Below are 72,014 nucleotides of genomic sequence, written 5' to 3'. Positions count from 1 at the left end.
GTCTCGTTGTTGTTTACTCTATATAGCTGGATATTCTTCGAATGTCTTTTCTAAGAAATGAGAATGAATCTCTTTCTCGCTACTCTCTCTAGTCTTCATCGTGTTCTTCGCTAATCTTTCAATACATTCTCTCTAAATCTCTTAATCCTCTCTTTAATCCGATGTTAATCTTACATTCTCTCACTTTGGATACACCCTGTCTTGTCTATGAAATTCAGATGAACAGCATCTTGCTAGAAACCGGACGTTACTTCTAACTTGGGACACATGGTGGCTCCTTGTGGGTGTTGAAGGAGTGCATACTTGGTTGGGACAGGAAACTTGACATCGTGTAGATATCGGTTCAGTGGTTTATAATCAATTACCAGTCTGAGTTTTCCTCTTGTTTGTTCTGCCCGGTTGTTCACATAGAATGCTTTACATGCCCAAGGTGAATTTGTTGATGAGACAACTCCTTGTTTCACTAGTTGGTCACATTCTTCATTTGCTTGTGTCAATAATGTTGGCGGCATGCCTGCGTGACTTGCTTTTGTCGGAGTGGTATGGACATTTTCCTTGAAAGGTAGAGAGACGAAGAATTCTGAATTCAGCCATAACGGTTTGTCACATTTTTTAAGGAAGTCTGTGTGAGAGTCTGCACATGAGACTATTGCGATCTCTTCTTTGATTTTCTCGAAATCTTGAGATATGACTCCTTCGACCGTGAATAGACGTGATATTGTTGTAAAAGCTTTGTAGAAAGCCTTCTATCTCATTCCTCGTGTCTCAATAGATATATCAAAATTCTTCTTGAAGGTGTGATAGGAATCCCATCCTAATATCAAATCTTTTCCTGGTGCTGAGGATCCAAACACTTCTGTCGTAATCTGACAGCCTGAGAAAAGTTCGATCGTCACCGGTTTGGATTTGAGATTGACCGTCAATGAACCCGAGTTTGCCACTCGAAATTCTTGTTGATGTGGTAGCCACATAGAAGATGGGAGAATTTTAGGGTTCATTATCGTCGTATATGCTCCAGTGTCGATGAACGCAATTGCATGAACTGGCTTCTCTTTTTGTGATGGATCAAATATCGTAACTGGCAGATGTGGTGTTTGAATTTCTTTTTTTTGTGGCATACGAGTGATTTTAAAACAGCAGTCGTTATTGACTTCTTCTTCTCCTGAGGAGGAGTCGGATGAGTAGTCATAATCCGAGTATCCACATATGGCATCTTGTTCATCACTGTCATAGGATAGTACTGATTCTAAATCGTGGCTGTCGAAATCGAGGTCTGGTGCGATCTTCGAGATTGAGCTGATTAAGTACTGCTTCTTTTTCTTCGACTTGTTTGGGCAGTTTTTTGCGAAGTGACCTTCTTTGCGACATAGGAAACACTTCGTTGTTTTCTTGAAGCTTCGTTTCTTTCTGAAAAATCGCTTGCGTCTGAATCTTGTGAGACGGTTTTCTGAATCTCCTTGATTTCCTACGATCATCACACGAACATGTCTTCTTGGATTTTGAACAATTGATGGATAGATCTGGTCTTGCACAGATCCTGGATAGTTGCTTTGATTTATCCATGAATTCCATCCAAAACTCCTTTTGCTTGCAGAGTTTGTCTAGTGTTCGGAAGACATATTGCTGTATTTGGCCAATGGAAATATCTTCCACTGTCTGACCTTGATCTCTTATGTATAGCTTCGTTTGTTGACTGAGGTAGTCATCAATCGAAGAGAGATGCACCTTCTTAAGGCTTGGATTGTTGAGACCATTAAGAGCGTAATAACGTCGCGTCTGTCGCTCAAAATGCTTAGCTAGGTCTCTTTTCTTCAATGAGCAGCATTTCGCAGTAAAGAATTCTTCTTGAAGCTGTTCTTTCAAATGTGTAGGTGTACCGATAAATTCTCTATGAATTTCTCCGAGAAGTAGCGGTATTATCATTTGATAGACTTGCTGCTGTCTGTATTCACCAAGTGAATTCCACCATTCTTTGAGTGCTCCAGATAGTCGCGCCGTAAACTGCTGAATTACAAGCTCTAAGGGAGACGTGATTGCTTCAGAATTCATCCATGCATGAAATTCATCGAGACGATCATTCCATTTTTCAAATTCAAAAGGAATGTCATCAAACGTGAAGACCATGACTTTAGAGGCAAATGGTCTTGTTGGTATTTCTTGCTGCCTCGGAGGCCTGTACTCCATATCTTCATCGCTTGAAAAGATTTCATGTATATCAGGTTCTCGTTTTGGAGTTGATGGTTCGCCTCTTTCGTCGCCTATGGCAAATTGGTTTGGGAGAGATTCTTCATCCGAAGCTGATTCGGAACTGTTAGAATTAGTCTCCGAATAATGACCGATATTTGCAATTGGTGTTGCAATTTGTTGAGAAGGCTGTGTTTGCGGTATCTCCGTGGCTGTTTGAGCAGTAGAAGTCTGTCCAATAGTATCCAACAGACTAGCCATAGAGAATTCAATTATACCGATTTCTTTTCCTTCTCTTTTTGAATCTTCCATTGATTCGTGGCTTGACGAAGAAGTAAGTGTTGGTCGTTTGGTAGGATTGACCATAAACTCGGAATCCTTCTGTCGTCTTGGTTTTGATTTTGACACCTTTAGCTTGCTAGCTGGGGTCATGCCATATCTTGACGTAAATGCTTCGTCAGATGATAGGAATCCGGGGGCCGGTGTTTTTGGTCTTTGATTCGTATAGCCGGAGAGAAATCCTGGGGAGTAGGTGCCTTGGTACATAGGCATTCCACCAAAAGGATTGGAATAAGAACTCGCAGGATTCTGATTGTAAATCATACTCTCGAGGCTTCTTTGAAGATCTTTTAACTGGGCTTTGAGACTGGCTGTTTCTGCTTCTTTATGACGGAATTGTGCTGTATTAACCATCATATTTTGTGTCATAGCCATCATTTCTTGATGAAGATTATTAAGCCGGCCATGGATCTCTGTTATTGAGCTCTAAAGGCTAGTTTGCCTTTTGATGTAATTTTCCGTCAGCTGATCAACCTTGTAATTTATTGTTTTCTGGAGTTGATTTTGAGCGATGGCATTCTCAGTTTGCCAGTTGAGGACCTTTTCTCCTTGGCTTAGTTGATCTGGTCCAGAAGAGTTGATTGCTCGAGTGAGTATCTTCGGGCTATGTGCGATGTTGTCCTTGGTAAAGTCGCTTGAAGGAGGGAAGTCTTCGGTGTTGATCATCATGATTTGATTTTCATCTTTCTTTTCCGAATATTGGACTATAAAGTCGTATCGCCCGTTACCTTCACCGAGAGGACCGACGGTGGGATCTCCTTCTAGATATCTTTTGTAGAGTGGATCCTTTTTCTTTCTTCTCCTTGTGCGAATCTCGTCATCAGATTCGTAGTTGGTTTCTTCACATGCTGAGCAGGAACAGATATCGAAATATTGATGTCCATCTTCATCTTTGAAAGGATATAGTACCGATCCGTTTTGTCCAAAAGAGATTGGTTTAGGATTTTGTTCTTTTGCTGGACTATAGAATTCGCTTTCGTCAATTTGGATAGCAAATTGAGTGAACAGTTGTTTGCGGAATGAGGATGATCTTGGTTTTTTGAACTTGATTTCGGTTGTACCATCATTTCGTGAATGAAAGCTGACTTCAGAGGATTGAATCGGTGTTTGAACCGCTTGATGCAGCTTCTCGTAGCTGGTGATCCATGATTCTGGTAGTCGGCGGAGCAGCTCTTCGCGAGATATTTGACGAGGAATCTGGATGGAGTTTGGTGATTGAGATGCTAAAGTGACTTCTAGGTAAACTGCTTCATCAGAAGAGGGTAGTACAAGATCTAAGGCATGATCTTGGATTCGGTAGACTATCTGATGATGAAGGGTCGCCACGACACTTTTCTCTTGCATAGGAGCTCCGGTGAGCTGAAGTTGGACCTTGAGTGTCTTCAGAAGATTTGGATCTTGTAGCGAGACATTAAAGTTTGGAAACAGTGTCACGAATACTGTTCCGGCGTTTAATGTTGTTTGGACTGTTCCGATGCAAGCTTGTTGGTAGGATTTTAGTCTTGAATCGACCAAGGCGATTCTTGCTACAACAGGTAGACCTTTTCGAGCATGTAAGGTCAAACCGATCCGGACTACACCAAAGTGTAAGTGAGTATATCCTTGTTGTTGCCATAACCTAGGAAGGTTCTCCGGTATGTTGAGCGAGATGAATTGTTCTTCTTCGGTTGCTGGGATTTGACAGGATGAGAATTTGCTAGACTGGACATATTCCATGACTTTTTGATTGGAAGATGGCTTGATGAGTTCTCGAACACCTTTAACCAAGAAAGCACTAAGCTTTTTGGCAAAGTATTCATATGGATTAACAAGAGGGAGTGTGGTTTCGGGTAGCTGATCTCCAGGGACGTATTCAATTTCGTAGAGAGAATTGATACTAGATGAGGAAGAACGGCTTTTTGATTTTGGTAAAGTGGAAATTGCAAACGGAGAATCGATGGTTGGAGGATTCGGATTTGAAATTGACATGATTAGGGGATCGTTTTCCAGAACATTCACAACAATCATTCATAAACAATGATTCATTCAATCATACTGTTAGGAATTCTCAACCCACGACTGTCATTTGACCGTCGTATTGACAGACCACAAGACTTGACCGTCGTATTGACAGACCACTAGACTCAACTAGAGAAGAGGAGCAGATCGCAACTCATGAATGAAAGAAAGAAGCCAAGACTTATGAAGTTGTCGAGAAGTCTGGAAAACTAGAGAGTATTTAGAAACTCATTCTAGAGAGAGAATTCTAGAGAGAGGTTTTATTAGAAATTCTGAGGTGATTTCTTACAAGGGGGTGCACACATATTTATAGGTGGGAGATAGTGCGCGCTGACATAAGCGCTTACATCATTCCCTTGCGATTACATCATCGCTTACATCACTTACTATTTATGCGATTACATCATTGCTTACATCACACTCACATCATTATTTATTTTACATGGTTTTAAGCACACTCATAATTAAACATAATTAAGTACCTTTAAGATAAGTACTTTAGTGGTCGATCTCGAACTCGATGATATGTTTGTCGCAGCATCCATAGTATTCTCCTGGGCACTCATATCATGGTGTAGGCTCTTCGTAGTCAGTCTGTGACTCTTCATTGATTTCAATGTTGAACATTTTTCCAATTTCATCGATATTCATCGCGTCATCTGGTAGCTGAGCGTCCTGGAAATATTCTGGTGGACAGTCTTGGGACAGAGGTTCCTTCTCCTTCTTGATCTCCTTAGTAACTGGTATGTCTTCTATGTTTTGTTTAGACATGGAAAACATAACGTCTTCGTCTAGACTCATCTGGTAATCGATCGGATAGTACGACCAATTTGGAATGAAAGGAATTGGGAAGGTCTGTCTGGCATTGTTGAGACGGAATGCATGTGTTTGAAAGTCTTCGTAGGCTCTAACGTCGCTGAGGTTGAAATCTGGACGAACTCCTCTCTGATAGTCATTGTGATGGATAAGTGTGGGTAATGCATGAATTTTGCTGGATTTGGAGTTGATCTGAACAGGACGATGGAAGAAGTAGATTGTGTGAGGATTGAAGAACGGATTGAGACCTCCTTGTCTCTTTAGTTTCTTGAATGGTAGGCTTGTTGCTTTTGCCGATTTTCTTAGTTTTCTGCTCCAAATAATCAGTGGTGCGAACCATGCTAAGAATGTGGAGAAGCAATCTCTTCGGTTTTGTACAGCGTTGACGTACTGGTAAAGCCATTGGACATCAAAGGTGATTCCGATGGTGTAGACTGAGCAGAGGTACCAGAGGAAACACAGAACTTCTTCCGGCATTGCTGTATTCTCGATCCTGTAGAGATGTGCGAACGGGTGATCAGGGTGAATACCCATTGGTGCAATGAAATGGCAGTTGATTCCGTATTTGGACAGGATGATGGACTGGTATTTGAAAATCCTGTGTTGAAGATGCTCGTGCAGAGTCCTCTTGTCGACGAGCTGGTGAGCGTCGAGAGGCATGTTTGCGTCGAAGTCATAGTATTGATTTTCCGAATTTGAGGAAGCTAAGGCGTTTGCCATCATATGAACTTCTTTAGGAGGGTTTCTACTGAGCATGTCAGCAAGAGTGTTCTTCGCACCCTTTAAATAAAAGGATTCGAAGTCGTACTTCGAAAACCATTCGCTCCAGCGCAATAATTGTTGATGTGGGACCATCTTCTGCTTGAATTGTAACATCTTTGGAAAAGAAAACATATCCATTTCGATGCGAAATTTATGTCCTATCAGATGAAACTCGAATTTCTCGATAGCCTTTTTGACCGCTAGGATTTCTTTGAATGTAGAGTGATAATGCATCTCGGAATCTTTAAAGCGTCCGCTCTTGTATCCACAGATTTGACGTTTACCATTTATTTCTTCGAATAAAATGGCTCCCCAATATTTGTCACTTGCGTCAGTCTGCAGTATTCGTAGGCCTGTAGAGGGAATCTTTAAAGGTGGTAGCTTCTGTATCTCCTTTTTTAGGCTTTTGACTGCTTCGGTTTGTTTGGTAGCCCACGTGGGTGGATTCTTTGTCAACATCTTCTGGAGTGGTCTAGTCATTTGCGAAAGCTGCGGAATAAAGTCGCTGATGTAATTAATTACCCCAAGGAATTGTTGGATTTGTCTCCGCGTGAGATTTTCGTCGGGAAAATCGAGGAGTGCTGTAGCTAAATGGGCTTGTGGTGTGAATTTTCCTTCTGTGATTTGCATTCCAAGGAAGTCGATGTTGGGCTGGGCTATCATCATTTTTCGGGCCGAGAGCATAATTCCATATTCTTCAACTATGCCTTGAAATTGTCGGAGAGACCGAATATGATCTTCTTCGCTTGTTGAGAATAACAGAATATCGTCGATGTATATTAAAGCCGTGTGGAGAAGAGGCTTAAATATACGAAGCATCGCTTGCTGAAATAGCGATGGCGCTGTCTTTAATCCGAAAGGTAGAACATTCCATTGGAGATGTCTGTTGGGTAGGCAGAAAGCTGTTTTGTATCTTTCATCAGGATGAACACCAAGTTGCCAGAAACCAGACTTTAAATCAAACTTGGAAAATATGGTGGCTCCTTGTAGGTGTTGAAGGAGTGCCTTCTTGTTTGGTAGAGGAAACTTGACGTCTTGTAGATATCGGTTCAGTGGTTTGTAATCAATTACCAGTCTGAGTTTTCCTCTTGCTTGTTCTGCCCGGTTGTTCACATAGAATGCTTTACATACCCAAGGTGAATTTGTTGATGAGACAACTCCTTGTTTCACTAGTTGGTCACATTCTTCATTTGCTTGTGTCAATAATGTTGGCGGCATGCCTGCGTGACTTGCTTTTGTCGGAGTGGTATGGACATTTTCCTTGAAAGGTAGAGAGACGAAGAATTCTGAATTCAGCCATAACGGTTTGTCACATTTTTTAAGGAAGTCTGTGTGAGAGTCTGCACATGAGACTATTGCGATCTCTTCTTTGATTTTCTCGAAATCTTGAGATATGACTCTTTCGACCGTGAATAGACGTGAGATTGTTGTAAAAGCTTTGTAGAAAGCCTTCCATCTCATTCCTCGTGTCTCAATAGATATATCAAAATTCTTCTTGAAGGTGTGATAGGAATCCCATCCTAATATCAAATCTTTTCCTGGTGCTGAGGATCCAAGCACTTCTGTCGTAATCTGACAGCCTGGGAAAAGTTCGATCGTCACCGGTTTGGATTTGAGATTGACCGTCAATGAACCCGAGTTTGCCACTCGAAATTCTTGTTGATGTGGTAGCCACATAGAAGATGGGAGAATTTTAGGGTTCATTATCGTCGTATATGCTCCAGTGTCGATGAACGCAATTGCATGAACTGGCTTCTCTTTTTGTGATGGATCAAATATCGTAACTGGCAGATGTGGTGTTTGAATTTCTTCTTTTTGCGGCATACGAGTGATTTTAAAACAGCAGTCGTTATTGACTTCTTCTTCTCCTGAGGAGGAGTCGGATGAGTAGTCATAATCCGAGTATCCACATATGGCATCTTGTTCATCACTGTCATAGGATAGTACTGATTCTAAATCGTGGCTGTCGAAATCGAGGTCTGGTACGATCTTCGAGATTGAGCTAATTAAGTACTGCTTCTTTTTCTTCGACTTGTTTGGGCAGTTTTTTGCGAAGTGACCTTCTTTGCGACATAGGAAACACTTCGTTGTTTTCTTGAAGCTTCGTTTCTTTCTGAAAAATCGCTTGCGTCTGAACTTGTTGAAACGCTTGTGAGACGGTTTTCTGAATCTCCTTGATTTCCTACGATCATCACACGAACATGTCTTCTTGGATTTTGAACAATTGATGGATAGATCTGGTCTTGCACAGATCCTGGATAGTTGCTTTGATTTATCCATGAATTCCATCCAAAACTCCTTTTGCTTGCAGAGTTTGTCTAGTGTTCGGAAGACATATTGCTGTATTTGGCCAATGGAAATATCTTCCACTGTCTGACCTTGATCTCTTATGTATAGCTTCGTTTGTTGACTGAGGTAGTCATCAATCGAAGAGAGATGCACCTTCTTAAGGCTTGGATTGTTGAGACCATTAAGAGCGTAATAACGTCGCGTCTGTCGCTCAAAATGCTTAGCTAGGTCTCTTTTCTTCAATGAGCAGCATTTCGCAGTAAAGAATTCTTCTTGAAGCTGTTCTTTCAAATGTGTAGGTGTACCGATAAATTCTCTATGAATTTCTCCGAGAAGTAGCGGTATTATCATTTGATAGACTTGCTGCTGTCTGTATTCACCAAGTGAATTCCACCATTCTTTGAGTGCTCCAGATAGTCGCGCCGTAAACTGCTGAATTACAAGCTCTAAGGGAGACGTGATTGCTTCAGAATTCATCCATGCATGAAATTCATCGAGACGATTATTCCATTTTTCGAAAGGAATGTCATCAAACGTGAAGACCATGACTTTAGAGGCAAATGGTCTTGTTGGTATTTCTTGCTGCCTGGGAGGCCTGTACTCCATATCTTCATCGCTTGAAAAGATTTCATGTATATCAGATTCTCGTTTAGGAGTTGATGGTTCGCCTCTTTCGTCGCCTATGGCAAATTGGTTTGGGAGAGATTCTTCATCCGAAGCTGATTCGGAACTGTTAGAATTAGTCTCCAAATAATGACCGATATTTGCAATTGGTGTTGCAATTTGTTGAGAAGGCTGTGTTTGCGGTATCTCCGTGGCTGTTTGAGCAGTAGAAGTCTGTCCAATAGTATCCAACAGACTAGCCATAGAGAATTCAATTATACCGATTTCTTTTCCTTCTCTTTTTAAATCTTCCACTAATTCGTGGCTTGACGAAGAAGTAAGTGTTGGTCGTTTGGTAGGATTGACCATAAACTCGGAATCCTTCTGTCGTCTTGGTTTTGATTTTGACACCTTTGGCTTGCTAGCTGAGGTCATGCCATATCTTGACGTAAATGCTTCGTCAGATGATAGGAATCCGGGGGCCGGTGTTTTTGGTCTTTGCTTCGTATAGCCGGAGAGAAATCCTGGGGAGTAGGTGCCTTGGTACATAGGCATTCCACCAAAAGGATTGGAATAAGAACTCACAGGATTCTGATTGTAAATCATACTCTCGAGGCTTCTTTGAAGATCTTTTAACTGGGCTTTGAGACTGGCTGTTTCTGCTTCTTTATGACGGAATTGTGCTGTATTAACCATCATATTTTGTGCCATAGCCATCATTTCTTGATGAAGATTGTTAAGCCGGCCATGGATCTCTGTTATTGAGCTCTGAAGGCTAGTTTGCCTTTTGATGTAATTTTCCGTCAGCTGATCAACCTTGTAATTTATTGTTTTCAGGAGTTGATTTTGAGCGATGGCATTCTCAGTTTGCCAGTTGAGGACCTTTTCTCCTTGGCTTAGTTGATCTGGTCCAGAAGAGTTGATTGCTCGAGTGAGTACCTTCGGGCTATGTGCGATGTTGTCCTTGGTAAAGTCGCTTGAAGGAGGGAAGTCTTCGGTGTTGATCATCATGATTTGATTTTCATCTTTCTTTTCCAAATATTGGACTATAAAGTCGTATCGCCCGTTACCTTCACCGAGAGGACCGACGGTGGGATCTCCTTCTAGATATCTTTTGTAGAGTGGATCCTTTTTCTTTCTTCTCCTTGTGCGAATCTCGTCATCAGATTCGTAGTTGGTTTCTTCACATGCTGAGCAGGAACAGATATCGAAATATTGATGTCCATCTCCATCTTTGAAAGGATATAGTACCGATCCATTTTGTCCAAAAGAGATTGGTTTAGGATTTTGTTCTTTTGCTGGACTATAGAATTCGCTTTCGTCAATTTGGATAGCAAATTGAGTGAACAGTTGTTTGCGGAATGAGGATGATCTTGGTTTTTTGAACTTGATTTCGGTTGTACCATCATTTCGTGAATGAAAGCTGACTTCAGAGGATTGAATCAGTGTTTGAACCGCTTGATGCAGCTTCTCGTAGCTGGTGATCCATGATTCTGGTAGTCGGCGGAGCAGCTCTTCGCGAGATATTTGACGAGGAATCTGGATGGAGTTTGGTGCTTGAGATGCTAAAGTGACTTCTAGGTAAACTGCTTCATCAGAAGAGGGTAGTACAAGATCTAAGGCATGATCTGGGATTCGGTAGACTATCTGATGATGAAGGGTCGCCACGACACTTTTCTCTTGCATAGGAGCTCCGGTGAGCTGAAGTTGGACCTTGAGTGTCTTCAGAAGATTTGGATCTTGTAGCGAGACATTAAAGTTTGGAAACAGTGTCACGAATACTGTTCCGGAGTTTAATGTTGTTTGGACTGTTCCGATGCAAGCTTGTTGGTAGGATTTTAGTCTTGAATCGACCAAGGCGATTCTTGCTACAACAGGTAGACCTTTTCGAGCATGTAAGGTCAAACCGATCCGGACTACACCAAAGTGTAAGTGAGTATATCCTTGTTGTTGCCATAACCTAGGAAGGTTCTCCGATACGTTGAGCGAGATGAATTGTTCTTCTTCGGTTGCTGGGATTTGACAGGATGAGAATTTGCTGGACTGGACATATTCCATGACTTTTTGATTGGAAGATGGCTTGATGAGTTCTCGAACACCTTTAACCGAGAAAGCACTAGGCTTTTTGGCAAAGTATTCATATGGATTAACAAGAGGGAGTGTGGTTTCGGGTAGCTGATCTCCAGGGACGTATTCAATTTCGTAGAGAGAATTGATACTAGATGAGGAAGAACGGCTTTTTGATTTTGGTAAAGTGGAAATTGCAAACGGAGAATCGATGGTTGGAGGATTCGGATTTGAAATTGACATGATTAGGGGATCGTTTTCCAGAACATTCACAACATTCATTCATAAACAATGATTCATTCAATCATAACATGAGCCATGGCTTTGATACCATAATACTAAAGAGGCTGTGTATATGGGTTGGATTTTTGGGTGGGGCAAACCACCTAAGACAGAGGCTGTGTCCATTGACCGCCACAAGCATTCTCCATGTCGGAGAAGAGGGATGAGTCAGGTGGTGTGCTGGAAGAAAAGTGAGATGAACATTTTTCTTTATTTATTTAAGAATGGCCTAAGCATATGTGAGTAGTGTTCTAAGTTAAATTACTTGCTGCTACTCATTTAATTTTGTTTTGTCGTCTACTCAGTGGTAAGTCATTAATGATAGATGTTTCTTACTACATGTTAAAACACCTATATTCGTCTCCCAAATCTTATGTCGAAGTTGGTTTGATCTGATTCTAAGGTCATTCAATTGGTTCAAGTTTATGACCGAAATTGAATTGTACCGGTGGGCCACAGAGTCTGGTTTGACGTCTGATTGAGTCCGGTTATTTGTTCACTGATGAACGATGACGTTTTGAGCTTGGGTTTAAGTTTGTGAAGAAGAAGCTTGCAGATGACCGTTAGCGAGTAAGGTCACGCGCTAAAATCTTGTTACCAGGTTGTTACAAAGGGATAAGGTCGGGTGCTTCCTTTAATAGACGAGATAAGAAATTGATTCACGGATTGAGAGAGAGAATCAATTTTGTAATTAGGAGAGAGAGAGACGGAAAGTTTCCGGTGAGTGAAATCAAGTTTCTCGGGGAATCTCCGGTGAGTGACGTCGTTGTAAAGTGAACACTGTTTCTTAGTGGATTCCGGGGAAATCCTCGGCCAGACGTAGGGTTGCAAGTTTGCACCTGAACTGGATAAATAATGCTGTGTTTTTCTTTTCTGCATTGAAGTTCTTTTCTAATCAGATTCGTCAATTGGAACCTATTCAATCGAGAGTCTCGGAGATCGAGTGATCGGAGAGGTTTTACAACATCTTACAATCGGAAAAACTCTATCTAAAATTGAATATAATGAAAGATAATATCTACAAACCGATCTGTCTAAGACCATCTCCATCGCGGGATGACTCGGGTATTATAAGTGGGCCATATGCAAATTTTTGGATTTAAAATAAATAAATAAAGCTCAAATTGGATGATACGGTATCATCCCAGTGAACTTATAGAACCTGTATCATCAGAGTTTCATCGGCCAGCTGTCAGCATGTTATTCGTCAAAGTTGTGTGGAAAAATTTTCATCAGACATTTTTCTTTCCTGAAAAACTTTGTCGACCATTTTTCAATTCGTTAAGAGTTGAAGCAGATCAATTCGTTGCATTGTGAAACTCGGTTTGTCTTCACATCTTTCCTCGATCGATTCGTAGATCGCATTTCTGTTTTTAGTCTTATGGGTTTGATTCTGGTTTGGTTTTCAAATCCGGCAACGACAAAAGAACGAGCTTGAGAAGATTCACGATGAGAATCTGGAGATTGTGGCGTGCCAGCTATGTCAGGCTAAGATAGAAGATTCAGTTCGAAAGAAGGTTACTGGACTGGATTGGAGCAAGAGACCTGGGAGCTCTGAGATTTCTTGTGATGTGGATGATTTGGGGGATCAAGACTCTTCTGAATTTAGCAAATTTGTTGTGGTTCATGGCGCAGGTTAGTTAATTCCTTGTTCGGACATTGATTCGTCTCTGTTTAACTCTTATAATGAAGGATCAAAAGGAAGCACATATTTGCTTAGTTCTTATAGATCAATGAGACTTTGAACACTAATGGGTTTCATTGACCTGCTTATGTTCTTGAGCTGTTATTTAGTATTAGTTTTCTTGGTGGGGGATTTATATTTCTAATCTGCATTAGTAGGTTCCTTTGGGCACTTTCAGGCCAGAGATCAGGTGTTCATAAAGGAGGACTTGAGAAACTTATTGTCAACGCTGGTTTTGTTGCGACTCTGCCAATGCTAATACTCTTACTTGAGCTAGTCTTGAGTTGTTCTGATAGTTCCTCTTTCCACTCCTTTGCAGGTCACAAATCTTAATCTTGAAATTGTAAGAGCACTTGGCCGAAGTACCTCTTATGTTTCTCTTTTTTTATCCTCTGAAACTATATCTTGCTGAGAGGAAAATATGAATTTGGAAGCTTAACTTTATGGTTTCTTGCAGAGGGCATTCCTACTATCGGCATGTCTCCATTTTCATGTGGTTGGTCAACCTCCAAAAGAGACGTAAGACCCAACTGAACTTCTTTTCTTTTTCCCCTTTACATATTTCCTGATCTGAAGCATGTTTTTTATCAAAATTTCTATATCTTGTATTTCTAAAAATCATGTCACTTTCCCCCTTTACACACTTAGCTATGATGTTGTTTATCCTTGTATTACATTTTCGTTTTATGGGTTTTATTTTGTTTGCTTACTAATGCCTTAGGCATTTCTCATTTTCAGGAAACAACTGCAAGTATCTTTTTAGCAGCACTTGCATCACAGAACTCAGAGCATCCTGCTTCCAGTGCTTCTAATGTTGTCTTGCCTTCTGAAGGCGGTTCTTTAGATGCAGCGGTTGCATCTCCATCAGCGGCTTCTCTCTTTAACTACAACAGCTATGGCTGGGTTGGACTTGATGGATGCAAGTGATGATGATGAAGTTGATAATAGCAAAGGCATTGGGTACCCTGCAATGTCTGCTGCAGTTGTTGCAGCTGTTAGGAGTACGTTACGACCTCCGGTTCTTAAGAAAGTGGAAGAGCAGCTTCAGAAAGAGAATCAGAGGTCGGATGAAGTTGCTTGAGCTTTTTATCATCGTCCTCCTTAAAAATGTTGTCCCGAAGTTCCTGATGGTGTTTGTGTCTTCTTAGTATAAGATTATCTCTTTTTTTAAACTGCTTTGTCTTTGTTTAAGAAAGAATTTGAAGACAGATGATGAAGCAGAAAACATTTAAGATTTTGAGGTTGTCTTTGTTTTTTATATACTGATAACACAGAGCTGTATTATTTTTTATTCCTAAAAAACCTCTAATGAGGTTTAGGGATGGAGGAGAAAAAAAAACATAGATTCTTCACTATTCATTACTCAAAAAATATTATTAATATAATGTTAAGAACTTCAACCAGAAGTTCAGGGATGGAGATGCCCTAAAGTTGAAACGATCGGTCAAGATCTCCTTGGTTATGCATGTCTTCTCACTTTTATCATATTTTTACCATATAGAGGACTTAATTGCGTGAAATATTGAGACCATTAGTAACATTTTTGCGTCGTCAAGATAAGTAAACAACTAATATACAGTACAACCAATCGCTATAAAATAGGATGATCAGCTCAAAAGTTGGGATTAAACATATTAGCGGCTTGTGTTATCTGTCCTAACGGAATTGAGAGCCATGATCAACTGTTCTTCAACTGCGATTACTCTTTGCAAATTTGGTATAATCTAGCTTCCTCCTCTAGATGTCTTGGCTGCTGCCTCGTAGATTTTTTTTGGCCTCGACCTCCTCCTCACTCTTCGGCATCAGTCATCATCAAACTCATCTTTCAATTCGTCATCTATTTGATTTGGAAGGAGCGCAACTCTCGGATCTTCACAAGCACCTTCAATCTTGGTTAAAGGCAAGCATCGACCGTATAATTCATGACCGACTCCTCTAATATCTCCACCTGATTCAAGCTCTCCCTATCTCCCTGAGTTTTATTTTTGTTGTATTAATTTCTATAGCTAGTATATTTAGTCTGTATCCTCTCCATTTGGGTTCCTTCAGGTTCTCTAATTTGTATTAGGGGATTTGGAATAAGTTGCTATACTAACTCCTCCATTTACTAAAATCTATTATATAATGGAAGAGTTTTCTTATCCACATCAGTAAAACCAAAATCATAACATTAAAAGCATATTTAAAATATAAATCTAATACTCCCTCTGTTCAGAATTATTTGATGTTTAAGGTTTTTGCACACAGTTTAAGGATTCATTTAATTTTTATTTTTTCTATACTAAAAATATTATTTATAATTCATTTAAATATCATTCAGCCAATAATAAGACAATCTGCAGAATATAAAAGGTCAAAAACTATAAAAATTCATTAAATTTTGCATTGAAAAGTGAGAACATCAAATAATTTTGAACAAAAAAAACCTTTTAAAACATCAAATAATTCTGAACAGAGGGAGTACTGTCTATTTATATATTTGTTTAATTTATTTAATACAAATTAAAAAAATCAAAGAAATTTAGTGTAAATAAATAGAAGAAAAATACAATTCAATATGAATTAAAAAAAAAATACAATATGAACTGAATCAAAAATAAGAATTTTTTTTAAACATGATATATTGTTAGATTTATCCAAATCGAAATATTAGAATGTGTTTCTAAAATTAAAAATGTGTTTAACATGTCGACAAAAAAAGTGTTTAACATATCTTAAATTTTTTTTACATACATATAAAATAGACGGAAGTCGAATAGTTACATATAAATTTATTAGAACCATATCAGAAAAGCTTGATATTTTTGACATGGCTTATAATTTTGAAGTTTAATGATCTTATATTTTTTAAGAAAAATTGTATAAACTTTAAAGCTAAAAATAGTTAGAAAAAATAACACTGATAAAGATTGTTCAAACGATACCACCAAAAAACATAAATATAAAGAGTGATACAAATTATTTAGTACCATATTGATTTTACACGATACTAAAAAAAAAACACATGCTTAAAAGTTATTTTTTCTTATCATATTGTAATAATTTAATGGATTTAAAGAAACAAAATATTTAAAACATGCTAAAGTTATGGAAAGAAAAAGTTTTAAATTTAGCACACAATTAAAATGGTATATAGGTGGTACAACAAAAAAAATATAAAAAATTAAAAGAATACAAATATTAAATTATTTAATTAAATTTTTAGTGACGAATCAAACTATTAAACGAGTCTAAAATCGTTAAAAATATAAAATGGAATAAAAATTTAAAATTGATATAATCTTATCACAAAATTATTTTTAATGTTAAAAGGTTTTTTACTAAAAATTCACATTATAGTAATGGACAGTATATAATAGAAGAACGAATTTAAAATTTAACATAAGTTAATACTTAACTATGTAATTTATGAAAGAATTGAAATAGTTTAAATGAATATAAATTTAAAACTATAATTAGAATCACAGAATAATTGCAGAGAACTATAAAATCACAAAAAAATAAAAAATAATAACAAAAATTAATAACATGATTAAGAGAAATTTATTATTATATAATAACACTAATAAGGAGAGCTGACAAAACATAGGCATACTAACACAATGTAAATATACAAAAACTAATTATTCATATATAAATTATTTTCTAAAAAATAGCATAAATATATAAAAACACAAACATAAAATAAACCAGATCAAATTCTAGTAATATTTAATGTTGGGTATAATAAGCGTCTTTCCAGCTGTATTAGTCACGTTAAGCTGACTTTACACTAAAAAAAAATCAACAAATGAGACGTCGTCGTCCTTCCCTCGTTAAGAAGAGACTTGAACTAAGCACAAAAAAAATTAACAGAAATTAATAGCATAATTAAAAGAAATCCATTGTTTATAATTAACACTAATAAGGAGAGCTGACAAAGCACAGATATGTTAATACAATGCAAATTTTTTAAAAAAAATAACTATTAACAAAGAAATTGTTTTCTAAAAAATAACATATAAAACATTTTACACGAACATAGAATAAATCGGCGAGAAACTCGAGATCAAATTTCAGTAATATTTAATGTTGGAGACAATAATCATTTTTTTCCAGCTGTTATCCTATCTTTAATCATTTTTTATTCGTTAAGTTGACTATAGATTAAAAAAATCAACAAATGAGACGTCGTCTTCCCTCCCTCGTTAAGAAGAGAATTGAACTATCTCAATTCTATTACCATTTGTGAGATTTGCTTTCCTCCATCGTTAATGGCGCTAAACGTAATTAAGATTATCCGAGTCAGCCCCTCCACGGACTCGTCGCTTGACTCTCTCAACTCGCTCAATCTCACACTCACTTTCTTTGACTTACCATGGATAAACTTGCCCTTTATGCAACGAGTCATCTTCTATAAACTCCCCGAGTCGGCTTCATCAACCGAGTCCTTCCACTCTCATGATCCCGAAACTTGAACGTTCTCTCTCCCTCGTTCTCCACCACTACTCTCCTCTCGCTGGCCGCCTTACTTGGAACCCGCAAGATCCAAAGCCTTGCATCCTCGTCCATCCCGGCGACTCCGTCTCGCTTACCGTGGCAGAGACCGACCAAGATTTCTCTCGTGTTTCCGGACAAGAACTACGTCCTGCGACCGAGTTACGTTCCTTTGTTCCTGGTTTGGAAGCCACGGGTGATTCAGCTTCTGTGCTTTCCTTGCAGGTCACGTTTTTCCCGAACCAAGGGTTCTGCATCGGCATCACATCACACCATGCTGTTATCGACGGAAAAACATCTGCGATGTTTATAAAATCATGGGCTTACATATGTAGACTGCAAGAACATGAAGCTATGGATCTTCCTCTTCTACCGGAGGATCTAACTCCTCGGTTTGATCGTACGGTCATCGATGTTCTGACCAGGCTGGAGGCAAAGATCATGGAGCTTTCGTCGAGGAGCCTAAAGCCACGTCCAGGAAGTGAGATTGCCGCTGACATCGTCCGTGTCACGCTTGAGCTAACTCGAGAGAACGTCGAAAGACTCAAAGAGCGAGCCAAGAACGAGTCAACTCGGCCGCCGTTCGAGCTGCACTTGTCAACGTTCGTCATCGCTTTTGCTTATGCATGGACTTGCGTGGTGAAGGCGTGCCGCGTGAGGAGGCGTTGCAAACAGACCGGTCGGTTTGTTGGTCGCAGCGGACTTCAGGCACCGGTTAGGGCCTCTAGTTCCGGAAACTTACTTTGGAAACTGCTTGTTTCCAATAGCTTTGTTTGGATATGAAGCCAAGGAATTTTCCGAAGAAGATGGTTTTGCCAAAGCTGTCGAGATCCTTGGCGATTCAGTAAAAAGTTTGGGTTCGGGAGAGATAGAAACACACTGCGAACTATGTGGAGGGAGTGAAGAAAATGAAACCGGGTGAACAAATTGGGGCAGTCACAGGGTCACCCCGGTTAGGGATATATGGAGTAGATTTCGGGTGGGGCAGACCTGTTAAGACCGAGGTTGTGGCCATTGAACACACCAAGGGATTCTTTTCTTTGTTGGAGAGGAAGGATGAGCTAGATGGTGTGGAGATGGGATTGTGCTTGAAGGAGAGTGAGATGAACATCTTTCTTTCTTTATTTAAAAATGGCATCTAACTATAGATAGTCTACATTGTTGAGGTTGATCAGAGACGCCTTATTTGTGAATAAAAAATGTCACCAATGTGTTTATTTGATGGCTAATTTTTCTTGGCTGAATACTTTTTTTAGAAATGATATAAAAATAATTTTTTTAGAAATGTCACCAAGCACAATCCCATCTCCACAAATTTTGAGAAATTTCCAAAATACGCAATACACAAATTTTGAGAAATTTCCAAAAATAATCAACTTTTTAGATTTAGCAGGATTTGCTTCATCACTCGGCAAGCCTTTTAGTTTCTTTTAAAAATCTGTAATTAGGTATAGACTTTCGTTTTGCAAAAAAAAAACAAGGAAATGTAAGCCAAAAACTAGATTCTCTACTCTTGAGAAAACTAAAAAAACTAAAATCTTATTTGGATGATGATAGATAAGTTTTTTTGAAAAAAAAAAACCAAAAACTCACCTGGAAACTACTACCAATTATTCAAGGCCGTAGTGTTTTTTTTTAAGATATATAGTAATATATCGGAATTTGTTTAGGCTTTTATCAACACAAAAAGACTTATTAATATCCATCAATGGAACATGCTTATAATAAGATTTAGAGTAAATCAATATAAGAAAAGTATAACTACTATTAAAATATAAAATTAGGTGAACAACACCATTTTTATTTTATTCCGAGCATAAGCTCTTTAGTTGACTATTAGTATATATTAAGAAACACTCTTAAAGACTTGGACTCATTTCAGTTCTTAAACTTGGCCTCAAGGTCTTTGACGACATTGACATCTAACTGGAACGCCTGAGCCAGAACATCTGGATTAATCGGAGGCTTTGATCCAAACACAGTGTTTGCGATTGTGATGACACCGGCGTTCTGGCTACTCAGTCCTGCAAAGGCCACCGCAGGGGTTTTTCCGATATTCACCTGAAAATGGATCTGTCCGATGGGGAAGACAAAAACGTCACCCGGATGCAATACTTTGGTGAATAAACGGTTGTTGTCTTGGTTGGAAGAGACAAAACCGACGTATAATGTTCCCTCGATAAGGACAAGGATTTCAGTGGCACGAGGGTGCGTGTGAGGCGGGTTTTGTCCATATGGCGCATAGTCTATGCGAACCAAGGATATTCCCATGGTGTTCAGCCCTGGAATCTGATCGACATTGACCGTTGTCACATTGGATTTGACGTCATTATCAGTGTTTCCGGCCTTATTGAGACCTGAAAAGAAGAAATCTTCTGCCTTGGCTTGCTTCGGATCCTTACAGAACTTACCATTCACGAAAACTAGACATAGAAGGTATATATAACATTATTGGAATTGGATATAGTCATAATAATTAAAGAAAAGTACGTAGATAATTAAAGGAATTGGATAATTTTCATACCACCATTGTTGAGGTTATTAACGGCAACACAGAAGTCTTGGAGTGGACTTGGATCATAAGCATTGCCAAAGGGAATGACCAATGCCAAAGTGATAAAAACGAGAAGAGACTGCAAAAACTTCATTTTGAAACAGAAGGTTATGCTAATACGTTTTCAAGATTTGTTATGTGCGTGATGCTTATGATTGTGTGTTGTTTGTGAAGCAGTAGTGCTTACAATTTATAGGCAAGCTCGTATGTCATGTTTGACGTGGTCCAAGGTCATTCTATACATGCATTTGTATTTAGCATTTTTCAAAGTGGCAGTTGAAATGTTTAACAAGTCTATTGTTAACTTAGTCTCACTATTAATTAAATTGGATTTGCATGACTATATAGACAAAATGGGTGTCATTAGTACGGTTAGTATGGAAGGGACAAAATGAAAAAAGCAAACGCACACAAAATATCTCATAGATTCTTTAAAATATTTTTTATGGAAAAAAACATACTTCTTATGTACTCTTTGCAAAGATCTTTAGATATATAATAAACAGCTAGTTATTTGTGTGATAATAAATTTATAAGAAACATGGCAAATAAAGAATCAACTTAGCTATGATACCAACTAATATAGAGCGTACGTGAACAATACAAAAAAAAAAAAAAAAAAAATCGGAAGTCCGTTGATATCTCGAAATAGGCGGACGAAGAATTTTTTAATATTGTCAAAATAAATATGAGACATAACAAAGATAAAGATTAAAATAACATATATATTTATTTGATGTAGATCTATCGAAGTTTCCAAGTTTCTTTATTATTTTCTATTTGATAGGTTGTTTGCTAACCTTATTCAGGGCAGTTGAGTCATTCTTTTCTTGGTCCATCCATGTAAGTATGTAACAAGTATTGGTCAAAAAATAAAAGGTATGTAACAAGTATTAAAGATTTCATTAGGTATCCACTATCCATGAAGCTTTGATTAAATGCTATATTAGAAAAACATGTGACTAAAAATCAATGAAAAATAAAGATAGTAATAAAATATCATAATTAATTTTTTGATTAAAGAATAAAATATCAAAACTACGGGAAAAACAATTGTAAATCTCTTAGATTTGAACTACTGCAACAACGACATGAAAACAAACAATGATCAACATGAAGGTCTCACGAAATCAGCAATTTGAAGTTTTCTCTTGCAAGTTGGAATAATTAAACATTTATTCATACCAAAAAGTGGTAGTCTAGGGATGAAACAAAGAGGATAGTTCATTTATTCTCTGGGTTCAATCTTTTTTTGGATACTGTAGAAGACTATATGAGTCGAAAGTCCAGAATTTCTATGATTTCTGAATAAAAACAAATTATTGAGTGAACGTGCAAATATAGGCAAGAGAGATGACACAAAGCGACGGGGTCTGCAACTAAAAAAATTATAGTCCAAAACATTAAAATCCCAGCTAAATTAACTAATATAATGATAATGAAAGAAATCATATAATCCACAAGTCCATGTACATAGTAACTACCTACAAAGGTATGCCACAATATTCAATTTTAATGTAGGTGCAGTGGTGGATTTAGAATTTTTTCAATTAAAAATAGTATTATACTAAAGCCAAAGTAACACCTTACTTTTATTTGTTATATTAATAAAAAGGTCATCGCTATTGTTTACAATTTTTTTTCTTTTCCTCTTAGCCACCTCAGCTTTTTAATCTCTTTCTTTTTAGGCTTCAATTACCATAATTCATTTTTACTACAATAATACTGTTATACATATCTATAACTATTATTAAATTTAAATAAGAAACATGGATTTCTAAATGATAAACAAAAAAATAAGCAAAACAATATGAAAACATAAGCAAAATATATGCAAAACGAATTATGAAAAAGGTTAAAATAGAAATTATATGTTGAATTTTGAGACACTAAAATATAACTAAGACTACAACAATGAATACAATAATATAAAGCAAGTGAAAATAAGACAATTTTCAGAGAAAAAAATCATTTCCTATGGTAATATTTAACACTCCTACTCGCAGCATGCATTGATCAACGGCATAAACGCTGGAAAAACATATTCCTCCATGAACTCAACTTCATAAACTGTAAATATATTTATATGTGTAAACTGTAAGTATATTTATCTCTCTGGTTCTCCCAGCGAAGTAGCCCCCACAGCCTCCCGCAGCTCCTTCTTAGCTTCTCTATTCTCCTTGAAAAAATGATCCTCACGTAGCTGCATTCAAAGGTGATCCTCACGTTGAACACAAGGCCCTTCATGTCGCTGCCTTCAAAGGCGATGTTCTGGTCGTCCGAGCTTTGCTCCACCGCGGGGCTCCCCTTCTCTTGGCCAATCAAGATGGTGAAATACCTTTGAATTGGCGGATATTAGATCCACTGTTGTGATGGAACTACACAACTTCACACAGGCAGGCTCAAGTTTGGTCCAATCATGTCGGAGCTCAAAAGTCGCTTACCCCACGTATCTGATTATACGTACCTGGCGTTGTGATCATCTATATAATCCATATAGGATAATTTACCCTATGTGTCTGATTATGCGTCCCTGGCGTTGTGATCATCTATATAATCCATATAAGATAATTTACCCCCACGTGTCTGATTATGCGTACCTGGCGTTGTGATCATCTATATAATCCATATAGGATAATTAATCATAATAAGTGCGGTAAGAGAAACAAAAATCATACAATCTATAATCGTCCATATAGGGTAATTAATCATAATAAATTAATAATTTCTGTAAGAAAAACAAAACAACATATATATTATCCATATATGGTAATTATTCATAATAAGTGTTGTAAGAAAAAACAAATATCAGTTGATTAAGTTCCTTGCCATTTCGTGTGTTATGTATTGCAATATATGATAATATTTTAGCAAAAAAAGTAATGGGACGAATTCATAAAAATTCACCAACTAAATGACGATAAGCTATTTAAGACTCCAACTATTTATGTACCCAGAACAATACTTGAACAGTTTGCTTATTTTCTCCAGATTACAAAGAACCATAGAAATATTCTGATGCTAATTTAGCAATATTTTGTGTAAAGTTCTTGCGCAAATATCCCAAAAAAAACAAGCTAACACTTGGAAAAAAAAAATTAGTTACACATATAAGTTTCAATCGTTAACATAGAAATATACTTTATTAGTTTATAAAGTTATAGGTAAAAGGAGTTTCACATTCACTTGATGTTAGTCAAAATCTAATTAGACCTACTCAGCTATGTCGAAGAAATCATTTAATAATTGTTTTTGTCTTTTTTTAATCTTAATTAGAATTCTATAATCTCCAAGACTTTTCAAAAAATTGCAACTAAATAAAAAACCAAAATTTAACCAAATGTTGTATACTTACTAGATAATGTTTCGTGTACAGGTTTATCCATAAACTCAGCAAAAACAATTGGAAGTAATCGTTGCATTAGAACATGGCAGTCATGACTTTTTATTCCTGTTAATTTTCCGTTTGATAGATCCACACACTTGGATAGACTTGAAGCATATCCATCAGATAATTTAACATCTTTTTCGAGCCATTTTAAAAAAGATGTTTTCGCTTCAGCTTGAAGTCTGAAAATTGGAATTGGCGCTTTTCCATCAGTGGTCAAGTGTAGTAGCTCTTTGCGATTATAATATTCTTCCAAATCAAGTCGCGATCTGATGTTATCTTTTGTCTTTTGCTGCACATTTAGCAAAGTGTTGATAATATTATCAAAAAAAAAAATTTCGATGTGCATCACATCAAGATTGTGCCGGAGTCTATGAGATTTCCAATAAGGTAACCCCCAAAAAATACTCTGCTTATGCCAGTTGTGAGTGTCACCATATCCTCGTAATCGCCCATGGTTTCCTCCACAATCAACCGTTTTTGTCCAATCATTGACTTCACTTAAAACGTCATCGCCTGTCAGTATTTCAGGTGAACTATCGTTCATGACCCTCCCTCTTTTGAAATTCTTTCTGTTCCGTCGATAGCTATGATCAGGTGGTAGAAAACAACGATGACAGTCCAACCAACTCGTTTTTCTACCATTTTTTAACTGAAATGCATTAGTTTGATCCATACAATAAGGACATGCTAGCCAACCATGAGTTGTCCATCCAGAAAGCATACCATAAGCAGGAAAGTCACTTATTGTCCACATCAGTGCAGCTCGTAGAAGAAAATTCTGCTTGGTAGAAATATCGTATGCTTGAATACCGTTAACCCATAAATCTCTCAACTCTTCTATCAAAGGTTGAAGAAAAATATCCAGACTTTTCTTAGGATGATTTGGACCACGAACTAAAACTGTTAGAAACATGAACTCTTGTTTCATGCATATCTCAGGTGAAAGATTATAAGGAGTCAAGATTACAGACCATAATGAATAGTTATGTCCTGACATGCCAAATGGATTAAAACCATCTGTGCAGAATCCAAGGTGAACATTTCTTGGCTCAGCGGCAAAATCAGGAAATACCTCATGAAAATGTTCCCATGCTCTTCCATCTGATGGATGATCCATTTCTCCACCACTAGATAAGTGTTCTGCTTGCCATCTCATTTCCTTTGCGGTATTTTCTGACTGGTATAATATCTTTAATCTATCGGCTACCGGTAAATAAAAAATTTGGCGATATGCAATTTTTTTCTGCATAGGCTTTTGAATAGGACGAAATCTATCTTTTTATTACAAAATAGACAAGTCTCTTCTTTTGTAGTATTCCAGAATAACATACAATTATCTTGACAAACGTCAATTTTGTGATAAGGTAAACCCAAAGATCGCATAAGCTTCTTTATATCATAGTAAGACTTCAACGAGTTGTTACCTTCTGGCAAATATTCATATATCATTTGCGCAATCATATCCATACATTTTTGTGGCAGATTATAATCCGTCTTCAAACTCATGAGTCTAGCAGCTAAAGAGAGTTGTGAAAGACTTTGTTTACATCCCTCATAAAGTGGATGATTCGCAGCATCCAACATCTCAAAGAACTTTTTGCATCGACCTTAGGTTCTTCTTCAATGTTTTGAGTGAATCCTGATTCAGTATCAGCAAATGCATCTAAAACCATTTCCACATAAGGATTCATTGGATCTATCTGAGACCCAGAGCCAACAGCATCGTCATCAACATTCATCCTTTGTTCTCGGCATGATTATTCAAAATACTGTAATATTCTCCATGAGAAATCCAAACCCAATAATTAGGCATAAAACTTCTATTATATAAATTAGTCGACACAGTCTTCTCGTTTAATAATCTTTCATTTTCACACTTAAAAAATGGACAGAAGAGCTTTCCATTCTCGAGAAGTAGAGGTTGAATTTTTGTAAATTTGAAAAAATTCTCCAAATCATGGCAAAATTTTTCTGATACTTGATTAATTGTATGATCGATTCATTCATACATTCAGCACATTTTAGTTTTAATACCGTTCGACGACATTAAAATACTCTGTAATATAAGAAAAATAAATATAAGTTTGATAAGATTAGTTAAAAAAATTTACAGAAGGCATGGATTTTTACCTTTTTTCCACAACAAGTTGTGTTTTAGTCCAAGTATCCGTCTAAATTTTACTTGTACTTATAGTTAGTACTGGTATTTGTACTTATAATTAGTACTTGGATATGATCTACGAAAATTAGGTACTTGATATTTCTTAAATTTTTGGCTTGATACTGTTGGAATTCATACCGGTTTATAACGATTTATAAAACTAATTATGAATTTAATTTTCAAGATTTCAAGCAAATACTAAATTGAATCTAGGTCATCAGATTTAGAGTATACCTGCAGCGGAAAGATAAATAGAAAACAAAGTTGTATAGCACTCCAAACGTCGTGCCTCTACCAGTATCCACACGCACACAAACTAGATCAGGACGGGATGCTAGTGCCGTATAGATCAGATCTTGACAAAACAGTTTTACCTCTTAATTATGTTTAGGGTTTTATTGCAGGATGGAGAGCTTCAACTAAGGCCACGTTTTCTCATTATATAATGATTACACGTTTGACCTAATACACTTGATTAATGGGCCAAACCCAATAACTTATCTTCTCAATAACGTGTATCTCTATATATGTCTATATCATATATATACGACATACATATATTAAACTTTCCTTTATTTGTTCTTTGTATAAATGTTAAGTTATATCTTATATAACTTATATATACATTTTTACATTTCGAAACCCAACATATAGTCGATCTAGTAGCTTAGGTGTGTGACCCTGTAGGATCGTATAACATTAGTAACAGATTCACAATCCGTAGATTACAAGCGGATTCTAGCAAAACATTATAACCACCTAATATTATACGATTGTCAAACCTTGACGTTACGATTTTAACTAGAGAAGTATGGATGATTTCGGGACATTCCCAACAATCTCCCACTTGTACTGGAATCATCTATTCCTATAATCCCTTTGTCTCTATATCTCGATCTGAGCATAAGGCAAGAAACTGTGTCATCCTTATTAAGCTAGATCATGTTTATCGAACTCTGATTTATACTGATCAAACAAACGATTGACATTCACCTCGTTTGAGCACGGCCATGCATTTCTCAGTATCAAATCTTCGATAGGCCCAGAGATATTTATCTCCCGTTATATAGGAGGGAAAAATTCCATCTTGTTCCATCCTTGTTCCTTACACAATTCATAATGCGCCCAATCACTGTCTTTATAATCACCTTTTACGGCTGACATTTAACAGAGTCAAAGCAAACCAATCCATGTATAAGAAATTATGACGAACTCAGGTCAAAGGACTACACTCTATAGTCCTGATGAGAAACTCTTATGACACTCATATAACAATCTTGTAGATTTCTCATGATGGGTCAGTCCGATACTGTGTTCTCTAACACATATCTATGTGATTGACTTTAATACAACATATTAATGACTTCACGAAACTTAGTTATCAGTCACCTTACATACTAGTCGTCTTCAGTTATTAAAGTCCTATTTTAATAACCTTGACTAGGGACATTAATAATTTAAGTCATTTTACACTTATAGAGTTTCATGATCAAGTCACGTACTTGATGACCTATAAGACTGATAATAAATTATTTTGGGACTATTATTCAATTATCCAATAATAAAATAATACTGAAACTAATTTCATTAATTTGAAAATAAAATCAAATGTATGTAGACATGAACATCATATCATAAAAAAAAATCTCCCACTAAAGATAAGATTACATCTTTATGAATCTAATGCCTATAGCAGGTGTATGGCTCTCATGCTTAGGCCGGGGAAGAGGCTTCGTCAAAGGATCAGCAACATTTGCATCCGTTGAGACTCTGCTAATCTTAACATCTCCTCTATCAACAATATCACAAATGAGATGATATCGTCTTTCTATGTGTTTGGATTTCTGGTGTGATCTAGGTTCTTTCGCTTGTACGATGGCTCCATTGTTGTCACAATAGAGATCCACCGGATCAGATATGCTAGGAACCACACCTAGTTCAGTAATGAACTTCCTAATCCAAACAGCCTCCTTTGCTGCTTCAGAAGCAGCAATGTATTCAGCTTCGGTTGTAGAGTCTGCTATGGTGCTTTGCTTGGAGCTTTTCCAACTCACCGCTCCTCCATTAAGACAAAATATGAATCCAGATTGCGATCGAAAATCATCTTTATCTGTCTGGAAGCTAGCATCAGTATAACCACTCACAACAAGCTCATCACTTCCTCCATAAATCAAGAATTTATCTTTAGTATTTCTTAAATACTTAAGAATGTTCTTGACTGCTGTCCAGTGACTTTCACCGGGATCGGATTGGTATCTACTCGTCATGCTTAAAGCACATGCAACATCTGGACGAGTACAGAGCATGGCATACATGATAGATCCTATAGCAGAAGCATATGGGATTCTACTCATGCGCTCTCGCTCATCATGCGTCGAAGGACACTGCGTCTTGCTGAGAGTAATGCCATGAGACATTGGTAGAAAACCTTTCTTGGAATCATGCATACTGAACCTATGCAAAATCTTATCTATATAAGTATCTTGACATAGTCCAATAAGCTTGTTTAATCTATCTCTATAGATTCGTATTCCAAGAATATAAGCAGCTTCTCCCATGTCTTTCATGAAGAAACAACTACTTAGCCAAGTCTTGACAGACTGAAGCAAAGGAATGTCATTTCCAATGAGAAGTATGTCATCTACATACAAAACTAGAAATGCAACTCCGCTCCCACTAGTCTTCTTGTAAACGCATGGTTCTTCTTCGTTTCTAACAAAATCAAACTCTTTGATTGCCTCATTAAAACGAAGATTCCAACTCCGAGATGCTTGCTTCAATCCATAAATAGAACGTTGAAGCTTGCATAACTTCCTAGCAGTCTCAGGAACTGTGAAACCTTCAGGTTGTGTCATGTACACATCCTCTTCGAGATTTCCATTAAGGAAAGCTGTTTTCACATCCATTTGCCATATCTCATAATCATAATAAGCGGCAGTTGCTAGGAGAATCCGAATGGATTTAAGCATTGCGACTGGAGAATAGGTTTCATCATAGTCTATACCATGAATTTGTTTGTAACCTTTAGCAACCAATCTAGCTTTGTATATCAATATATTATCATCCATGTCTGTTTTCTTCTTGAAAACCCATTTACACTCAATGGCTTTAACACCATCAGGTAAATCCACCAAAGTCCATACTTTGTTTTCTGACATGGATCCCATTTCGGATCTTGCGGCTTGTAGCCATTTTTCGGAATCAGGGCCCATCATTGCTTCTTCAAAAGACGTAGGTTCATCACTCTCTATAATCAATAGATCATGATCATCTGTCACCCAAACCCCATATCTATTAGGTTCGTGACGAGTCCTCTCGGACCTACGTACCTCAGGTTCCACATGTGTACATTCTACGACTCTTCGTAAATCTAATTGATGTTCTTCCTCAGAATTTGCATCAACCTCCTGTGTTACTCGAACTTCTTCGAGTTGTACTTTACTCCCACTATTTCTCTTAGAAAGAAATTCTCTCTCCAAAAAGACACAGTTTCGAGCAACGAACACTTTGTTCTCAGCAGGGTTGTAAAAGTAATAACTTTTGGTTTCCTTGGGATAACCAACAAAGTAGCATTTATCAGATTTGGGTCCAAGCTTATCGGTAATCAAACGTTTGACATAAGCTTCACAACCCCAAATTTTTAGAAAAGACAGATTAGGAACCTTTCCAGTCCATATCTCATATAGTGTCTTCTCTACTGATTTTGATGGACATCTGTTTAGCGTAAACACAGACATTTCAAGAGCATATCCCCAAAAGGATAATGGAAGATCTGTATGACTCATCATTGATCGAACCATATCCAATAAAGTTCGATTTCTTCTCTCAGACACACCATTCCATTGTGGCGTTCCTGGAGGAGTGAGCTGTAAAACAATTCCACATTCTCTCAGATGATCAATAAAACTTTGGCTTAAGTATTTACCTCCTCGATCTGATCGAAGGGCTTTGATTCTTTTGCCAAGTTGGTTTTGTACTTCATTCTGAAATTCTTTGAAATTTTCAAAAGATTCAGACTTATGCTTCATCAGATAAACATAACCATATCTACTGAAATCATCAGTAAATGTGATGAAGTACTGATAGTTTCCTCTGGCATTTATACTCATTGGTCCACATACATCGGTATGTATAAGGCCCAACAAATCGTTAGCCCTCTCACTGTGTCCAGTAAAAGGAGCTTTAGTCGTTTTTCCCAACAAACAAGATTCACATTTTTCATAAGATTCAAAATCAAATGATTTTAATAGTCCATCACTATGAAGTTTTTGAATGCTTTTCTCATTTATGTGGCCCAAGCGACAATGCCAAAGGAAAGTTGGATTTGAGTCATTTGACTTAAATCTCTTGGTACTAATGTTATAGACAGGCATACTTTGGTTCAAAACATAAAGACCATTCTCTAATGGACCACTACCATAAAAAATATCACCACGATCAAATGAGCAACACTTGTCTTTAATCGAAAAATGAAATCCTTCCAAATCCAAACAAGAAATAGAAATAATATTCCTGCTTATAGCAGGTACATAGTAGCAATTTTTAAGTTCTAAAACCATGCCTGAAGGCAGAGACAAATTAAATGTTCCTACAGCTAATGCAGCAACTCTTGCTCCATTTCCAACTCGCAGGTCCACTTGTCCTTTCTCCAAAGTTCTACTGTTGCTTAGGCCCTGCATATTAACACAAATATGAGCACCACAACCGGTATCCAATACCCAAGAGGTAGAACTAGAAGTAGCAATATTTACTTCTATAACATAAATACCTGGAGAAGAAGTCTCAAAAGTCTTCTTCTTCTTTTTCAGATCTTCCAAGTATTTCTTGCAGTTTCTCTTCCAATGTCCAGAACCATTACAGTAATGGCACTTATCTTCACCAGAAAGACCAGGCTTGATCTTAGGAGCAGGGTCTGACTTGCTTGGATTCTCAATCCGGCTTGTCTTACCATTTCCTTTGTTCTTACCAAGTTTCTTAAACTTTCTACCCCCTTGTACCATAAGGACGTTAGGGGTGCCCTTCTTGATGTTTGGTTCAGCAGATCTGAGCATTCCATGCAGCTCAGTCAAAGTCTTTGTCAAATTATGCATGTTGTAGTTCATAACAAACTGATCATAACTTGATGGCAGTGACTGAAGAATGAGGTCAGTGGCCAACTCTTGGCTGATAGTACAGTCCAGTTTTGCCAAGTTATCAATATAACCTATCATCTTAATGACATGTGGGCTAACTGGACTGTCTTTAGGCAGCTTGCAGTCAATGAGAGCTTTAACCGTCTGGTATCTCTCAGTTCGTGCTTGCTCCTGAAACATTCCTTTCAAGCTGGTGATCATGTTAATTGGCGATTCCACGTTCTCATATTGCTTCTGCAAATCTGAGTTCATGGTAGCCAACATGAGACAACACACATCGACCATATCACTGGCATGCTTCTCATATGTATTCCTCTCTGCATGTGGAGCATTGTACTTAGGTTTTTCAGGAGGAAGACTCTTCTCCAAGACGTATTCCTTTTTCTCCTGTTTGAGAACAATTCTCAGATTTCGATACCATTCGAGGAAGTTCGCCATTCAGCTTGTCCTTCTCAAGGACAGATCGCAGCGAAAATGAGTTGTGAGGGTTCGACATAGCTGGATCAAAATAATAGGAAATGTTAATATGATGTTCAGGTATTTGAGAAATCTCAACAATTAAGAAAACTCACATTATATTCAAAACAAAGTTTTCCTCAAAAATGAATATAATGATCCAAGATCCATATATCACTAGAATTCAAGTGAGCTTTGGCTCATCGCCCGAATGTCTAGTTATTTAGGTAAGCAACACCTTTGCTAATTATATCCTATATAACTCTTGGTTGTTAGACGACATCTTATGCCTTATCCAACCTATGCCTCTAAGTCCAAAACCATTTTGATAACTTAGTCAAGTAAACCAATCTTATTTCATATGGTAACCATTACCATCTATCTCACTTATGTAGTTGTAGATGCTTTGCTTGGCAAGCCCATCAAGCAACGAAACAAGCATTGATAGTTGAAAGATTGGATAGACATCAAAAATACTTGAGATTATTGAGGAATTAATTTTAATCCAATTTAGTTTATATTTAAATTTTATCTAATATAAAATATCTATACATATCATATATGTATTTCTATTGGATTGTAAATAATTTAAATTAATTTTAATCTAATTAAAATTATAAATTATTATATTAATAATCTTAATAGATTCCAAAATCCTAATCGTATTAGAACTTGAACTAAAAGATTTAAAATTAGAACTCGTATCAAAGGAAAATAATTCTTATACTGGGTCGAACGCACGAGGAACAGCACCCATACTAATTCACTCACAAGATACAAGATGCATATATATTATTTATTTAAAAATCAAGCAGTCGTGTATTACCATAATACGTCCTACGTTCAAATCCAATATATGCACAAACTTTATATCTATGGCATTCACATGTTACTAAATGACAAATACGTATTTCTCCGATTACTATAGTAACGATTTTGTACATATATCAATTATGACAAGCACTATCACGCGAACATATAAATTCTGTGAATTACTAATCAAATTATAACTATTAGAATTATTATATGTCAGAAATTCGACGAACGTACTGATTTAATTAAAATCATAAAACTCATGGTTTAATCAAATCAATATTCACACAAACATGTTTCATTAAATTTCATAAATTCAAACATGTTTAAACCAATCAAATTAACATGTATATCTCATATATATGCCAGATTCAAAATCAGTATTAAGCAAGTTTGCTCTGCTACCACTGTCGGAATTCATACCGGTTTATAACGATTTATAAAACTAATTATGAATTTAATTTCCAAGATCTCAAGCAAATACTAAATTGAATCTAGGTCATCAGATTTAGAGTATACCTGCAGCGGAAAGATAAATAGAAAACAAATTTATGTAGTATTCCAAACGTCGTGCCACTACCAGTATCCACACGCACACAAACTAGATCAGGACGGGATGCTAGTGCCGTATAGATCAGATCTTGACAAAACAGTTTTGCCTCTTAATTATGTTTAGGATTTTATTGCAGGAAGGAGAGCGTCAACTAAGGCCACGTTTTCTCATTATATAATGATTACACGTTTGACCTAATACACTTAATTAATGGGCCAAACCCAATAACTCAACTTCTCAATAACGTGTATCTCTATATATGTCTATATCATATATATACGACATACATATATTAAACTTTCCTTTATTTGTTCTTTGTATAAATGTTAAGTAATATCTTATATAACTTATATATTACATTATTACATTTCGAAACCCAACATATAATCGATCTAGTTGCTTAGGTGTGTGACCATGTAGGATCGTATAACATTAGTAACAGATTCACAATCCGTAGATTACAAGCGGCTTCTAGCAAAACATTATAACCATCTAATATTATACGATTGTCAAACTTTGACGTTACGATTTTAACTAGAAAAGTACGGATGATTTTGGGACATTCCCAACAGATACTTGCTAACAAAATCAAAACTCTATGCGACTAAGCTCATGAATCGAAGCCCGTTCACGTATTTTGAAGCAATTCCTTTATTTGTGGCCAAAGTCTCCTTCCTATTTTTAAATTGTGATTGATGTGGGATACTGTTTTTAATATAGTTGGTCTTTGGACTCTATAACAATTAATATTTGCTAAGATGTCAAGGTCATTGACGAGTAATAACAATTAATATTTGGGCTCTATAACAATTCAGTTTTTTCGACCATTTGGGCTTTGTAAGCCTCCAATATCTATAATGAGGAAAGAAAACAAAAAATTGGAAGAAAAATAATCAAGTCGTGTGGGGTTTCGGGTTTTGTGAAGGGTTTCATCGCCATCGGTTTTGGATCCGGGTTTTTTTACCACTGTTGTGTTATACATTATGCCGTTCACATTTCCAACAACGTCGTAGATAATGTAATTTAAGCATATGGTTTAGAGTTGAGGATATAAAGTGGGCAAAAAAAAAAAAATATAGTTTGGGTATTATTCTGAATGCATAAATAGTTTGGATATTGAATAGTAGTTTATCGTAATTTAGTTGGTATCCGCATATCCACACACCATGCCGTTTTAGATTGAAAAACGACAACCATTTTTCTCAAATCCTGGGCCCATGCATGTAAACAAGCAAACCATTCTCTACCGGAGGATCTAATCCCGTTTTACGATCGAAGGGTCATAAACAAGCAAACCATTCTCTACGCTGACTATTTGTATTCTTTTTCCTGGTTGCTGAGTTGATTCAATAAATTTTAATCCGGACTTGGAAGGAAAAAACTCAATATAGGAAAAGTAAACTTGATATTAAATATCTAACTACGTGAACGACACCAATTTTATTTTATTAAGCATAACCTTTAATTCGTATTACATAACATTATAACTTCAAGTGTTGCAAAGATACACTCTTAATGACTTTAAATTCACTTCTTAAAACTTGGCCTCAAGGTCTTTGACGACATTGACATCTAACTGGAACGCCTGAGCAAAAACCTCTGGATTAATTAGAGGGTGTGATCCAAACACAGTTTTTGCGATTGTGATGACACCAGCGTTCTGGCTACTCAGTCCTGCAAAGGCCACTGCAGGGGTTTTGCCGATATTCACCTGAAAATGGATCTGTCCAATGGGAAAGACAAAAACGTCGTCTGGATGCAATACTTTGGCAAATAAACGGTTGTTGCCTTGGTTGGAAGAGACAAAACCAACGTATAATGTTCTCTCGATAAGGACAAGGATCTCAGTGGCACGAGGGTGCGTGTGAGGCGGATTTTGTCCATATGGTGCATAGTCTATGCGAACCAAGGATATTCACATGGTGTTCAGCCCTGGAATCTGATCAACATTGACTGTTGTCACATTGGATTTGACGTCATTATCAGTGTTTCCGGTCTTATTGAGACCTGAGTAGAAGAAATCATCTGCCTTGGCTTGCGTTGGATCCTTACAGAACTTACCATTCACGAAAACTGCACCTATATATCGTTTCAAAGCTTATGTTATCACATAGAGTATACACATACTTATGGCCAGATAATTAAAAAGTGAGTTAAGAAACCGGGTTTTTTATACGTACCACCATTTTTTATGTCATCAATTGCCACACAGAAGTCTTGGAGTGGACTTGGATCATAAGCTTTGGCAAAGGAAATGACCAAAGCCAATAAGGTAATCAAGATGAGAGACAAGGAAACCATCATTTTCAAACAAAAGGTTTTGCTAAAGCTTTTTTAGAGTGTTTATATGTGAATTGTTAAGCATTTGAGCTCAGTTTTTATAAGGCAAGAGCGCTTGTCATATTTGACATTGTCCGAATTCGTTCTATATATTTATATTTTGTATGTTTCAAAGTGGCAGTTCAGAAACGTTTAACAAGTCAATCGATAACTAATCTATTTAACTGGAAGTGGATTTGTGACTACATAATAATTTACATAGCATCATGATTAAAGTTTGTATGTTTTCTGATTTGTAATGTTATATCTCAATTTCGGTACTAATATATGATTTTCGATGGCTTGATAATCACTAATTTTATCTAATATCACGTTATAACTGAAAATAATTAAACTGATTATTAGCTGTCATCTATTAAAAACTTGCCATCCAAAATTATAAAACACGTACGTACAAATGAACATTGTCCTAAATACTTTACTATATATAGCAGATACTGAGATATAATAGATATTTTGACAGATACAGCAAAATCAAACGCATGCAAGTATGCGTTGAGTCGATGACCAAAGAATGAAAACTTATGATGACGTAATTGCTTAACAGATTTACGGTCGACCATGCACGTCGGTTTATGACGAAAGCAGATTTATGATTGTGTTTTGCAAATACGTTATGAATATTAATATATACGGCACATTTACAGAAGACTTCCTTAATGCTTTGATCATTTGATGGGCATATTTACAAATTACAACAAACACAAACAAGTCTTCTATGTAAAAAATTCTGCTTATTTTCAATATAGAATGGTATTCGTATCGTTAGAATTAAAAGAGGTTGTTTAGGTAAGCAAATGTTTAGGTGCGCATTAGTTATCGTGGTTATTTTCAAAATTCATTGGTCTATTTGGAATGGTTATCTTGTCTTTTATTAATGTAAAGACTAATTCAATGTAGGAAAAGTAAAATTTATTATTAATATATAGCAAATTACGGAAAAAAACAAAACATCATTTAGTTGGTGAAACAAAGCATCACAGTCTTGAACCATAAAAAATACAAAACAAAAACAAAAATAGTAACTATATTTCTAACATGTTTGAAAGTCTCATAGATATCAACCATATCAATTTCTGCGTGTATCTTCTTTCTACAAGACGCGCTTTGTACAACCCATTATTCCAGAATCCAGATGATACTAGGTTATATTCATCTATTGTGAACACGTGTCAATCATTAAAAATAAAGAATTTTTGTCGAAGCTATGAATATTAGTTTGTCGAATAAAGGGTATATATATAGGAAATATTAGAATGTAGAAGTTAAGTCATTTTCGTTAATAGCATGGATATATATAATTATGAGAAAATGACAAAAGTTTAAAAAAAAAAATTATTTTGATGTTTAACTTTTTTATTAAAATTAAATCCGAAACTCTTTTGATAAAAATGACATGTTACACTAAAAAATCACTTGCCACAGTTAAATTGATGGGCAATATTATTATCCAGAAAATATTTGTTGTCAGATCAATGTTATTATCTTAATAATTTCTGTATAATTCATATAAATATTTCTAATGACTCTAGTTAATTCTAAAAGACTAAAACGTGTTCCCTTTATAGTAATAAGATAAAATCTTAAGATTTTAATTATTTTTAAAAAAAAATTAATCATTGAGTGTATCATAACTATATTTAGATATTATATATGATTAATTAAATGAATTCAGATATCATATTAAATAAAAGTATTGTATTTCGTAAATTTAGGCTTATAAAATGCGTCGTTCTCCTTGCAATGATAAAAAAAAAACTCTAACAACTTCTCGAGATAGTTTTTAGTTTCCGTACTCGTTCCCCACCGCATCCAGACCGACTTACCTTTTCATTATATCTGCGATTCTTCTTCTTCTTCTTCTTCTGCCAATTTCTTCTCAGATCTACTCAGGTATGGTTGTTTATTTCCTCAGCTTTGCTTTTCTTCTTTCTTATCTTCTCCTCACCTTTCTTTTGCAAGCACCACCGCCACGCTACCTGAGCTCCTCTGCCGTCAACCAAGAGACCCTAATAGCCTCCGATCCTACACTCTTTCGGTTAGTCTTCTGCACACAACAAATTTCCCTACATATTTTTTTGTTGGTTCACGTTTTTTACGAAATTAAATTTTGACCGACACTAGGTGAATTCTTATAGCTTGTTGTAATTATCTTAGTTTTTGTTATGTTCTTACTAATTTTTCATGTTTTATGAAAATTAAATTTGACCGAAACAAGTTGAATTCTTATAGCTTGTTGTTATTATCTTAATTTCTGTTATGTTCTTACTTCTTGTGATATCGTTACTTCATATTGTTCCAAGAAGTAGACGAAGATAAAAAAAAAAAATAGAGTGTGATACTTTTTTATTACTAAGGATTCATTTAAAATGCTAAATGTAGAATTTTTTTTCCGATTACTTGCTTACTTGATAATTGATTTTTTTTCATGTTCGTTTTTTTTGGCCTTTTCCTGGAAAAATATTTCCAGATACTTTTCTCATTTTTTGTTAGGCCGTAAATGAAAAAAAATAAGTGTATTTTTACTTTCAGCAAAATGCTTTCCGCTACATCAAATGCACATGAAGTCGAAATTTCTCAGAAAGTTCAGGAGACATTTGGTGAAGATAGAATTAGTTTGCTACCCGACGATTTGTTAGTACACATCCTGATGTTTGTTCCGACAAAAGATGTTGTGGCCACCATGATTTTGTCGAAACGATGGCGAACTATCTGGACGGTGGTGCCAAGACTCGAGTTTGAAGACATCTGGGGAAGTACTAATGGTAAGCATGAGAGCATTTGGTGGTTTCTTGACAAGTCGTTGCAACTCCACAAGGCACCTTTACTAGAAAGCTTGTGTATCCGACTTGGTCAAAAATGTCCTACTGATGTTGATGTTACAAAATGGGTTGCAAGCGCAGTTGATCGTTACGTGCGCAAGTTACGGTTTGATCTTAGGTGGTCCGCGAAACCTACCAGCATGCCTAACAGCCTTTACACTTGTAAAACGCTCAATGAATTGAAACTCTCTAATAAGATTCTCCTGGATGTTCCTCCTTCAGTTTGCCTCCCATCCGTTACAAAGCTTTACCTTTGTGATGTGGTGTATAAAGATGAAGTTTCTTTTGTTAGGCTTCTATCAAGCTGTCCTATTCTAAGAGATTTGCTTGTGATCCGATGTAAAGAAGACGACAATGTGAAAGTGTACAGAGTGAAAGTGCCTTCTTTAGAGGAGTTCAGCTACACTAATGATAGGCCATTATCACATGGCAATGATGTAGGGGAAATCGCTCGGTCCGTTGTCTTAGATTGTCCGGCATTAAGGCAACTCTATATTTATGATTCTTCAGGAGACTCTTATTGTATCGAGAATATGCCTTGCATTGTGCGAGCTGGTATTGACATCTTTTTTGCCTACCCTGATAAAAAGTTTCTGAGATATCTTTCGGCGGCCACGTCTCTATCTTTGACTTTGACCCATGGATTGGTAGTAATTTCGAGCTCCCACTATATTGTTTGTTTGTTGTGGTAACGTTAATATGTCAATTTATGGTGTTGGGTGCATTACAGGTTATGTGTAGACCCGACAACTTCTCTCAGCTTGTAGATCTTATGATATCGCCATTTTACTCAGACTGGTTGGAACAACTTATGCTTATGCTAAAAAATAATCCTAAACTTAAAAGTCTTACGATCGATGTAAGTTCCATCCTTCCTCCACTAAACAAGTGCATGCAATTTCAATGGACTAACACTAAACATAGCGTGTGTATTGCATTGTGATGTTTTCAGGATGACCATAATATCCCACTTTTGTGGAACAAACCGGATCATGTTCCCGAATGTTTGGCATCCCATCTTGAGTGCTTTAAGTGGCTATCATATAAAGGAAAAGACGAAGAAAAATAATTTGCAGCATATATCCTAGCAAACTCGAAGTGTTTAAAGAAAGCGGATTTCCTCCTCGATTGCGACAGTTTGAAAGAGGAAATGAAAATAGGCGAAGAGTTAGATTCTTTGTTTAAGGTTTCACCATCATGTCGATTGCGCTTTTGAGAAAAAATCTATCAAATATACAGTATTCTTAAACTCAATAATAATATGGTTCATTTGATAAAATTTTCTCTGATGTAAATGGTTCAAGTTTTTTTCTTCGAAAGCTATATGTAAAAAAATGTATGATTTTGAATGTGATCTAACTAGACTATCTTATTATTTTATTTTTTTACGTCAATTTCATTTATAAGCCCAACAAAGCAAAATAACATACAACACAGTGATAAAAGCTCAAATAAAAAGAATACATTTAAGCCCAATATGAGCCTCATTAATTCCTTATGCCACGTGTTTTTGCACTCATCAAATTTTCTACACGTTGAAAACACGTATAAGATGCAAGGAATATCTGTGTTGCTGCTCTGCCTTATCGTCGCTGGACGAAATTCCGGTCAACGCATACACTGTTAACCACCACACAAGCTTGTTGCTTCACCTTGACACGCTCCTCCGATTAGATCCGTTGAAGTTTTTTGGTCGGAAATTTCCTTTCTTCATAGATTAATGCTGATCAGCAGAACTCAAGCCTAAACGTCATCTTATACCTTAGAAAAGGCTTCTAAAAAGGGACAAATGGAGATCTCTGCTCCCAGGCGAAGAGTGGATGATACCAAAGCATGAAGAATGATAATAATCCCGACATAACCACCAGACCTGAAAGCACCGTCTGGATAGAAGAGAAACCGTCAGCAAAGAAGATGGGCAAACTAATCCGGTCAAAGCCGGAACTTTATTATCCGATCAAACTCGGAAATTAGCTATCCAATCTATACGGAAAAAAACTCCGATCAAACGATAGAAATATGAGAGAAAAAATTTCCACTTGAAAATGTAAGAGTAGTAATACGAGAACTAACACAATACAGGGATTTTTCTCTTCAAAGATATTTCACTAGTAAATCTGTTTGTAACTTATAAGTATACAGAATCCAATTTAAAACAACCTCAAGACACACCTTGATTTGCTATACTAGTCTGACTTGTTCTTGAATCGATACGTGATTCAAGAATCTTTCACCCAAATCTCTTAACACCCTAGCTCACAAAAATTCTCACAGATTTTCGCTCATCCTTTGCTAAGTATTCTCTCGGTTGTGTTAAAACCCTACACAGCTCTAACACGCCTATTTATACTCAATAGGACTTGCGGCTGATCCTCGCCTAGATTCTCCTTCAGATTACACCAAATCTTCATGAGAATCTTCACCTTCCTTATCTTCTCCTAAGATAGAGGAAACTTGATATTTTCTTCATAGATCCTCCAAGATACTCCAAGCTTCCTATCCACGTCAGCTTCTCGTGTCTTGAAGTGTCCAGCACGTCCTGCAGCTCCAGCTCAGCTTCCAGCTCACCTCCACGTGTGTAGATTGCTACGCAAGTCTTCCCGTGTTAGTTCCAGAGCTAGTCGGACTGCTACACGTGCTGCTTCAGCCTTGTTTGCATCTTCAATCTCCCCCTTTTTAGCATATGTGCTCCACAAGTACCTGTTCAGGAAATCAAGACCAAACAAGCAACAACCAACACACCACATGCCACACACAATTCTGGGAATGATTCCAAAAGATTCCGATTAACCAAAAGAAACTCCAAGAAACCAATGGAGTGTCAAGTCTTAACATAAACGAGTTCAAGGAGTTAAGAAATAAAACACAAACACAATGTCTTAAATAAAATTCTCCTTACTCCCCCAGAATTCTAAAACCCCCAAAATAAAACCCAAAAAAAACTCCCCCATAGTTCATGCATCCACCGATTTCAATCTTCTCCCCCTGCTTGTGAGCACAGATGTTAAAAACAATCGATGAGCAAACATAATTCGAAGGTTTAGATAGGGTCTAAGCGGGTTTACCTGTGACTGCAGCGCGCAGCATGGCCGTTACTACCCCGAGTTGCTCAAGAACTGATGCCACATCTTCAAGGGCTGTCCTGATTCCCTCTGCATCAGCTGGTGCTTCAGGCACTCGAATCACTCCCAGAGTCACGTTGTTGACTCCTCCGGTTGGCGTGTTTGACTGGGCAGCGGTTGATGGACGCGGACTCGAGGTTGAGGGATGCGATGTCGAGGCAACTCCAGTCCTCTTTCTTGCCTCTTTCTTTCGTTTCTCCTTGGCCTTTTCCTCAGTGACAGCAGCAGCAGCTTCCTTCTTGAGAAACGTTTCCCCACTTCGTGGACCTTCTTGTATTTGGTCGGAAAGATCCACATTTCACCTTCTTCGAGCTGCAGAATGAGCTGCGTCTTGATGACCTTGCTGATGAGATAGGAAAACATCAACCAGCGTCTATCCCCCTTGATGACCTTGCCCAGATCAAGCATCTGCTGGAAAATCATCCGCCCAATGTCAACGTTGATTCCGTGCGCCAGCTTATAGACCAACCTCGCCCGTTCCTCAGAGATGTGGTGCTTGTTCATCGAAGGGACCCAGTTGTATGATGCGATGACCATCAGTGCAGCTATCCGTGGAGGAAAATCTCTCGAGGATAAATCAGCCCATGTAGACTGATGCCCTTGTGACAGGTATCTTGATACCTCAGAGATTGGCACAAGATCTGCCTCAGCCTCCTCTTTCCTTTCAGCTTCAGTCAGAGGCTCGCGGCGTAAGGTCTCATTGATGATCCCTGGAGAAATTCTGACTTTGGCTCCTCTGATTCTTACCACAAACACCTGAGATGGATCACTCAGCGACTCTGGAGGTAGCCCTGCATAGAACTCACGCACCACCTTGCTCATGTATGACTCGAGTTCTGTCACCGTCCACTGCATTCCGCTCTCACGAAGTACCTCAAGGTACTTCCATTCATCCTCTTCGTCCACATCTACAACTCGTTCACTCCAGATGTGATGATCCTTCAACACCTGGAATCGTTCATCAGACTCCACCCTCTTTTTGCTCCTGAGGTTGGACTTCTTCTTTTTCTGCTTGACATGACTCGACTCAGGTTTTGGGCAGAGAGCGGCAGGGGTTGATTCAGCTCTTGGTCCTGAGGTTTCAGCGGATGTGGTTCTCTTCTTTTCTTTCCGAGCTCGCTTGCCAGCCGGGACCGTCACCATCGCCAGACTCCGCTTCCTTTGACCTCGTCGATTTGCTCCTGAACCGACATCTCCTCTGGCCGCTCATCTGTCTCAGATGGCAGACCTCTTTCTTCTTCATTCTCAGGCACCACGTTTTCATTGTCATCAGGATCAGCCTCTATTCGGGTCTCCGATGCAGCTTCTTTATCCTCCCTCAGTTGATCGGCACCTTGTGTTTCAGTTTCTGCTCGAGGGCTTTCTTTGTTTTCTGCCTCGGGCTCATTCACACCATCGTGTTCTTCTTCTTGTGCCATCGATTCAACCTGAGCTTCCACGGGAACGGGAAATTCTTCTCCAAGATCCTCCGGTGATTTGGCTGCTGAGTCTCCGCCTTCATCTGCAGTGGTGAAGGATTCACTCTCGCTGCCGGTCCCCTTTCCTGTTCCGGACTTCTCTTCGCTCTGAATCACCGGTGGATTCTGTTCTTCACCACTCGATCCATTGATTAGGTGAGGAGACGAAGCATCACCTGTTGCATGTGCCATCTTTGACTTTGATTTCTTTCCAATGATCCCTCTTCGTGTTGCAGACACCATTTTATTCACCGATCTGGACCAAGATGCTTTGAATTGAATCACACAAATTCTCTGCACCTAGGGTTTTTTGAACAGTTCGATGTAGCGTCTCTTCCTCTTCCTCTCCCGCAAATATAGCAACATCGCTTCGATTTCCCTCTCCTTATTTGATTTCCCTTTTTCCTCATGGGCTGCTGTTGGGCCTGTCTACATGAGCATCATTTGTCCACGGCCCACTTCCTGTTTAATCATGACAAGTCTTTTTCTAGCACAAGAACATTCATTAGTACATCACAAGGAACACGACAGTCATTGACACATTTAAACCGAAGAATTTTGTGATGGCTAACAAAAAATAGTAATCGTTCACCTCATCACACCTCAACTAGCTTTTGAAAACAGTTTTCTTTTGCTTATTCACCCAGATTCACAGATGACACATAAGCTGATTCAGCACATGACTCGAATGATCACACCACTTCTTCTTGATTCTTTGTGCCTTGCCAGATTTGATACTGAGACTAGCTTTCACACTACCTTGTCTTTATCATGCTCTTCACCAGTTTTCAACCTTTATTCAGCAAGAGAGAACCTTAGGTACTTGTCACAGTGTATTTTTTATTTGATACACTGTGACTTGGCAGCTTCCTTTCTTTTTCTGCCTTGGGTTTTTCCTTTGAGCTTTGGACAGGTCTTCTTTTTGATGTAAGACCTATCTCTGAACTATAGATCATCCTGTAGCTCAGTCTTATCATTGTGATTTCTCAAAGACCGACTTACATTGCTTTCAGGCTGTTTGGTTCTCTCTGTGAAACCTGTACTGATGTCAAGTCATGACGACAAGATAGGTAGCTCTTTTTCTCCGACCTTTAACCTTCAAGGCTGAATCGAAACGTTATGATCATCCTGAGCCTGTACCTGTATCAGTTCTGCACATCTCAAAACACTTGTTACATTCCACAAACACCAATTGCATTTCTTAAGGTGACAAAACAATTAAAGTCTAGTGGTTTTGTGAATAAATCAGCCAGTTGAGATTCAGTGACAACATGCTCGATCACTACCTGTTTTCCTTCCACTAACTCACGGATAAAGTGGTGTCTTATGTCGATGTGCTTGGTCCTTGAGTGTTGTACTGGGTTCTTGGAAATGCTTATAGCACTCTTGTTGTCACAGTACACAAGAAGTGGACCTGAATCCATTCCATAGTCAGCGGACATCTGCTTCATCCACAGTAGTTGGCTACAACAGCTCCCCATGGCAATGTATTCCGCTTCAGCAGTGGAGAGGGACACCGAGTTTTGCTTTTTTCTGAGCCACGAGATGAGGTTGTTTCCGAGAAAGAAACACCCACCACTGGTGCTTTTCCTGTCATCAGCACTTCCTGCCCAATCTGCATCACAGTATCCTACTAGGTTCTGATTCGATCCTTTTGAGTACCAGATGCCTAACTCAACTGTGCCCTTGACGTACTTGATGATCCTCTTTACCGCCTCAAGATGCGATTGCTTCGGTTTAGCTTGGTACCTAGCACAGATGCCAACACTTAGGCACATATCTGGTCTGCTTGCCGTGAGATAGAGGAGACTCCCAATCATTCCTCTATAAAGGGTTGGATCGACACTTGCTCCCTCATCATCTCGCGTGAGGCTGGTGGTTGTGCTCATTGGGGTCTTTGCTTCTTTGGCTGAATCAAGCTTGAATCTCTTCAAGAGATTTCTGGCATAGGTGCTTTGTGATATGAAAACACCTTCCTCAGATTGTGTGATCTGAAGTCCCAAAAAGTACTTGAGCTCTCCCACCATGCTCATCTCAAACTCACTCGTCATGCTTGCAACAAAAGCATCAACTAGCTCCTGAGAGGTCCCTCCAAAAATTATGTCGTCCACATAAATCTGAACAACCATAATCTTATCTTTGTTCTCTAGTATGAACAAGGTTTTGTCCACACTGCCTCTCATGTAACCTTCGTGAACTAGAAAGCTCGTCAATCGTTCGTACCAGGCTCTGGGTGCCTGCTTCAGACCATACAACGCTTTCTTGAACTTGTATACGTGAGTTGGGTTGCCTGCATCTTCGAACCCTTTCGGCTGCTCGACATAAACCTTCTCCTGAATCAGACCATTCAGAAAAGCACTCTTGACATCCATCTGATATACCCTGAAGTTGAGTATGCATGCCATTCCCAGAAAGAGTCTAATCGACTCAAGCCGTGCCACAGGTGCAAATGTTTCTTCAAAATCCACACCTTCTACTTGAGAGTATCCCTGAGCCACTAGACGAGCTTTGTTCCGAACCACTGCTCCATTCTCATCAATTTTATTCTTGAAAATCCACTTGGTTCCCACAATGTTGCAATCCATCGGTCGTGGCACTAGTTCCCATACGTCATTTCGAACAAACTGCTCGAGTTCTTGTTCCATGGCAACAATCCAGAACTCATCCTGCAACGCTTGTCTGTGATCTTTCGGTTCAATCACTGACACAAAGCAGGAATATAGCACCATCTCAGAGAACTTCCCAACCATTTTCTTGAAATCCAGTTGAATGCCACGAGTCTTCCTCCCTTCATTCACCTCACCGATGATATCTGAGGCTGAATGATTCCGATGAACTTGCTTTGTGTTCTCCTGAGTCACGATCTGAGGCTCTTCAGTTGACACAGATGGCTGTTGCATTGCCTCTGCTGTCTGTGTTACCCGATCACCTTCGTCACCTTTAGAATCACTCCCGATCAGAGGCTTCTCTCATTCCATCTGAGCGTAGTCATCAAACACCACATTTACTGACTCAACCAGAACCTTAGTCCTCATGTTGAACACACGAAAGTCTGAGCTGTGACCTGAGTAACCCAGAAAGATTCCTTCATCACTCCTTGAATCAAACTTCCCAAGATGATCCTTGTCATTCAAGATGTAGCACCTGCATCCAAAGACATGAAAGTAACTTACGTTAGGCGTCTTTCCTTTCCACAGTTCATAAGGAGTTTTGGATGTTCCTTTTCGCATGTACACTCGATTGATTATGTAACATGCTGTGCTGACTGCTTCTGCCCAAAAACGTTTTGGAACTTGATTCCCATAAATCATCGCACGAGCCATCTCCTGAAGTGTCCTATTCTTCCGCTCCACTACACCGTTTTGTTGTGGAGTTCTGGGTGCAGCAAACTGTGCTATTCCATGACTTTCACAAAACAACTTCATGAACTCGTTCTGAAACTCTCCCCCATGATCACTCCTGACTCGTTTGATTGAGCTTTGTTCATTCATGAGTTGTAAAGCCCAGATTCTGAAGCTATCCGCTGTATCAGACTTTTCTCGGAGAAACCTAACCCATGTGAATCTTGTGAAGTCGTCAACCAGCACAAACACATACTTTTTACCTCCCAAACTCTCTGTCTGAACTGGCCCCATCAGATCCATATGAACTAGATCAAGTGGTGCCTTGGATTGTACGTCAGGTACTCGTTTGTGTTGGACTTTCACCTGCTTGCCTTGGTTACATGCTCCACACACAAACTTATCTCCTCCCTTGATCTTTGGAACTCCTCTAATGCTCTCATTTGGGATGAGATCATTGAGATTCCTGATGTTCATGTGGCCGAGTCGCTGATGCCACAGCTGCAGATTATCACAGGCAGTAAAACAGCTCATAACTGACCCTGACTTGTTCCACATGTAGCAGTTGTTGCCTGATCTTTCTCCAGCTAGGATAATTTGTCCATCATCATTCACTGCTCTGCACCCTTTGTTAGTGAATATCACAATTAGCCCTTCATCACACAGTTGACTTATGCTGATAAGATTCGCCTTAAGTCCCTGTACCAAGTATACATTGACTAGATCAGGCTGACCTTCGTCTTTTGTAATGCCTTTCCCTTGTATGGCACCGATACTTCCATCACCAAACATGACTCTTCCTCCCTTAATCTTCTTAACATTTTGGAGGTTGCTTCGGTTTCCAGTCATGTGCCGTGAGCAGCCACTATCGAAGTACCAAGGATCTGACTCGTCTTCGTCGCTCTCAACTTGGGCCATGTTGCACTTGAATCCATGCCACAGCATTAACATTGGATCATCCCTGAAAGATCTCTTAACAGTGAATTCTCTTGGCTTGAAGGAATTCTTCTTCTGTTGTCCCTTAGGCTCGAACCTCAAATCCTCTTTCCTGAGCCAGACTTGATTTGTGGGTCCATTCCAACTGAACTTCCGTTGCTTCATTAGTTTCTGAACCCTGTTCCATCTGCTGTAGCAGTATGCCTTGATATGTCCGATCTTGCCACAATAATAGCACTCTCGTCCTTTTCGCAGTTTGGTGACAGGTCTTTGATCTTCAGGCCGGTTGTAACCTGATAAGACAAACTTGATTTCATCTGAGCTCTTCTGTTCCTTTCCACTGTACCCCAATCCATGCTTCGTATTGCCTTGGCATCCGTAGCTCAGAATCTTGTCCAGTTGCTTGGTTCCTGCGAACATCTGAATCTGCTTCTTTAGCTGATCTAGTTCAGACTCCAGATTCTCCGATATCTGCTTTTCAACCTTTAAATGCTGCCTCAGACCTTCAGCTCTGTTGGCTAACTCCAGCTTCTCCTTTATCAGATTGACACTTCCCTGGGCCAAGTGCGTTTGCTGCTTCGAGATCTTTGCTGAGCTTGTCTACTAGTTCAGACAGTCTCTGGTTTTCTTTCTTCAACTCACTGTTTTCTTGGTTGAGACTAACCAGGACATGACGTACTTCCTTGTAGCTGCTCATGAGATCATCCTCCTTTTCTTCTTCAGGCTCTGACTCTGACTCCTGTCCCTCCTCAATTTCAGCTATCCCGATAAATGACACGAAGTTGTTTGTCTCTTCGACTGAGTCATCTTCTGAATCATCATCCGATTCTTCCTCAGCCAACATGGACTTGTCCTTCCTGCGATTTTGATCATTGACACATTCCAGCTGAGTGTGTCCAAATCCTTTGCAGCCATAGCACTTAATCTCCCGTCGCTTGATAGTCGGGCAGTCATTCTTGAAATGTCCATATCCCTTGCACTCATGACATTGTACCTCACTTTTTCTGTTAGGCTTGTCCCTTCAGTTGTCTTCTTGAAAGAGGCAACCTTCTTCTGAGGTTTCCCAGTTTTCCGCAAAGCATGATCAAATCTCCGAACCAGAAGACTTATGGGATCGTCTTCCTCATCTTCAGTGATACGGTTTTCACACTTTAGAGCTAGACTTTTAGGCTTCTTCAGACTATCTAGCTCCATCTCATGAGCTTTCAGCATGCCCACAAGTTCACTGAATGGCATGTTCTCTGTGTTACTGGACACACTGAGTGCTGATTTGTACCCCATAAACCTCGATGGCAGACACCTCAGGAATTTCTTCACCAGCTTCTTGTCCTTGTATTTTTTGCCTAACACCGCTGCTTCTTGTGCCAGAGCACTCAGTTTCGAACTGAATTCAGAGATGGTTTCATCCTCCTCCATCTTTAGATTCTCAAAGCGAGAAGCAAGCATGTCCTTTCTGGAGTTTTGAACCTTTGTTGTTCCTTCGTACTGCATCTGAAGTATGTCCATGCTTCTTTGGCAGTCTCAACACCTTGAATCAGCTCAAAAGTCTTTCTTGAAACGTTGGTGTGAATGGTAGTCAACGCCCTTGAATTGTACTTTGCTCTTTTTGACTCCTCTTCAGTCCAACTTTCTTCTGGTTTTGGATGAAAGACTCCGTTGGCATCAGCTACCAGTGGTTCTTCCCATTTATCAGTTACTGCCTTCCATGCCAGTGGATCGATCCCTTTGATCAAGGATCTGATCCTAGCTTTCCAAAACCCGTAGTTCCCATCATCCAGGATGATCCTGGAGTTGTTCACCATTTCCTTATAGCTCTCCATTTTCTCCGCAGGATCTCACCTGTTTGTAATACACACAGATGACCGCTCTGATACCAAATGAAAATGTAAGAGTAGTAATACGGGAACTAACACGGAACACAACACAGGGATTTTTCTCTTCAAAGATATTTCACTAGTAAATCTGTTTGTAACTTACAAGTATACAGAACCCGATTTAGAGCAACCTCAAGACACACCTTGATTTGCTATACTAATCTCACTTGTTCTTGAATCGATACGTGATTCAAGAACCTCTCACCCAAATCCCTTAGCACCCTAGCTCACAAAAACTCTCACAGATTTTTGCTCACCCTTTGCTAAGTCTTCTCTCGGTTGTGTTAAAACCCTACACAGCTCTAACACGCCTATTTATACTCAATAGGACTTGCGGCTGATCCTCGCCTAGATTCTCCTTCAGATTACACCAAATCTTCATGAGAATCTTCACCTTCCTTATCTTCTCCTAAGATAGAGGAAACTTGATATTTTCTTCATAGATCCTCCAAGATACTCCAAGCTTCCTATCCACGTCAGCTTCTCGTGTCTTGAAGTGTCCAGCACGTCCTGCAGCTCCAGCTCAGCTTCCAGCTCACCTCCACGTGTGTAGATTGCTACGCAAGTCTTCCCGTGTCAGTTCCAGAGCTAGTCAGACTGCTACACGTGCTGCTTCAGCCTTGTTTGCATCTTCACCACTCTCTCTGAAAGATATGAAAGAGAGAAGAAAGAGTGGAAGCAAAAAACTCTCTCGAGTATCGCTTCTTCGATCGCCTAGAGGAGAGAGAAGAGAGCGAACTCGACGCTCCTAACCTTAGACTTGTATAGACTATCTTATTAATAAGCAAATTGTTGCTATTTATATTTTCTATTTTCTATTTGATTTGATAGACTAACTAAGTAGAACATATGAAAATGGTACTGTACAATAGATCCATCAGTAAACATAATCCACGTGTCACACCTTCAACCTTCTGACTCATCTGAGTCACTCAGTTTTTTCCTACCTTCACTGGCTCAAACATATAGCTGTCGAACAGACATCTTCAACCGACTCACCAACGCAACTCGCTCTTTGTTCGAGACTCAGTCATCGTCCCCAATATCAAATCCTTTCTCTCCTCATTCTTTTGACTGTGGATCTCAACTTTAAGAGATCAATTCTATAATTCAAATTCAGAAAGTTTTTTTATTAATAAATTGAGTTTAGATTACAGATATTCGAGTTTGAAAGTTTTTCGACGAACTGGATATAATATTAATGAGCTCTCAGTTCCTCCCCAAAGAGTCCATTTTGAACAATAACTAAATTTCCTATTTATAGTGCATTAATGACCAGAAACCTTAGAGTTCGCTTCCTCTAATCCCACCGACTTTCGTTATTAAGCCTGACTGCAAATGGACCGTCCTATCAGACTGGACCGATTTCGGTCGAAACCATTGTAAACCGGGTTTAATTAGGCCGATTTTGGTCTATACTGGACCAAACCGGGTTGCAGAGCATACCACCAACAATATGTCCTCCATAGTCCGGCAAATGAGCTCGGCTGATTTTGACGGATTTTGAGAAATTGGTCCGGTTAAGATTGAAGTCGGTCAAAGTTAATCTTTTCTTCTCTGAGTGTCATTTCGTCTTCCTTGTTTGGGAAGGCTATTTTCGAGTTTTTACAAGTTGGAAGTCGAAGAGTCGTATCGGTTTTGGTGGGAAATTGAATTTTCTGGAACCGACAAGAGCGCAAAAACCAAAAAGCCGTAAAGATTTCACTCCCTTTATAAATAGAAAGCAGTTCTCTTCATTTTCTCATTTATGCTCCCACTACTAAGGTACTCGCTCTCCCTTCTCTCTAGATCTCTTCTTTCTCTCTCTAGGTTTTCTGATCGTCATCCATCGATCGTGCTCTCCCGTCAGCAACATAGCTCCAATAACGCTCCGACCATATCTTCAGAATATTCCTCCAACTCCAGGTACGTCTTTCTGCCTGAGATCGCTGACCTCCTATCTCGGCTGAGTCTTCGATTTCAGCTACTGCAGAGAATTCTTCGAACGCTTCTGTGGTTCGGAAAAATTCTCGGGTAGTTGAGGTCAGATCAAGCAACCGGAGGGCTCCGGTCCGGGCACCCGAACTGAAGGATCAGGATCTTTGTGAGCTTGAGGGTCAATCTCTCGTTGATCTAGAGGTCGATCAAGATGTTGATGTCAAAACAGATTATAGCATCTCCAATGGTCCTTCAAATTTCACTTTTTCCTTCATTTTGAAGATAAAAATGAAGAAATCTTCTCCAATGGTGCTTCAATTTCACCTTCAAAATGAAGAAATGAACAGTGTTCTTTCAAATATGAAGGAACACTGTTCATTTCTTCATTTTTTGAAGGTGATTTTTTTTATTTACAAAATGTATCTTTAACTTTTTCTATGTTTTGATTTATACTCAAATACAATTTCTATGCTTTTTTAACCCAATTAATTTTAGAACAATAAACTTAACTAATCAAATTATAAAGTAAAACTACAATAAACACAATAAAAAATACAATAACATATATTAATTAAAAAAAATACAATAATATAGTCAACAACAAAATTAAAAATACATAATTCATAGTAAATTATAAATAATAAAACTTAACATAACATAAACTAACAACTTAATAATCTGGAAAACCACTTTCAGATCCATTAAAATTATTAAATTTTGTTGTAGAATTATTATAAATTAAATAAATAGGTGAGAGTTTATAAAACATAAAAATAAAGGATCTTGTTAGCAATTAATAATAAAATAGAGATGGAATATACTTAGAGGGAAAACGGCCGATTCCCACACGAACTTTGTACATTCTGAAAGTATATATACGAAATATTAACTCATGCCTATACCTGAATGAAATATTAAAATGCGACTAATTCCACCAAAATCGTTAACGAGATTAGATTTCCGTCAAAAATAATGACGTAGTTGACACGTGGCACACTGATATTTTTTTTAATTCAATAACCTAAAATGTTGTCGTTTTGATAATTGTAAAAACTAATACTCTTCCTAGGATTCGAACCCACACATTGAAGTCATAAACCTAATGCTCAACCAAATTATCACAATTTCTCAAACAATATACATCGTCACAATTATGGGTTCTTTCGGTAGTATATGTGATCTTCATAATTTTTTTCAGTCTTCATAAAACAGAAATAGGGTATATACAACACTGAGCATAAAATTTAGGTACATCATACCACACACTATAAACTATCAATATTGTATAATTCAACCCAATACAATTAACACTATATCCAATAACATTAAAAAATTGATAAAACTGGCTCGCACGCTTCTAGCAATTAACACTATCTGCGATTTTTGGTTATTTTAGACAATTGCTGCAATGAGAAATAATAAATCTAACAATCCTACAAAATTGGAAAATCGTTATAGTTGAAATTTAAAAATCCCAATTAAAATGTTTGTATTTCTTACACAATATTCGTTCTCATTCGAGGTAAATAACATTTTTCTACATAATTAGAGTTTTTCCTAAAAATTCTGGTGAATAATAAAAAATCAACAATAGCAAAAACTTTTGAAAAACGATATACATTTTTTATTACCTAAATTACTTGTATCTCACTCTACAAGAAGTATACTATCAATACTCTATCCAGATTTTGTTATAAAGTACTAACAGTATACTTCCTATCGAAAGTGAGCATTCACAAGTAATATAATTACAATAACTCTCTGGCGACACATTGAATAAAACAACTTTTTCTGATGTGATTCTCGACAGATGCACAAGAAATATTATGTAGAAAAATGTGTATTTTTCTTTCATGTAAACATACTTTTTGTACATCTGTCTGAATATCACATCAGAAGAATAATTGTAGTATGGATTGTGTTTGAGTGAGTAATTTTTGCTTGGTTAGTTGATCAAAATTCTCTTATGGGGTGTATTTATAGAATTCTTATAGAGTGACTTCTCATTTTTCTTCGCTCTGTTTCATATTCCCCAAAAGTTGTTTATAATTAAAATATATTAAATAACATTTGACTGATTTATAGCAATTTCCAAATGAAGATACAATTCGAAATAAATGAATACATATTCGCATAAAATCTATAAAATATGTTCATATATGTCACATTTCGATGAATAACTTACGATTTACGAACATAAAATTAATATATGTATTCATAATTACATGTATTCTTCATCTACACTTTCTTCATTATACATACCTAATTATAATTACTTAATCAGTTATACATCACGTATTGTTTATATTTACATAAAAAAAAAGATAGCCAATTGTAAGACACAATTCAATTTTTGTACTAATAACATACCATTCGGCCCAAATTTAGTAACACTGTACCCACACACACTATCAATTATCAATATTATAAAATTCGACCCAATAAACTTAACAATATACCCAATACAATTAAAATTTTTAAAAACATTCAAGTCCGCACATGCGTGCGAACCAGTATCCTAGTGTTAGTTAAACGATAAATTCGAAGTAAATCCGAATATTAACTTATTTCATTATCTATTATTAAAAACATTAACTAAAATTATTTTTCTGTTAACTTATTTCATTATCTATTATAGTAAATCCGAAGTGATTTGAGCTGTGGTTCAATGCACAGCTTTTGATGTCGTTTTGATTAATGAAATCCTTATGTTTTGATTGTTCAGCTGATGTTATATTTTGATTAGTATATAAAATAATGATTATTATTTTTTCTGTCGTTTTGGTGGAATGTTTTAAATTACACTTATGCCATTAATGAAAATACTCTATTCTGATTGGTCAGTTGATTATTCTGCAATTAAAAAGAAAATCTTGATTAAAAGAAAATATTCCATAATTAATACACAACAAAACATGGAGTAGAGCCCACAAAAATATATGGCATAATACCATTTTTTTGTTGACAATAAAAATATATATTTAACTGCTGATTGGTTAACAAAAAAATAACACAAACTTCAATGGTTAGTGACCTGAATTCTTATCTCATAGGTAGCAAGTTCGAATCTTAGACTAATTTAATTGTGTTGTTTTTTCTAAATTTCTCTCTTTCTAAATCAATTTTTTTAACCAATCGTGGATCAGATCTAGAGAAAAGTGAGCACAAGCCCATGTATGTGATAATTATAAAAAAATAGTTGATCACATCAATAATGAACAAATAAATAAGGAAACACATAAACACCGAATCGTTTTCTATATAAATAAATATTTTCTGCCTCCGCTTTTATTCATTCACTATTTGTTTTTTACGTTTTGTTCTAGGGTTTTGGCGATTGGTTACTCTACGTGGAAATACAGAAACATTATACATACCTTCCAATATATCATTTACACTGAATGAGATGGTAGCTGTGTTGGTTAGGTGCTTTGTCCGTTCAGCGAAAACTCACGGGTTTGAGTCATGGAGTTAGATTTTTTTTTAATTTTTAGATTTTTGTTACAATTCAGTGTTTGGAAATAATTTTTTTGCTACATATTTTGCAAATGAAAATATGTCATAATTTCCTTTGTTATTATTTAGAATGGAATCTTTACATTTTTATAGTTAATAACTATAAATTTCATGGGAAGATAATATCGTATATAGAACAAGAATTACCTTTTAGTATTTTTCATTAAAAAATAAGCCCTAGGTTGTTTACACGTATAAATATGAGTGTTTTAAATATTTTGCAAACGGATATATATCATAATTTCATTTGTTATTATCTAGAATGGAATCTTTACATTTTTTATAGTTAATAACTATAAAATTCATGGGAAGATAATATCGTATATAGAACAAGAATTACCTTTTACTATTTTTCATAAAAAATAAACCCTAGGTTGTTTACACGTATAAATATGAGTATTTTAAAACAATCGTCTCATAATTTACAGTTTAGTTTCTCTGTTAGATTTCCGTGTTTATTTTGCTAGGGTTTTTATAATAGCATTAACTTTTTGGATCTCTTTAGAAAAGATTCATCATGTTTGTCTATTTGCATGCAAACCTAACCATGTATTCGTCTAAGTACAGCTTTGATCATCCATCGAAAGTCATGATTACTTGGGAAGTTTCGTCTACTGCTTCGGATATATATCTAACTCTCCTCAAATTAATAATAATATATATGCTCTCTACGTTTTTAATGATTCTAAAATTTTTTTCGTCCATAGGTTTTGATAACCAGGCTTATGCTCGCGAGTTAAGATCTATGTTGAATTCATATCGTCATGATATGGATCAAAAAGAGATATCTGATTATCGTTACGTAACTCCATACGTTTTCATCGATATCACAAAAAAGGTTGTTGTGCCTTTTTTAGGTTATTCATGCAAGTTATAGTACTTATTAGTAATTATTTTGTATTTTTAAGTTATCCATGCAAGTTACTTATGGATCTTGCTATCGAAGAGTGGACCTTGTGGACATATAATCCTGTAATCGAAGGTTCGTAGTACTGTATTAATCTTACAATTTTGTACCTTTCGTAGTGTTGTATCTTAATCTTACAATTTCATATCTTTACTATATATTAATCTACGAACATATTCATTTTTATATAGATCTTGATTCTGCGTATTATATATCTATTCTTGATCAGAAGTTTTTGATCAAAGGAGGTATTTCTGCTCTTCCTGTAATATAATTTTGTTAATGATGTATATTAAAATTTTTATATGTGTTTATGTTTGTTCTGATGTTCGTTTTGTGTATTTAGGTTCTGATCATGTTAATTCGAGCGATCATGCTCACAAGACCTTTCTTTGGGATTTTGCGAGGAAGGTTTGGATTATAAATAAATAATCTAATGGTTTCAATGGTTCGTTTTTTGCTTTGAGCACCATTTTTTCCCTTTTTAAATATTTATTTTTAAATTATAACTACATTGTTTTTTCATATGTTTATCTATGCAGAAGATAATGAGTCTGATGATACCGAGGTGCTATCTGGCCGTGGTACTGATGATGATTATGGTTTTGAGGATTACATGGGGTTTGATGTTGAGTCGCACGATGATACCGATGATATGGACCAAACAGATGAATACCATTCTGAAGATGATTTTATTGACGACAGTGAGTCTTGTGAAGGATCTGATTGTTCAAGTGATAACTCGGAAGGTGATAGTGGTGATGATGAAGATGAAGATGATGACGATGCTGATTCGACTGATGATGATGAAGATGTTATGTTGGATGATGAGACTGAGAGTGACGATGATAGTGAGGATCACCAAAATGTCGAACCGAATGATATACTCATCGAAAAGAATATTAGTATATCGGGACACCAGAATTCGGTGTGTACTTATACAGTTTCTCTTGGTTCAATGTGTTTTGGAGGGTGTGTGTCCCGTTAGAGACCTTCCAAAGATGGTTGTACTATCTTTGTTAAGGTTTTACAGATGGGTGCATATGCTAATTTTGAAACGTTCTTCCCTGGAGCTCATATTATCGGATGAACAAGTATTTATTATAGTATAAGAAAAAATATTATAAAACTGTGTTGATGTCTAATTGACTACTTTATTCACAGAGTGTTAAAATTCAGGCCACTGTTAAAGATGGTGAGATCGATGTCGCAGCGTCTCGCATAGATGTTGGTAGTTGGATTATTATCAGTCGTTTTTCTGTTATCGAGTGTGAGGATAGTTGTAGACTGATTTCTCATAGATACAAAATATTGTTCCTACCATCAACTATCATTTACAAGACTTCACGTGTAGTGAAAACGCTTATTTTGACTTTGTTAATTTTCAAAGGATATTGGATCGTGCCTATAATGATGACTATTTAGTTGGTGTGTTTATTTTCGGTTTAGATATTGAATTTTGTTATTATTATGTTGCTGATGTTAATATGGTTTAGTTTTTATTGTTTATGAAGATTTGATAGGTCGGGTGTTAAATGTAAGTCGATCTGGGACGTGGTGTGGTTTACTCTCTGGAGAGCATCATGTTCCTTCCTATGGCAGTCCATGTAAGGATGTATATGATTCCGAAAATGAGGTGCATATTCAACTGTAATATTCTGTCTGAGGGATAAACGGTACTGTCTGCTGAGTGTTTTTAAACTATATATTATCGTTTTATTTGTTCTGTCTAGCTGATTATGTGTGACGTGTTTTAATTTAGTAGTGTTAATTTGAGTTGTGAATTATCCGGTGAGATGGCTAAAAGCTTTTATGCATCTTGGAGACGCTGTGATCAGGATGGAACGACTTCATCATCAATTCGATTTAAGATAATAGATGACGAGTAAGTATATCTCAAACTATTTGTTTGAAGTCTAACTAACTAATTCTTAACTACATTGTTTGTCAAAATATAGGAAATTTATGCTTGAGTGTGTTGCACACGGTGAGTTGGCAACTGAAATAAGAGATAAGTGTAGAGAATACGAATGTCCTTTTGCTATATGTGTGTTAACCGATTGGTGTGTAGCAATTGGCGGGGGTATGTTTGTTTTCTGATGATATACCAATATGTTATTTATAAAATCGTAGTATATAATGTAACAATATTCTAATATATATATTTTAGAGAATGTGTCTATCAAGGATCATGATGATAACGGTGTGTCCCGTTTTATCACTGATTCACCGATTGCTGAAATTTTAACCTTGCGCAATAGGTAAATATGTTTCTCTGTGTTGTCTAAATTGATTTATGAAAAAAAAACAATATTTAGATCTGCTAAATTGCGTAACAGTAATTTACCAACCTTATGTATACCTGTTTTCTGTTATTAAAATTTCAGGATTAGGGAGAGATTAGATGGACTGGATACAGATGTTGTCTAATGGATTGGACCGAGTATAAGGATTCAAAATTGATAATCCAGATGCATTATTAGTTTTGTTAGACACATTTTTTGGTATTTACAAGTCTGTTTTGCAATAATTAATAAATAATAATTTATTCTAATTTCAGTTTAAATTACTAATCTTTCTTCCCAACCATTTCTTTTATTTTTTTCAAAACATTATCTCCATGGCTACATATAACTTTGTTGATGAGTTACATGCATCGAGACGAGATTGAAAAATCTGTGTCAAAGTTTTGAAAAGATGGAGTAAACCTGATCGACAAAGCTTACCAGGGATGAATTTCATTTTAGTCGACGAAAATGTAAGTATTATCTAATATGAATATATAACTGTTTTGTCTATATTTATTGTTTGTTTGATCTCTTTTCAAAACTCATTGTATATAGGGCTGCAGAATTAATGCTTCATGTGGTAACCTCGCCTTTCCATATTTTTACCGTGTTGGGACTGAAGGACTGTGGTTTGAATTGTATAAATTCGGCTTGACATCATTTGAATGGAAGAATGAGGGAAGGACAACGAGACACAATTATCAGATCGTTCTCACTACTGAGACAGAAGTCTCAAGCCTACGACCATTGACAATGGATCCCTTTATGAAATTTGTCCCTTTTAGTGAGATATACAGAGTTCTTTACGCTCAGTTGTATCTTGTTGGTAAAATTAACTTATAATATTCTTTTTAGTGTTTTCATCTATAAATTTGTACATATATAGAAAAAAAATATATAAAGTTCATTTATGATAAAACTTTCTCTCATAATTGATTTGTAGATCTCATTGGTGTGATGGAAAATGTTAGCAACATTGAAACAGAAAATAACCCTGATGGAGAGATTGTTCAGAAAATAACTTTCACCATCAAAGATCTCGAGTAAGTTATATTTTCTCTCACGATCACTATGTCTTGGTAACAAAGTTTGTAATTTAAATTGTTTAAATCAAAAGGATGTGAAGTTGAAATGTATCGCATACGGAGAATTTACCGCTGATATCAAAGAAAGAACCAAATGCTTCACTGGTCCTTTTGCGGTTTCTGTTTTAACCGATTGGAGTGTAAATAAAAAAGAAGATATGAATAATCAAGTATATGTCACTATTATTTTTATTTTGTCCCATATATGTTTTATATTGCATGTATATTTCTTATTAATCATTTTATGCGTGTAGATGAAATAACTATCTATTCACATGAAGCAATTGGTTTTTCCTGTCTTCTCCTTGATCCTAACACTGATGATGCCCTGATTTTTAAGAGAAAGTAAGTAATCTAAAAATGATAATTGGAGAATTTTATATATACAACAATTTTACAATATGTATATGTCTCTTACACTTCCATGATTCGGGAGAGGTGGAGCACATTTTAGACACAAGTTGGAACAAGGATAAAAAGGTACTCCTAAACCAGATATATATAATAATACTTAATGGAGTAGTGTTCTCTTAATTTCTTTGTATAAGTATTTATATAACTTAAAACTTGCGTGTTGAATTTTATTATTTATTTTGATATTTCTTTTTATTATATTTTCATCTACAATTTAATTTTTTTATTATTATTACTAATTATATTTGGTAGTCGTTTCTAATAATATTACTTAATAGGTACATACGATTTTAAATAATCTAATATATGATTGATATTAATCGATTTAAAATAATAGTAATGGATGTTTAGTATTTTTATGATTTATGTTTATATAATATTTTAGTCTCAATTAATTGGAAATAAAAATGTGATGATTATATTATAAAAATTTCTAAAATCAAATTATAATAAGATTTGTATGCTGATTGTGATTGCGCGAGGACAGATACCTAGTCGTTACAAAATATACAGAGAGATTTTTGAAGAATACGAATTCAGACAATATAATCTAAATACGATAACTGTTTTGGATGCAAACAATTTTGTAATTTCGGGTTCATCAGTTAATTTTCATCAAGAAAAAATAGCAAAATGTTTCTAAATCGCTGATTGAAGAATCTCGTTAAAGGTCAAACCCGAACATCTCCACGAATTCGTGGAGGTTTTTAGACAGCCTGGTTTATTTGAGACACCAAGTCTCGTCTTGGAAGGTATCACGAAACTTTCAAAAAGTCAAACTCTTAAGAAACGTGAAGGTAACCATTAGAAGACGCAATCTTACTCAAATTTAGTTTAGAGTGTAAATAAATAGGTTTTGGTCGTTTTAAAATTATTATTCGTTAAAGCTGTCATCAGCCAAGTTCAGAGAATAGGTCGTTTTAAATTTAGTATTCGTTAAAGCTTTCATCCATAGTTGTGTGTTTATATAATCTTAATGGCCTTTAACATACCCTCAATGGTCGAAATACAATAAATTGTAATTCTACGTAGGGCTGTCAATACATGGTGGATGAACCCATCTCGCACTGTTTATTAACAAGTTGAGGCCATGACTATTAACAAGTTGAGGAAAGAATGTTATTGAATTCAAGTCTTGACTTGTTCTTTTCTAATCGAGCCAGGTCTTCCTCTCTCGCTCATTCATCATCCTGGGCAGTGAAATCAGTAGGTTTCTTTCTGAAGGTTTGAGCGAAGATGGGAGGCTGTGTATCAATACAGTTATCATGTGATAAAGCTCAAGGAGTTTTTGAAGTGGTGGCGGATAAAGCTCATGTACCAAAGGTGGGGGAGAAAGATATTCAAAAAACAGTTGGTTTGGATTCAATGGTTGAAAAGGCATGGAGCAGCATCATGGATTCTGAAAATAGAATTTTAGGTCTTTATGGTATGGGGGGAGTAGGCAAAACAACCCTCTTAGCTCGTATCAACAACAAATTCGCTGAAGTGGTGAATGAATTTGGTGTTGTGATATGGGCCGTGGTCTCTAAAGATTTGCAAATCGAGGGCATTCAGAATCAGATTCTGGCAAGATTACGCCAAGACAAGGAATGGAAGGAAGAAACAGAGGAAGAGAAAGCCTCTTCCATCAACAATATCCTTCGCAAAAAGAAATTTGTGTTGTTACTAGACGATCTATGGAGCGAGGTTGATCTGGACAAGATAGGAGTTCCATCTCCAAAAGCTGTCGATAATGGATCGAAGATAGTTTTCACCACTCGTTCAAAAGAAGTTTGCAAAGACATGAAAGCTGACGATGCGCTGAAGGTTGATTGTTTGTCATGGGATGAAGCGTGGGAACTGTTTCAAAACACTGTTGGAGAAGCCACATTGAAACGCCATGAGGAAATTGCAGAACTTGCAAGGGAAATTGCTAAGAAATGTTGTGGCTTGCCACTTGCACTCAATGTTATTGGCAGAGCCATGGCATATAAAGAAGGTGTACACGAATGGCGTTATGTACTTGAAGTTCTCAACTTGTCTAGCCACAAATTTAAGGGTATAGAAGAAAAAATTCTTCCAATTCTGAAGTTTAGCTATGATGGTTTAAAGGATCAAAACGTCAGATCGTGCTTCCTATATTGTTGTTTATTCCCGGAAGATTATGAAATCGAGAAGGAGGAGTTGATAGAATATTGGATCGGCGAAGGATTTATAAATGGAAAGAGAGATGAAGATGGGAGTAACAACGAAGGTCATGATATAATTGGTACGTTAGTTCGTGCACATCTATTGATGGATGTTGACCGTGATGCAATCTCAGGAGAGAAGGTGAAAATGCATGATGTTTTACGCGAGATGGCTCTTTGGATAGGAAAAGAGGAAGAAAACTTGTGTGTCAAATCTGGTGCGCAATTACGCCGTATAACAAATGACATCATCAACTGGGAAGTTGCGAGAAGGATATCGTTGATGAGTAATCAAATTGAAGAGATATCTTGCTCTCCCGAGTGCCCCAACCTCTCGACCCTATTACTCGGTAATAACGAGTTGAAGTTTATTTCAGGTGGATTCTTTTGGTTTATGAAAGCCCTCGTTGTCTTGGATCTTTCTCGAAATCGTGGTCTTTGTGCATTGCCGGAAGAAATTTGCAGCTTGAGTTCCTTAGAATACCTCAATTTATCAACCACAAATATAGTATCGTTACCAGTTGGTTTGAAGGGGTTGAGGAAGCTAATAAGCTTGGACCTGGAGCGTACTGATCAACTTGAGAGCATTGATGGGATAGGAACAAGCTTACCAAATCTTCAAGTGTTGAAACTAATTGGTTCCGGTGTCTATATTGATGCAGGATTAATGAAAGAGCTACAACTCTTAGAGCACTTGAAGATTTTAACAGCGAACGTAAAGGATGCTTCGATTTTGGAAAGTATCCAAAAAGTGGAGCGATTGGCGAATTGTATTCGAGGTTTAAACCTACGATGGATCTCAGCAGAGGTTGTAGTATTAAACACGGTAGCTCTGCGTGGTCTTCAAAGCCTTGGGATTTGGAGCTGCGAAATCTCAGAGATAAAGATAGAATGGGAAAGCAAAGAAAGAGAAGAGCTTCTCTGTACAAGTTCTCAAGGCTTCAAGCACCTCTCCGATGTTGGTATAATCGGTTTGGATGGTCCAAAGGACTTGACGTGGCTGTTGTTCGCTCAAAATCTCAGGGAACTATCTGTGATGTTCTCAAAAAGCATAGAAGAAATAATAAATAAGGAGAAAGTAATGAGAATCAGCAATTGGCATCCACATTTGGCGGTTCCCTTTGGGAAGCTTCAAGTCCTGAAATTAGATGCTTTAATTAGATTAAGGAGCATTTGCTCAAATACCATGGTTCTTCCAAACCTGAGAAAATTTGTTGTCTACCACTGCCCAAAACTGCCCAAAGCTGCCACTGAGTTTCCTGAGACAGTAGCAGCAGAAATAACAACTGATTAGAATGGGAGAAAGAGGCTCCGAAGCCGTTGCAAATGCGTGTGAGTGTGAATGTGTTCTTTCAATTCTAGATTTGGTTTTGTGTTTTATGTTACTGCTTTTGCTTTGTATGAAATTGTTGTTGTATAAGTTTGCATATTTCAATAATTCAAAGTCTGCCTTTGATTGTATCTTCTCTGTTCTTAATTTAGGCTCTGAAGCCATAACAATGTGTGGATTGTATCCTCTCTGTTCTTAATGCGGTTTTGGGTTCTAAGTTTGCATTCCTCAAAGACTAATTGGGAATTTAGAATGTTTGATACAGAAATTTTCGTCTCTCCTTCAACCTTTATCGATTCAGTAGAGTAATTTCAATTAATCCAATCACCCAGCGAAAAAGGCCGCAACATTAAAGAAGACCGATCCACAAAGTTGGGTTCACATTCATTCTCATAATTAGAGCTCTTTGGAGCACATTCACATTCGACGATTTTGATAATCTTCTCTCTTCGTTACAGAGTAATTTAAGAACAATTGCAATTCAGAATCTGCCAATCAATGCAAAAATCTCATTTCATTTGATCTAATTTGCTCAGGTAAAAATCATGACAACTTCGATTGATTGAAGATGGAAGAATGTAGAGAATCTCAATCATATTTTGAGGGATCAAATGAAACAGTTAGGTTCAAGTTTTAAACAGAATCCCAAAATCTTAAAGAAAAAGATTCATATGGCATAAAGGGGTAAACAGAGAAGAAAATCGCTACTTTTCAAAGTATCCTTTACTTTTTCCAGCATCATCAATGGCTTTAAAGGTCTCATGCTTGATTTTATTGTCGGAAAAGTCTTTACTGCAAGTTTAATTTGGTTTCAGCTTTTTACCCAGATTTATATGGACAATTTTACTTTTAGTAAAACCTGAAGTTTCAATTTTAACAGCAAACGTAGAAGTGGAGAGATCGGCTGAGTAGTATTCGAGGTCTATGTCTACGGAATATGTCAGAAGCGGTTGTAATGTTAAACACGATAGCTCTACTTCATATTCGGTACTCCAGAATCTCGGAGATAAGTGAAGAAAGTGAAGAGCTTCTATGTACAAGTTCTCAAGGCTTCAAGCACCACTCCTCTGTTCATATAGACCGTTTGCAAGGTTCCAAGGACTTGACCTGGCTTTAATTGATCTGTATGAATCAAAAAGAATTTGCAGGAATCCTCAGGCTCTTCCAAACCTAAGATTTTTTTTTTATCATCGAAATATTTCCAGAGCAATGCAGATGAGGAGGACCAAGGTTCATCTGATCATGTAACAGCAGAGTAGTTGATTTGGTTCTGTTGTTTTGTACGTTTTGTTACTAAAGTATATTTACTTTCTTAAGTCAATGCTTGTTATGTGTGTATTGTGACAGTATTATAGACAGAGATCTCTTCTTTTGATTATCAATAGCTGGAATCATATTATTCTCTTGTTAGCCTCGTTGTAAAGGGATGATCATGATCTTGATGATACTGGGAGAAGTGAATGGGAAGGGTTTCCTTCTGACGCAAGTGACCTTTTCTCTGGAACCCTAATTAACTAGCCTCTAATCGGAAAGTCTCAGAGTTTATGTGCAAGACAAGATTTTAGAATACATGAACAAAAGATATATTCAACTCCTTTAGTTTTTTTTTTAAGAAATAATTAAAAATATAGAAAAAAAAAACATAACTATTCTCCCCTTATAATTTATGTAGTAAATTTTGTCCTTTTAATATTTCTACAAATAATTTAATTTTTTTTCTACCCTTTAAATCAAATTACCCATAATAATAAAAATTTATAATACAGAATTTAAAACATTTTAAACTAAAATATAAAAAGTAAAAAAACAAAAATATTTACCCTTACACTTTGTAGAATCCACCTCCTACCATCATCTTCTTCTTCAAAAAAAAAAAAAAATCAACGTCACACTTCTTTTCTCCGGTGTAGTCTCCGCCAGAACTTCTTCTCTATTTTCACTCCGGTAAGTCAAAATCAACTGCCGTCCTCCTCTTATCTCATCTGCTTACTTTCTTTGCTATTTCGTTTCAATCGATTGAATTGTTAGGGTTTGAAAAAGAAAAATATATTCCCTAAATTTTTGACACCTGATCCTAAATTTTCGAAGATTTAGTTAACCGTTTTGTAGAAGAAGGCATCCATGAACGCTAGCAACTCGTTTCCGGCAGTTGTTTCCACCAGATGATCGATGTGCGTCAAAGGAATTTGTCTTTGTGATAGGCCTCGTTCAGATCGGTGAAATCGATAACAAATCTTTCACTTGACGTTCTTTTTCTTTACTACCACCGGATTCGCCAACCAGTCCGGATATCGGACTTCCATGATCGAACTGATCTTAAGGAGTTTTTCGACCTTGTCGTTGATCTTGTGTGCCTTTTCTGTACCGAGCTTACGTCTTTTCTGTTTAGTTGGCTTATAGATCGGGTCGATGTTTAGCTCATGGCAGGTGATCTCCGGGCTGATCCCTGGCATGTCGTCGATGGACCACGCAAATGTAGCGACATTCTTTCGAAGGAAATTGATCAGTGCCTCTCAGATATCTTTGTCGAGTTCAGTGCCTATTCCTACGCATCTCTCCAGATTGGTTAATGCCGACCTGTTCGACGATGCTTTGCTTTGGTTAACCGAATTCGCCTACCAAAGACAAGGCGTCTTTCTGGCAGGGGCTTATAACACATGTTCGCGCAAGACTGAGTTTGCACTCGGTGAGATGATATAGCCGGGATATGTTTTGACTTCTTTTTAGTGTGTAAATTCCTGATGGGGTTGGGAACTTTATGCACTGGTGGAAGGTAGACGCCACTCCTTTCATGACAAATAACCAAGGGGTACCCAGAATGGCGTTATAAATCGCCAGTTTGTTGAGAACTAGAAATTTGATCATTATGGCCAATCCCCCGACGTAGCCGGTTATAATCGCCAGTACTTTTACTGTGCCAACAGTCATCGTCCTTTCTCCAATGCAGCCGGTTAGTGATTCTATATAGGGTTTGATTTCTGAGTCCGGGAAATCCATGTTCTTGACGGTCTCCTTAAAGATGACGTTTACCGAGCTTCCGGTATTGATCAGTATCCTGCTTACCTCGACATCGCCGAGCTGTAGTTCGCGACGAAGCAGTCATTGTGGGCATATGTATTCCGTGCAGGTTGGCGTCGGTAAAGAGTAGAGGCACTTTTTCCGTTGTCGTGGGAGGGTGCGTACTCGAAGCTTGGCGGTTATTCTCTTTAGTGCTCTAATAACACCGTATTTTGACCACTTTTATGGATCATTTTGAAATAGTTTTTATATGTTTTTTATGCTTTCAAGTACTTTTATTACGTTTTTCTAGTATTTGTAGTTCCAAGACTCTTTTCAGGAAACTTAGGGAAAAACTTAACAAAATGGATGGAAAACCAGATTTTCAGCTCAGAGTCAAACCGTCAGAAGTTCACCCCCGATTGAAGGCCTTTTCACCGTCTGATCCAGCTCAAATTTGGAGATCTCAAAGATGGAAGTATCAGCTTTCCAGCACACTTTACAGCTTGGCAATCCAACGGTTCAACCAAAAGATACGCGAAGAACAAGATGTCCAGTAAACCAACCAGCAAGCGTTTCCACCTGCAGCCAACAGCCCGTTCCCCGCGGTCACGCACATCCCGACCGCGGGCAGCCATCCATTCCTCGTGTTCACACACTTCCCGATCGCGGCCAGGCAACTCCGAGTTAGAAGGCCCATTTCTGAAACCCATATCATTTTCCCAGCCTCAATTTCGGAACCCTAGAAACCAAAGAGCATTGGAGACTATAAATACATGTCATTTAGGTCGTTTTTAGGGAGAAAAGAAGAGAGACGAAATACTTAGAAGAATTTTACTTTAAGCTTTTGTTTTTAGGTTTTAGGGAGAGAGAGATCTATCTCTTGAACCCTTGTTCTTTCTTTTTCAATTTTGGTTTCATTTCTACTTTTTAATACTATATTTTTGATTTCGTTCATCATGTCTGAGTAGTTTTATTGTTGGGTCTAAGGGATTTTTGATGGGGACACATATGTTCGATGAGGATTCCATGAGCTATTGAACCCGAATCTTAGAACTTTTTCTTCTGAATTTATTTTTACTGCATGAGAGTAGCGTCATGAACTACAATCTGATCCAGATGCTTGGTGACACGAAAGTGTTCATCCGGTATCAGATCTAGTTTGGGAGAGCAAAACAAACATAGGAGTGGAAACCTACCTATGGGCGATTTGTGAATGATGACGAGTCTTAAACATAATGCATCTTTTCTCTTCCAGGGCCAGAGTGGAAACCTACTGGTCAGGGTTGAGAGAGATAGTTGTCTATGATCACGACAGTGGCGTATTCATACGTCCGTGACTCTAGTTCGAAAAGTTTAAGCTAAGATCTTATCAAATTTACTCTCTAGCAATGTTTTGAATCGTTCATACCCCTGAGAAAACTTTCCTGAAACCCAGCGCCTTCTTTTCCTATAGATTTACACCGATTTTCATTCAAGTTTTAATTTAGTATTTTCATTCTCTCAATCGATTTTCATATAAGCAATTAGGTTTAGCCGTTTTTCTCGTTTTCAGTCGTTTTTGTTAAGTTTAGTTATTAGGTCATTTTAATTCCCGTATTTTCTCGTTAAGATTAGTTTTTACGTTTTAAAGACACCACCAAAACCCTCACAAAAATCGCCTGGTTCTAGACTTCCTTATTTTATATTTCTTTCGAAGGCTTTTGCAGAAAAGATCCTCCTTCCATGTGGATTCGATCCCTAAGTACTACAATCGATCAGCTGTGCACTTGCGGCTATTGATTTTGTTTAGGGTAAATTGACAACCCTCACGACAGCACACATCAAGTTTTTGGTGCCGTTGCCAGGGAAGGCACGCGTTTTCTTTTGCGCAAAACCCTAAGAAAGGTTGGTAAATCGACTCTAGAACCTTTTTCTGCATATTTCCATTTTTCGGTTATTTTGTTTCCATTCTGGAAGCTATGGATCCTATAAATCGAATTCCATACTATGAGGGAGGTTTTTACAACATTCCTCAAGCCACCAGACGCAGAGAAAAGCAGTTACGCGATCTCTACGAAGAAGTTCAAACCTCAGACTACCAAACATTCTTGAACGAGCCCTACGTGCCTCCAATGATAAACCCTAGACCACCTATGTATCGCCTAACTCACCAGATTCTCCAGCAAGATTAAGTCAGCTCGAAGGCATAATCAAGCAGTTCATAGAAGCTCAAGCAACCACTACAGCTCTAAACGAAAGAATTGACGGGATATCGAAACTTTTCAATGAGAAGATCGATAACCTATCTTCTCAGGTCAAATCAATAGAAGAACGAGCAACCAAGGACACAGACATGATCGCCAACAGGTTTAACAGCATGGAAGAAGAGCAAGCAAAGCACAACTACGAGCTTCGCAACACTAAAAACAAAGTCAAGGACCTGGATTTAAAAATTGATGATGTGGACAAAGCCCTCAACGAAGCTAAGAACGAGTCTTATGACTTCACAATTGAAGTTTCAGAGAAGGTTTACAAAGTCATTGACAAAACCGAAGAGCTTGACTTAACCATGGAAAGAGTAGTCTATGCTCTTGATGAAGTTGAAGAAAAGGTTGAGGAGATCATACAAGGACTTGGAGAGCAGATTCCAAAAGCCAAAACTAAAGACTCTAATCCAGAGAGGAAGTACATTAAGCCAGAAGACCGAGGAGATCATCCAGAAAGCAAAGGAGTGATTACACCGGATTTTGACCATTTTTATGGATCACTTTAATATCTTTTACAGGTGTTTTTACTCCATTTTTAAAGGTTTTCAAAGGATTTCTATGTTTCCGGTTTTTAAAAGACTTTTCAGGTAATTTGGGATAAAGAGGCACAAAATGGAACAAAAAGACTCTTTTGGATAAATGCAGACCGTCAGAACTCTCATAGAGATACGAAGACCTTCTCACCGTCTGATCACCCTCAAAATTGGACAACTTATAGAAGAATCAACCAGTTTTCAAATGCACTTGGTTTGGAGACATTCCAACGGTTGGATCTCAAGATATTCCATTAGCCCCGGAGCCACGCGGAGTCGGCCAGCAACTCACGCGACCGCGGCCAACAAGCTATTTGCCGCGGTCAGAAGCTTCCCGACCGCGGCCAACAAGCCAATTGCCGCGGTCACAACACTCCCGACCGCGGCATTCAAGCTCCGACTTAAAGCCCACTTATCTGAAGCCCAAAGTCATTCCCAGCCTCAATTCCGGAACCCTAGAGACCATGGAGTATTGGAGACTATAAATACATGTCATTTATGTCGTTTTTAGGGAGAACCCTGAATACTTTACAGAAATCCTTTTTCCTTTAGCCGTTTTTATGAGATTTTTGTAGAAGATTGTTCAAGTCCGAGTTCTTCAATAGAGAAGCTTTCTTTATCTCTTTTCTTTACTGTTTTTCATTACTTTTATTAAAACCAATGATGATGTCGAACTCAGCCATGTCTGAGTAGATCCCGAGTTGGGCTTAGGGTTCCTGAAAGGGGCTCTCATAATCGATTAAGACATCTAGGTTTATAGATCTGGGATTTCGACCTATTCTCTGTTTATTCTTGTTCTTATTGCATGTATGCTTGATTGATCACCTAGTATCTGATCTAGATAGTTAGTGTTGCGAAAGTTTTCATTAAGTATCAGCCCTAGAATGAAACAGGCGATTTTTCCGTAGGAGTGGAAACCTACCTGCGGCGAGATCGTGAGTATTGACGAGTCTTGTGCAGCTCTTGCGCTCTCTCCCTTCCAGGGCCAGAGTGGAAACCTACTGGTCAGGGTTGCGAGAAACAGTTGGTTATGATCACGACAGTGACGTAGTCATACCGCCGTACTCTAGCTCTAGAACCCATATATTGTTATCTGTCAATCCCAATCTATCTACCTTAATGTTAAAACCGATTATGATCCCTTAGATTTCCCGAAAGCTCAGCGTTTTTAGCCATAGTTTACAATTCCATCGATTTTTACTTGCTTTCTTAGACCTGCAATTCAATTTCCTTAGTTCGTTATTACTTGCTTTATTTACCTTTCATGCGATATTTTATTTGCCTTATTTTTGTTTAGTTCGATATTTTACTTATTCCATTTGCATTTCATTCGATTTTCTTTACTTGCTTTTTAGGATAGATTTATTTGCTTTCTTTTGCTTTAGTTTAATTCGAGAAAAACAACCAACCTTTAAAACCAATTTAGTCTAGACATAAAGTTAAAAACCGTAGAAGAATACCAGGCACACAAATCTCTGTGGATTCGATCCCTAAATACTACAACTGATTAGCTGTGCACTTGCGGCTTTCTTTTGTTTTGTTAAGGGTAAAACTTGTTCCCTCACGTAGTTGACACACTCATCACCGCATCAAGTTTTTGGCGCCGTTGCCGGGGATTTGTTTCGCTGCCTTTGCTATATTTCTTGTTTTAACTTCTGTTCTAGACACCTGATCTCTAGTTCTTTCTTAAAGTTTTTCTGAACTATCTTTCCCTTCTTTTGTCTTTCTCTGAATTGCATGAACACCAGGCGTAGACCTGCAGGAGACATTCCAATTCTAGACGAGATAGACAGACACGAAAGAGAACTTCGAAGACTTAGACGAACGCAAGGAATGGCCAACGACGACCAGCCCGGAGATCCTATTAATCGAAATTTAAATATGGACCAAGAAGGGTCCGAACATGGAGAAAACGAAGAGAATGATCACATAGAAGGTGATCATGCTCGACAAGATGGAGAGGAGGATGAGGTTCTTCCAAGAAACCACCAGAACCGAGAGAGAGACGGACGTGAAGACCTTGATCCACCCATCAATGTAGCCGATGGTGACCACCCAGCAATGCAGCCAAATGAACGCGTTCATCGCCCCATTCCGCCAGCAAATCAACACCGAAGACAAGCCAGGAACCATCGCATAGCTGATTTTGATGCACCTACTCAAAATTTTCGGAATCGATCTGCGATTCAAGTACCATTTCCAAACCGAAATGAGTTTGAAGTCAAGCCTCAAATCATCTCATTGGTGAAGCAAAACCAGTTCCATGGAGTTCCTTCTGAGCACCCAATGGACCACATCGAGCTTTTTGAAGAAATTTGCAGCATGATGAGAACAAACCAAATTCCACCTGACTATTTAAAGTGCAAGTTGTTCCCTTTTTCATTAGCAGATAAAGCTCACCGTTAGTTGAAGTCTTTGCCTGCAGGATCGATTACTAATTGGGAAGAATGTAGAACTGTTTTCCTGAACCACTTCTACACTAAGTCAAGGTCGAACAATTTGAGAACAAAGATCTCAACCTTTCAACAAGGGTCAACTGAATCTTTCTATGAAGCTTGGGAACGCTTTAAGGAGTATGAACGTGATTGCCCTCATCATGGATTACATGGATCAAGTCTGCTGAGCACATTTTACCGAGGTTTGCAACCAAAATACAAACTTTCACTTGATACAGCTAGCAATGGAGATTTTGGGCAAAAGACGATAACCCAAGGAAGAGCTCTCATCGAAAATTTGGTTCAAGCCAATAGCAATGATTGTCCTGAATATGATCGATCGATGAAGCAAGCCGGAGAAGACAACAAGGAGATAACCGAGTTGAAGAACATGGTGAGCCAGCTTCTGAATAGCAACAATCGCCCGATCCATGCTTGTGAGACCAACAATGGCGCAGAAGATGAAGGACCTAGTGATATCGATCACATTAATCAAGCATTTCAAGAAGAAGATGTGAACTACGTAGGAGCACTGGTGCCATACCAAAATCGCTCCAACAACAACTTCAACAACAACTTCCGGAATACAAATTACAACAATCTCTCTTACCGCAATCCAAATGTGGAGAATCCTCAAGACCAGTACTACCCACCTCAGCAAAAATCCTTCCAAAACAAGTTTCAAGGCGGAAATTTTGGAGGAATAGTACCATATCAACCGCGACAGCCATATAACTACCAAGGTACGGGTTTTAATAATCAATTTGTACAACAGCAGGGAGTCACGACGAACCAGCTAGCTTCCCAAATCGGTAGACTTGAACAGTCAATCCAACAGCTTGTTATGATGAACGAAAAAGCATCTAAAGACGTAAACGTGAAAGTGGACTGCATGTACAATGATCTGAATGGTAAGTTTGAATCTTTATCTTCGCACGTAAAAAGGTTAGATGTGCAAGTCGCCCAAACAGCCGACTCTATGAAGAGGCAAAGTGGAGTTCTTCCAGGAAGAGTTGAAGATAACCCTAAGAAGTTTTGCAACGCCATAACCACATTGCCCAAAGAAGAGTCTGGAACCGATGGAAAGAAAGAAGAAACCCCAATCTTTGTACCACTGTACAAGGATATCGATCCCAAGCAGCCACCATTTGAGGTACCTGAACGATCACCGTTTCAAAGGCTTACCAAAGCCGATGATCCGGGACGTTTTGTTTTCCAGTGTTTCATTTCAGGAATCAAGTTTACAGACTGCTTGTGCGATTCCGGAGTCAATGTCAACATCATGTCTAAGACATTTGCCAAAAAATTGGGCATAAAAACCTTAAGGACATCGACGGTTAAGGTTATCTTTGGAGATTCATCTCAAAAAGATACTGAAGGGGCTATTCATGATCTACAAGTTCTAGTGGGAGATAAGATTGTTCCAGCAGATTTCCAAGTCCTGGAGATGGATAAAGACAAGGAGAGGCCACTCATTTTCGGGAGACCATTCCTAGCTACAGTAGGAGCAATTATCGATCACGCAAACCGGCATGCTGTTTTCCTCAATTGGACAGAAAAAGGTACTATCCTACTATCTTAGATGAATTTCCAAGCAAAAGAAACAGGCCAAAAGAGAAAGAAAAGGAGAAGCCGAAAGCTTTTGCAAAGATCAAGATCATCATTCCACCAGATGCAACAGAAACTAGTGAGGACCAAATCCAGGAGCTGATCGAAAACACAA

At 37.5% G+C, this 72,014-nt stretch overlaps 4 protein-coding genes, 1 non-coding gene and 2 pseudogenes across 6 annotated transcripts; 4 read left to right on the top strand and 3 right to left on the bottom strand.

Annotated features, from left to right (window-relative positions):
* Positions 1-17,277: 17,277 nt before the first annotated feature.
* On the top strand, positions 17,278-18,642 carry LOC18022619 (annotated as a pseudogene).
* A 656-nt stretch (positions 18,643-19,298) lies between these two features.
* LOC18022618 (germin-like protein subfamily 1 member 13) lies at positions 19,299-20,218 on the bottom strand. The gene is made up of 2 exons (XM_006405600.2): positions 20,025-20,218; positions 19,299-19,923 (listed from the first exon to the last, which is right to left on the bottom strand). Exons 1-2 carry the CDS (start codon positions 20,146-20,148, stop codon positions 19,379-19,381), a joined length of 669 nt encoding a protein of 222 aa, XP_006405663.1. The 5' UTR covers positions 20,149-20,218; the 3' UTR covers positions 19,299-19,378.
* A 13,876-nt stretch (positions 20,219-34,094) lies between these two features.
* Positions 34,095-34,861, bottom strand: LOC18022617 (annotated as a pseudogene).
* Positions 34,862-36,701: 1,840 nt separating this feature from the next.
* On the top strand, positions 36,702-38,879 carry LOC18022616 (putative FBD-associated F-box protein At1g05080). 2 transcript variants are annotated; one of them, XM_024158901.1, is made up of 5 exons: positions 36,710-36,793; positions 36,863-36,938; positions 37,433-38,369; positions 38,453-38,581; positions 38,675-38,879. In XM_024158901.1, exons 3-5 carry the CDS (start codon positions 37,437-37,439, stop codon positions 38,789-38,791), a joined length of 1,179 nt encoding a protein of 392 aa, XP_024014669.1. In that variant the 5' UTR covers positions 36,710-36,793; positions 36,863-36,938; positions 37,433-37,436; the 3' UTR covers positions 38,792-38,879. The 2 variants fall into 2 exon arrangements, with proteins under 2 accessions (XP_024014668.1, XP_024014669.1); XM_024158900.1 differs by having other exon boundaries at positions 36,702-36,938.
* A 15,933-nt stretch (positions 38,880-54,812) lies between these two features.
* On the top strand, positions 54,813-55,882 carry LOC112088384 (prothymosin alpha-A-like). Its single transcript, XM_024158650.1, has 3 exons — positions 54,813-54,867; positions 55,335-55,720; positions 55,781-55,882. Exons 1-3 carry the CDS (start codon positions 54,813-54,815, stop codon positions 55,880-55,882), a joined length of 543 nt encoding a protein of 180 aa, XP_024014418.1.
* Positions 55,883-59,929: 4,047 nt separating this feature from the next.
* Positions 59,930-62,041, top strand: LOC18022615 (probable disease resistance protein At1g15890). The gene has a single exon (XM_006405597.2). It carries the CDS (start codon positions 59,945-59,947, stop codon positions 62,039-62,041), a length of 2,097 nt encoding a protein of 698 aa, XP_006405660.2. The 5' UTR covers positions 59,930-59,944.
* An 8,311-nt stretch (positions 62,042-70,352) lies between these two features.
* On the bottom strand, positions 70,353-70,459 carry LOC112088662. The gene has a single exon (XR_002900607.1). It is a non-coding gene; the product is annotated as a small nucleolar RNA R71 (small nucleolar RNA).
* Positions 70,460-72,014: the final 1,555 nt, after the last annotated feature.

Source organism: Eutrema salsugineum, unplaced genomic scaffold (assembly GCF_000478725.1).
Source record: "Eutrema salsugineum unplaced genomic scaffold, Eutsalg1_0 scaffold_14, whole genome shotgun sequence".
Classification (NCBI taxonomy): domain Eukaryota; kingdom Viridiplantae; phylum Streptophyta; class Magnoliopsida; order Brassicales; family Brassicaceae; genus Eutrema; species Eutrema salsugineum.
This window is presented reverse-complemented; position numbering and strand designations above follow the sequence as displayed.

Coding starts and splice junctions, on each gene's coding strand:
- LOC112088384 (XM_024158650.1), top strand. CDS start 54,813: ATGGATCTTGCTATCGAAGAGTGGACCTTGTGGACATATAATCCTGTA. Junction 54,868..55,334: donor ATATAATCCTGTAATCGAAG/GTTCGTAGTACT, acceptor TTATCTATGCAG/AAGATAATGAGTCTGATGAT. Junction 55,721..55,780: donor TATCGGGACACCAGAATTCG/GTGTGTACTTAT, acceptor GTGTCCCGTTAG/AGACCTTCCAAAGATGGTTG.
- LOC18022615 (XM_006405597.2), top strand. CDS start 59,945: ATGGTTGAAAAGGCATGGAGCAGCATCATGGATTCTGAAAATAGAATT.
- LOC18022616 (XM_024158900.1), top strand. CDS start 36,796: ATGGTTGTTTATTTCCTCAGCTTTGCTTTTCTTCTTTCTTATCTTCTC. Junction 38,370..38,452: donor TGACTTTGACCCATGGATTG/GTAGTAATTTCG, acceptor GGTGCATTACAG/GTTATGTGTAGACCCGACAA. Junction 38,582..38,674: donor TTAAAAGTCTTACGATCGAT/GTAAGTTCCATC, acceptor TGATGTTTTCAG/GATGACCATAATATCCCACT.
- LOC18022618 (XM_006405600.2), bottom strand. CDS start 20,148: ATGAAGTTTTTGCAGTCTCTTCTCGTTTTTATCACTTTGGCATTGGTC. Junction 19,924..20,024: donor TAATAACCTCAACAATGGTG/GTATGAAAATTA, acceptor TTCTATGTCTAG/TTTTCGTGAATGGTAAGTTC.